Raw genomic sequence first — 72089 nt, forward strand, 5'->3', positions numbered from 1 at the left:
AATGTGCAACATATGCGTAAGGGGCATTATGTGTGTCATTATGTGTATGAAGGGCATTAATAAAGGTTGGCATAATGTGTAAGGGGCATTATGTTTATAAGGACATTAATACTGTGTGTCATGTGTAAGAGGCATTATTGTGTTGCATTATCAGGGGTTCCGAGAGAAAGGGGTAGGGGGTACAAATTACCCTGGCCAAAGTCTGATGGAAGGGCCCAGTGGGGGCCCCCTCCCTTTAAGTGACAGCAGCAGCTGCAGCTCTTCTCCTCTGCCTAGCACACACTGCTTTGGCCACCATGGAGGTGCTTAAAATACAATATTTTCTCAGGATTTTTTTCTAAGGGTATAATGTGAATAATGTGAGGAGTAATGTATATAAGGTAAAGTTGTACTACTGTGTGATGTAACGTGAATAAGGGACACCATCGCATTATATAATGTGAATAAAGTTGCACTACTGTGTGGCATAATTTGAATTGGGGGTACTATTGTGTGGCCATGCCCCTTCCCAGCAAGAACACACCCCTGTTTGGGCTGCGCACCGAATGTGTGCACCGTTTCTATTTAAAATATTGCAGGTAGGAGCACCAAAATGATGACTGTTATGATGGTGTTTGATGGTGCTGGGAAAGGGGAGCAGGTCAGAGGTGGAACTAGTGGTGGTGCTAGGGGGCACCAGCCAAAATCTTGCACAGGGCATCATTTAGGCTAGGGCCGGCTCTGATGGAGATACAAGTGGGCTAAAATTCAAAGGAATAGAAATTGTCGCACAGGACAAGAGGGGGGGAGATAGGGAAAAGCAACTGACAAGGAGGGAGACTCAGTGGATTTTGACCCTGGACACCGTAATCCCAAACGGGTTAAATGAAAATTTTGAGATCACCCCCTTTATTAATAATACCTAAAGGAACTCACTAAAATAAAAAACCTGTCCCCAGTAATAAGAGTATTGATAAATTAGTTATTGGCATTGTCCGAAAAATTTGAAAATTGAATACTTTATGGAAAATAGTTGTGTTTAGTACATGTCTGAAGTAGTGAAAGCTGGCTTGGACTAACTAATTCTTTAAGAAACGCCATATTAAACTACTAAAATACTGTGCCGCGCGATGTCCATTAACTGTCCATATAACTGTGATAAGGCTTCTATGTGTTCAAATTGATGGGGTCGACATTCGCTGTGTCGACATAACCTCGAGGTGTCGATATGGCTGACTGAGTTATTAGAGTAACCATCAAAAAAGAGTGCATTTACTGTTTATGTTACTAAAATGATGTCCAATACAGCCCATAGGTGTTTAGATTAAAAACAACTAGACAAGTCTAATAAAAAAAAAAAAATAATAATTATGCCTTTTGCGGGGTGATTAGAGAGAGAAGTAGTTCCCTCATAGAAAAGACTTGTAGATAATTGGGAGATGTGAGTTTGTAATGGATATGTCTGGAGCCAGTAAACCTCCAGACAATTGTATGTACAAGAGTTGCTATATATCAATGGGTGTTTGTGGAGTGATATAACTTGTGAATCCCACCCATTGATACACCTAGGCTTTGACTGTTTATAAAAAAGGAATGACGGTAAAAAGTACTGTGACCTGCAATTAATTATTTCCTCTCGTTCACAGACTGAACTGCTATGCCTAAATTGGCCAGATCGCAATCTTAGACATATACAAAAAAGGAGTATACCTTTTCTGATGAGACGCAATATTTGCACATTTGCCATAAACGTTTTTTATGCACAATTTTTTATGTACAATGTAGTGTAGAACAAAATTCTAGGAGTTCCATGCGCTAGGGTATACAAAGTGAGTGATACAGCTTACAATCAAGAAAACTGATGAACTTACACCAAAAATTTTATAGGCACAGTTCACTGTGAATCCTGATATGTCCAGTGACTTCACTTGACTGTTATTTGTAATCCTATAATAAAAAGAGACACATCGTGCAGACACCTTTTATAAAAGGGGAGGGCAGATTCTTTTAAGTAGATGCACTCACAAGCGTAGGATATAAACAGGCATATCGTCACCCATAGGTGATATAGGAATGAGGTATTGGCACACAACCTTCAAATGTCGTTTTGAACTCCTACTGAGAAGAGAGATAAAATCGTGCAGACACCTTTGATAAAGGGGGGTACAATTTATTCAAAAGGATGCACTCACAAACATAAGATAAAATCGGGCATATCATCACCAGCAGGTGATACAGATCATCCCATTTCTGTATCACCTGCTGGTGATGATATGCCCGATTTTATCTTATGTTTGTGAGTGCATCCTTTTGAATAAATTGTACCCCCCTTTATCAAAGGTGTCTGCACGATTTTATCTCTCTTCTCAGTAGGAGTTCAAAACGACATTTGAAGGTTGTGTGCCAATACCTCATTCCTATATCACCTATGGGTGACGATATGCCTGTTTATATCCTACGCTTGTGAGTGCATCTACTTAAAAGAATCTGCCCTCCCCTTTTATAAAAGGTGTCTGCACGATGTGTCTCTTTTTATTATAGGATTACAAATAACAGTCAAGTGAAGTCACTGGACATATCAGGATTCACAGTGAACTGTGCCTATAAAATTTTTGGTGTAAGTTCATCAGTTTTCTTGATTGTAAGCTGTATCACTCACTTTGTATACCCTAGCGCATGGAACTCCTAGAATTTAGTTCTATTGTATATTCCTGTCAAGTTCTGGTGTTAACTTGTCTAGGTTTGTTCCTAGCAGCTTAGGTATCTCTTGCGCAATTGTACCCGAAAATCTTTTTTCTGTGTACAATGTAGTGTGTCATACGTGTTTATGTAGTGTCGTTAGTGTTTTGTGTTTTTTCTGTAACATGCAGTAGTAATAATGACTGGAATAGAACAAAGCTAATGTGTCTCAATGGGTGAGACCTTAAACAGCTGTTTGTATTAATTGCATTAATTAATGAAGGAGGGTAGCATAAAAAGTGAAGCTTGCGTCTGGTGAGACAGCCCACTGACGAAGTCCATGACGAAACTAGTTTGGGCGTGCCTCACCAGACGCTTACTTGCACACCGGTCACTGTACAGGAGAGGGAGAGCCGCTGTGAACTGGAAGAAATCGTGGCAGCCAGCTACAGATCCAGCGTGTTGAGACCAGCTGAAGTTCCCCAGCTCCACTTCATGACGGTGACTTGTGTCGTATGGAAATCATTTATATCATGTGGTATTTAAGCCCACACTGATGTACTGTGTGGTATGAGCATTTGTAATTCTTTTACCTTTTTACAAAGTGGCAGATTGCCTTTTAATAAAACGTTAATACACTAAGAAGCGCTTCCTTCTACATTTTTCTGCAGATATATATATATATATATATATAATATGAATGGGATTTAGTTACAGTATGTCACACAAACTTATGATTTGAGGTTTGTACTATGCAGTATTGTGTTCATGGTGCAGACGTGGAAGGAACTACATTCCCCAAAGTGCACTATAGGAGAAAAGTCTGGGAGATTGGAGAGGGCCAGAGATTGATGGAGAGGATCAAGGCACTTTGGTTATTATATCACAGCACGATGCTGTGCTCCAACTGTGGGGGGCACCCTAAGAGTTGGGGGCTTGAGTTACTGAGCCTCTATGCCCCCCTTAATGCGACTCTGGAAAGGGGTCCTCTTTTTTGAAGTGGTCACACTTTACGAGAATTGGCTGACCTCTTTTTGTTAGATTTACATGATTGTAGGGGGAGCACATGATGTGTGTCTCCCTGCTCTGGGATAAGCCTCCAAGCTGGTTCAACCTAGTGCTAGTTACTTGAAAAATGGGGAGCTCATGCATTCATTTCCACATTTTCTTAGTGCCACACCGTGCAAAGAAGCTGCTTAAAAGGATTTTTTTTGGACAGAGACCGGTTGTGTAATAAACGGCGGACTAGTTTGGATAAAGTAATATATAGGAGAGCTTAAATAGTTAAGAGTGTTCTCAGAATGACTAGTTTACCTGAAATTGCTGAGAGAGAATATTGCGTGCACAACTTCATATTGCTTCACAATGTACCCTGTGATGATAAGTTTTGTTTGTTTATATATAAAATGAATGAAAAACTGTCACGCAAGTACCTGGCATAAATCCATTAAGAACTCTGGGATATTGGATTACTGAAATGATGTATATTTATGTGCATGTATTAACATGCTGAAAGTATAAGTATGGATTCATCTACATTATTGAATACTACAGTATATGCATACATGAATGTATTGAAGTAGACATTTTCATATCTGGATCAATGGTTTCCAGGTAATTTGGTGCTGTGACTTGGAAACGCAAACTTTACCTGGTAATGGAAAAGGATAATCCAGCATCGCCCACCTCCCAGTTTGTCTCAGAGGGCCAGATGTACTAAGCCCTGAAAAGTGATAAAATGGAGAGTGATAAACTACCAAACAATCAGGTTCTATCTGTCATTTTTCAAACACAGCCTGTGACATGGCAGGTAGGAGCTGATGGACTGGTGGTTTATCACTCTCCATTTTATCACTTTTCAAGCTTCATACATCTGGCCCAGAGTGATCACAAGTCAGTGATACCAAGGTTGGACCATTTGATGCCCTTGGCAACATTCTGGCTCTCCAAAGAACTCTCTCTCTCTCCTGTGAATGACGGCGGTGTAACCTTGGAACAGTCCAGCATCGCACACATACAAGGTGCAGTATGATCAGTACTGGGTTGTATAGTCTAGCTTCTGCTGTTGCACTGCTGCCTGTCATACAACATGAAAGGTGCAGCTGAACTTAGATGTCCAGCCTGCTCAAAGCTTTTAGAGAGCCAATAGGTGTTTCCATGTAATCATAGGCCTTTGCTTATGCTGCCTATGACTAGGGCTGACTCTGTAACAAGGTAAAATATGAGGGGATGTGTGATTGGCTGGAAGTCACAGGTGTTTCAAAGTCTTTGGTCAGGAAATAGCACACCGTTTGGGAACCACTGGGTTACACTATTAGCATCATTTCCTCATAAGCAGTTAAATGTTTTTGAAAATAAACATTCTAACTTGGAACAATACAGAATAAATTGGGGGTGTTTATATGGTTTATTTATTGGGAGGTACTCTATATTGTTATGAGCATAAAAGGTAGAAAACAATATACCACATTCAGTACAATACCACAGCAGTGCATTTCATTTTTTGACATTGGTGTAATAGAATGAGAGGCATGTGGGATGTTCAACCATGGCAGAGCTGGTGTAATTATAAATACATTATGGCTGTAAGTATGATAAAGCTGAAGCCTATGTGACAGAAGTGATTTATGGATCTGAGTAAATGTGGTCCCTACTTTAATCTCCTTTCTAGGTATAACATCCCACAATTTCATACAATTGCTAAATAATTAATAGGAAGGGTGAAAGTACATTTCTCAACCTATAGAATAACATGAAGGGTGTTAAAAGTCATCATATTTGTGTAAAAAAAATTGTAGTGAAACGTACCTTCCATAACCTACAGGGTCTAACTAGCTCATGTAAGAAACCTAAACCTCACTGGAGACTGTCAGTGTGAACGTCGTGCTACTCCATGCTGCCTAGGCTGAGGACCAGTAAGCCTCCTTTCCTCCACAACATCATCACCACAGATTTGGAAGGTTGATTGACTGGTCCCAAGTTGCTATATAGTTTTTACTGACGACCACATACTCATTGCCAATATGTCTGGCAGCACTCTTTTTTTTTGTATTTTTTTATAACGTAGTGCTTTGCTGGCCAGATAATAAAAACACATTTGAAGAAGTGGAATTAGATCTGGCAGCAGAGGATTTAGTTTCAAATACATAGGTGATCTTAAAATTATGTTTAACATTAAAGAAAATGTTTTGCTGGGGAATAAAATGCCGGACCTGTATTTGAAATGACACATACGCTGGCAAACATGTTTGTTTTTTCACTTTCTCATAAGGCCTCTTTATGGTTTAGTCTTTTGTTGCAATTCATTCCCCCTCCTGTTCATTTGCAACATTTTATCTAATTATAACACCGTCAATTACCCTATCGAGTTATGCAATTCTGAGTACTGTGAAGAAATGAAATGTATGTACAGGCATTAACGACTATTCTACTGCAGTGACTGGTTTAACAATAACCCTGGTTACTAAGAAATTAAAATCTACTTCTTAAGGAAGAAAATCAGCCCTCTTAAATTATTTTTCAATAAAAGGACCTATTGTCCCTCTCATTTGGCATTATGGCTTTTAACGAGTTGTTTATGTATCTGAAAGGCCTGAAAAGACAGATGAATTTTAAGTAACTCTTTTTGAGCTTTTTAAATTTCCTTTATAAATTACTTTTCTATATTTTCATGCAATTATGTTTTCATAAAAAATATTGGTACTTCTTTACTTTCACGGCGCCAGCATGGCGCCGCGCGTACTTCCGGGTAACGCTCGCCACTAATTAAGTTAAATAAACGTGGTTAACGCCATGCCAACATGGATAGTTCATACCCCCACTATCCATGTTGGCATGGAGTTGATTTTAATTAGCGTGGCGAGCGTAGCGAGCCACCGAGCCCGCAGCGTGGGCGAGCGAAGCGCGCCCCGCAAGGGGACTCTGGCGCGCGGCGCCATGCTGGCGCCGTGAAAGTAAAGAAGTACCAAAATATTACCCATGAGCCATTTCTTTAACCAGGCCACCAAAACTATTAATTTAGGATACATATATTATATCAAGAACGTATACAGACCCATATGAAAATCCTAAAGAACGGGTTGTCCTCACTGTGTTCTCGAAATTGTATCACAGAACAATAAAAGAATACTGGGATTATAAATGAACAACAGCTAGTAAACAGTCTGAATTTTCTAATCCCCAAAGCACAAGTAGTGTTACAGTTGACATTATTACAGTAACAGATTTACTGCTGTTACTAGTATTGTTTAGTAGTCGTAGTGCGCCATATGTGTATAAAGGACCTATTTATAATGAATTCCTCTGTTGTGAAGCGAAGTGTTATTTTATTCCAGTGATAACTAATTGTCTGCATTTATCAAAAAAAATATTAGTTTTTCTGGTGATACTGAACTGAAGCGGTATGAGTTAATGCTTTGCAGTCTAGTCTGAATGATTGGGTGTAAACTGAAAGCCTATTTTTGGGTTAATTAATAATTAACAATTTGGGTTAATTAATAACCCCCACAGAAATATAACTTTATATTTTTTTTTTTATTTACCCATATTCATAAACATTATTTTATTTTGTAAGTAACTGATAAAAAAATGTTTATAATATTGCATAACACCCAGAGATGCACTGAGCCTATTCCAAGCCTGGATTTTGTTTACCACATATGCCTGACATTTAAGACCCTGCTAATTTGGACAATAATTGGGACCTTGCTCCAGAACATATTTTTTTCAGACATTTAATAGAGCTCCATTACAGGACAGGACTCTATTGCAGATACATTGGTGGGGTGACTTCCAACCGCCTCTAAGCACCTAAAGTCCAACTTCCCAGTGTACTGCCACCAGGCCCTGATCTCTGATTGGGGCGCTATCTGAGGAGAGAGTACTTCAGTGCACATTCAGCATTGGGGTGACTGCCAATCACCTCTAAGCACCTAAAGATCAACCTCTCAGAGGACTGCCACCAGGATCTGGTAACAATACAGCTACATTATATAATTTTGGGGGAGTCCTAGCCCTAAGAGAATCAATTTCTAATATCACCAGGCAATATAGTGATTATTTTACTTGATACTTGTGAAATAATGAAATATATATTTTTTACAAAATGTGTGTTAGCAAATACATTTTAAAGAAAGAAACCACCTTTTTAATTGTATCTTTAGCAACCGCTGGTACACCTTTATATTTTGTTTAAATAGCTATGTTTAATTGATTTTGCACCAAGGTTGCTAACAGACCAGGTATCAATGAGGATCTTAATCACTTTGATCATCAAAGTAGTTATTGGGCCTCATTTGGACCATAGACCAATGCCATTACAAGCCTTATCACCAGCTCTGATCAGCAAAAGAAACATAAAATAGGCTCCATTTTCATAAATCCACAACGTATTGTGTATCTCTAATACATTTGTCATTATTTTTTAAACATTACCTTTTCTTCGATATATCCTGCCTGTAGTGCATGTGCTGTCTTGAATATACACATATATGTGTATATTCAAGAATAACATACAATATACTGTATATTCCTCTCACTTTCTTTAAGTGTGCAGTTACTAAGTAATAAATAAGTCTATCATTGTATTTTCTATATTTTTAAGTTACTACTTTTATAAGCAGTGAAGATATTCAGTATATTTGATTATTCTGTAGATCTAGTGATACTTACTTGTCCTGTGTCTAGCCCGGTATTCCAACTTTAGGTCGATGGTGAATAGATCAACAGCCACAAGGTCAGGGCATAAAGTGGTCAGAGGTGGGGGAACTCATTTCTCTATGCCACCTAATTACACCCCCCTCCCCTCCCCCCATTAGGCAGTGGTAGGGTTTTTGGCATCCCCCTGCAAACTAGAATGGTTTTCTGTGAAGATTACTGTGCAGGGACAATATGGAGGTTAATATGTTCCACCTCACCATTAGTTCCAACTCAGTTCCACCCCGTTCCCCCTCACTTTAACCCTTGCACAAGGTCAACTACTTTTGATCAACATGCAAGAGGTCGACATGGTCAAATGGACGACATGATAAGGGTCAACAAAGCATATGATCGACATTCATTTTGTTTAACTTTTCACATTTATTCATACTTTACCATGCACGTGGACTGCAATTGGGAACAATAAAGTCTGAAGCATGTTGAGTGAAGAAAGTCATTCAAAGGGAAGCAGTACAGCAATTCCAGGTCCCAGTGCTACAAGATAAAAATTGACACCCTAAAACCCCCCCAAAATACTCATGTCCACCTTTTCATGTGTCAACCATTTTAATGGCAACCTTTTTCCATGTCAAACTTGTGTATGTCAACCTAGTTACTGTTGACCCATCGAAAAAGCCCACATTTAGTTATGAACACTGCAACTCTCCTTCCACAGGAAGCAACATATTTCACCCTTGCCATAAATGTCATAATGTCATAGGTTCATAATGGCAAAAACTGCACCCTTTTGTAGAAATCACTCTATAATACCTTATTATTATTATTATCATCATCATCATCATCATCATCATCATCATCTACTGTATAAAAACCCCTATTAAAACTCCCATATTTATGCTCATTTTGCATCTTGGAAACTATCAAATGTTCGGTGAATTCTTGAAATGAGCCCATCAGTGACTTTAAGTACTTTAGTGACAATCTTCATTATTAATAGAGATGTGGAATCTTTGTTAACCAATAATTTTCAAATCAAGTAAACCAAACATCAGCGATTAATGTACTGAATTGGGAAATGTAGAAAGCCACATTGAATGGAACATGACTAAGGCAGTTAGGAAGGATCAACACTATTGTCGCCAATCCCGGGATCATGATCGGCAGGATCCCGTGATTTGGCCGCCAAAATTGCCAGGATTTCATTCCTAGGATTGGATTTTCCAATCCTGGGATTTCAGGATTAGACAGCACATGCTCAGAAGCTGCCCTGCTTCTCCCGTCCACAGCAGATCTCACAGCTCTCCAGCCATTACCGTATGAACCTGTCTGGGTCTGACCCTCATCCACTCACTAGTTATATCCAGATTGGACTACTGTAATCTACGACTTTATGGCCTCCCTGTAAAACACCTCTCTCCACTCCAATCTATCCTCAATTCTGCTGCCCTTCTCATCTTCCTCTCCAAACGTACTATGTCCACCTCTTCTCTCTTACAATCCCTGCACTGGCTCCCCTTTCCCTTCAGAATACAATTCAAGCTCCTTACGCTCACTTACAAGGCCATCACCCATTCTTCTCCCTCCTACATATCTGACCTTGTCCCTCTTTACACTCTCACCCGACCTCTCCGCTCCACAAATGCACGTTGCCTCTCCTGCAAACTGGTTACTTCCTCCCATTCCCGCCTCCAGGACTTTGGCCATTGTGCACAGCATCTCTGGAATTCTCTACCCCTCCCTATTAGACTTGCCACCTCCCTACAAAACTTTAAACGGGCACTCAAGACCCACTTCTTCATTAAATCCAACCATCTCTTTTCCTAACCCTATGTTTATGTTTGCTTCTATCCCAGCTGTGTCACCCCAGTTTGTCTGCCCCGTACCTTTAGAATGTAAGCTCTAATGAGCAGAGCCCTCTCTCCTTGTGTGATTTACTTAGAATTTATCTCTGCCACTGTTATAATTGCGTCAGTGTCCGCTGTTGCAACTGTCTTTTTTATTTACCATGTACTAATTCAGTGGTTCCCAACCCTGGTCCTCAAGTACCCCCAACAGTGCACGTTTTCCAGGTCACCTGGCAGGTGCACTCATTATCCAGACACATTTGAAAAGATCCACAGGTAAAGCTAATTATAGCACTTGTGATTCTTTGTGGAGACCTGCAAAACATGCACTGTTGGGGGTACTTGAGGACCAGGGTTGGGAACCACTGTACTAATTGAATGTCCTAATTTGCATTTGTACTGTAAATCACCGATCTTTCTTGTATTGTTCTTTGCTCATCTATGTATTGTCTAGCACTGCGGAACCCTTGTGGCGCCATATAAATAAACGATAATAATAATAATAATAATAATAATTATGGAATTTAAGGGGTGATTTAGGAGGCTTGCAAAGCACATTTGGTTTGCTAAAGGACAAAACCATGTGCACTGCAGGGGGCAGATGTATCATGTGCAGAGAGAGTTAGATTTGAGTGGGGTTTGTACTTCAAACTGATATCTATATTGCAATGTAAATATAAAGCAGTCAGTATTTACCCTGCACAGACACAAAACAACTTACCCAAATGTAACTCTCTCTGCACATGTTACATCTGCCACACCTGCAGTGCATATGGTTTTGTCCATTAGCAAACCAAATATGATTTACTAGCCAAAATGAATCACCGCCTTAATTACATGTAGTCTGCACAAAGCAGTTACTCCAGGCCTTTTTAAGTATAAGACCTACAGATGAGGACCTTGCACTCTGAGCTCACTGGATCACCGCAAGTGACAACATGTAATTTATCACACACTAAATGCCAACCCTAGAAGATGTTAAGAAGGGAACAAATACATTGCTATACTGTGACCTCTGGTGTTCAGAATAGTGCTGCTCATACTCAGCAACCTCAAAAGGTTTTGTTATGTGCTGTACCTACTAAATCTACTAGTGAATCACTTTGTCCTTCAGCTGGGAATAAATCATTTGATATTAGTATTTTTTTAACATTAATCTCTTAATGGGGAAATATTATTCATGGCCAGTTTAAATTTAAATTTAAAATTTAACTGGGTACTTGTGTATTATAGCGGCACCCCCGATTTCCATCGCGTGATGTTTTAATCGAATCGCATCGCATGCCATGCACCCGATGGCATGCGATGCAATGCGACGCGATTTTTGGCCCCTATACGATGAAAGATTGTATAAGCACCCTAAAAATGTTAAATGCACCCCCACGCCACCCCCCCACTATAAACGTGAACCCGAAGTGTGGCGAGCGCAGCGAGCCCGGGAGGGGCGGCGGTACGCGTCCTCCGACCTTTTCATACCCCCACTATCCACGTCGGCGTGGAGTTGAGAATAGAAAGTTTGGCGAGCGCAGCGTGCCCCGCGAGGGGACGCGGATACCTTCACAGGTATCGGAGTCCCCTCGCGGGCTTCACAGGTATCCGCGTCCCCTCGCGGGGCTCGCTGCGCTCGCCACGCTTCGGGCTCGGTGGATTTAACATTGTAAGCACCCATTAGGGTGCTTATACAATGTTTAATCGCATCGCATCACATTGTATGGAATTGTATGCCATATACAATGCCATACAATTTAAAAATTGTATGGCATTGTACAATATCGCGCGATATCGCGTCGCATCGCATACCATCGTATGCCTTATGGTATGCGATGCGATGGGCGCCGCCAAAATACACAAGTACCTTTAACTGAATCAGTTTGGATTGATGTTGCTTTTCTGTGGCTAACTTGCACATTTACTAACATATAAAATTTTTGATAAAATTCATCCATTTTAAGCCCTGGAGCGCAACATCAATTTAGATCAATTTACCCTTTAGGGGGGTATTCAATCCCGAATCCGACTGTCGAGACATTCCCGACAGTCAGATTCATGGCTGTTTTGACCCATTCTGACTGTAACTCGACAGTTGGTATCCAATCTTCCGTCTGTTGAGTGTTGGAACAGTAATATTCTGTTTGAAACGGCTGTTAAATTGTCAGAAATGGCCGGAAAGTTGACAAATAAAAAAAAAAATGAATATAAAAGCCTTCAAGGCTGTCGGAAATGGCAACATTGAATAGACGAGTGCCAATATTTCCGCCAGCGACCTCCAAAGGTTTTGCTATGTGCTATGTGTGTGATAATCTGGAGCTGTGCAAAGTATTTTCATCATATATCATATCTTCAATTTATGCTGATGTGCTTAGTTTTCTGCCAAATCAATCTGTTTCAGCCACCAAAGAGGTCAACATTAGAAATAGATGATGGGAGGAGTTGGGCAGAATGAGAGTGTTCCATGCTAGGTGCAGACTATTGACACAGTTCTCAAATTAAACTTTACATTTTTTGATGGTGGAATTTGGATTTATATGTTCCCGGTTCTATCCTAACCACATTAAACAGTAAAGGTGCCCACAGACGCTACAATAATCGAATGCGTTTTGTACTTTTTAAGCACAAAACGCATCTTATGTACAATTATTGGATGGTGTTTATGGGCTTGTGCGATGCGATGCGCGTTCCCGGGAGCCCGATACTGTATGTCTAAAAAAGTACGTGCTGCACGTACTTTTTAGACTACATCTAAAATTTAACATTACAAACATGGGTTCATCACATCGCATCGCATGCATCCAAGTGCACATTGCATCGCAAGCTGGAAGAAAAATTGTATAGAACCATTGTACAGACAAAAACGCATAGCACAGTACAATTGTAGCGTCTGTGGGCACCTTAAAGGTACCCATACATGGTAGAATTATTGTATACAATTTGGACTAGTTCTGATCGCATGCAATGAGATGAGATCTAGTACAAAAAGTATGTGCAGCAAATACTTGATTTTTTTAATCCAAGTTCTATTTACAGACTATATTACATATAAAATCAGTGAAATTCTCAGACTAAACTTAGTGAAATGTGATTTCAGAGTAAAGTGTTAAATGGCATTGTGTGGCGTGGTAACATTGTCTGAACTTTGTATATCTCTAAAATCAATGCAAATTCTTTTCATTAAAATAATATAAACCCACATCATTCCATTGCACACTCAACACATGGGCAGAATAGTGGACATTGGGTCTGCATGTTATGTGACAATACCATCATGATTCAATTTGGGAAAGTACTACCTAGACATTGGGCTATTGCAGTGGTTGCCAAACGTGTTTGAATCACGGCACCCTAGTAGCATAATTTTTTTCACGGCACCTCTAGGCCAAAAGTTAAATACCAAGAACTTCAGAAAAAAATCTATAATTAAATAAGTTGCGCTTATATGTCATCCTTGGGTCCAGTTATGTGGTGAGGAACATGATTCACTTATGTTTACCCACATATTTTATCATTGGAAGTCACAAGCACTGATTTTCCTTATTAGATTGACCATATATAATTTGAATTTGTCCTGGACCACCAACCCAGGGCACCCCTGCAAGTGCTCCGCGGCACCCTTGGGAGCCACGGCGCACAGTTCTGGAACCACTGGGCTATTGTAATTTTATTGTTCTGTAGGATGGAATCTGAATATTTGCTTATTCAGTTTAAAAAAATAACCATTTATACCACTGTTTACGTTCAGAAAAATTAGTCCTTCAATTTAAGTGAAGGTAGCCCTTTTGTTGATAGTTTCTCCATGCTTTGCATGGGGACATGAGATATTGAAATTTAACAAGGATACTAGCGGTTACGTATACAATTTACTTGTTTTTGTTATTCTATTTAAAATATTTAATTGCTCCAATGTTCTCTCTTTAAGGGTAAATTTACTAAAGATTCTAGAAGGTGGTTGCATCCTAGGAAATAATAGACAGAATCTGATTGGGTGCTATGGGCAATGTCACCTCTTTTCATTTGTATAAACTTAGTTAATTTATCCCTTAGTGTATTCTGCCTAAATTAAACCCTTCCTGTTGTGGAATGGGAAAGGCTGTGATAATTTTACCCTTCCTTGCCAATTGCACGGCCAATTTTTTTTCAAAGAAATCACGAAGTGAAAAGAAAAAAGTTGGCAGTTTTTTTTAATGCACACAAATACATTGACTCATGCAGCTGGGTCATGAAGGACCAAACATCAAGTGTCCAATAAGCAGGGAACGGTAAAGGAAATTGCACCCTGTGTCTGATTTATGTTACAAATAGACCAAATCAGTTATTTTTCATATGCAAGAGGTTTAAGAATGAAACCCTCCGAGAGTACTTGAGTTGTTCATTCAAATAAGGGTTAGTTATTGACTGCCGTACTTGGAAGGATGCTAATAAGATTGTGTATTTGCAAAGCCTATTTATAGTATAACTTATGACCAGTTATCCCTATTGAGTTTGTCACCAAAAGAGGTGTCACAGATAGTTTGGACTTAATCCAAGTGGCTAAGCCACTGTCACATTTGTTTTTCATAAAAATGAGAGTACATAATATTTTTTCCTGGCTTTCAAACCTGTAATAAATGTATCAGCCACATGTTATATATAGACGCTGTTTTTGTAAGTAGTGAGCAAATTGAACATATTTTTGTGCACAGAATCCCCAGCATAATGATATGACATGGTGATATGACATGAGTATTACACCCTTTCAATCATGTTATCTATTTAGAAACAAGATGATTCCGTATACATGTTTACAGGTTTGTATAAGTTAAGGGCATATATAGGATGGGCCCATTACTTTACCTAAACAACCTTTCAACCATGGTCAATTCTATACTACATAAACCACAATCCAAACAAATATTACTGAGACCACAAATTACCAAAACAAATAATTAATGTACAAGGAGAGAAATAATGGGCCGAGCTGTTGTATTCCTTAGTGTATGAAACTAATTTTGCTATTGACTGAAATAAAAGTAGTAATAAATATATAATACAATACCACAAGCCTGTGACATTCATCAAAACTTAAATCTCCTCACTTCCCTGCCAATTTCTGTATAGAAACAAAAGTAATTTGTTGGAGGGGTAGGGCCATAAGTATATTGGCAAGACACTCATATATATATATATATATAAAAGAAAAAAGGAATAGGAGTGCGCCCAAAGCAGTTTCTCAACCAAGGAGAGAAATAATGGGCCAAGCTGTTGTATTCCATATTTTAGTTACATTATTGTATTTTTTGTACATGTAGTCGTTTATACTGTGATTTTCTTGTCCCCCTAAGTACTCTTTTTTACCCAGAATTTCCCTGAATTCATCTGGGGGTCCAGCTTTCAACTTTGTTGCTCCAACTCTATGGAACTCTCTTCCTCGCACCACTGCGAGAAGCCCCCACTGTAGAATCCTTTAAAAATAGACTAAAGACATACTTATTTACTCAAGCATTTCACTGACATCCACTATTAAGCTTATTTTGTATTTCGAGCTGTAAAGACAATGGTACAGCACTTTGAGTCCTATTGGGAGAAAAGCACTATATAAATATCATTATTATTATTAACTAAGTGAAACATTTTATAAAATTTTTCGGGGTAGTGTGCACACGAACCGTTATAAAATACACTTACCCCTGCACCTCCTCCCCTCTCCTCCGTGCCTGACTAGTATACTGATTACTGTGATTAGTAATATGTCTTATTCATTTTTCCAGTTACTCTATTTATATTTATTTTATTTTCAATTTTTATTGTTATTCTTTATTGTTATCATTCTTTGTTTCCATGGTGATGGTTTGTATGGTGCAGGGTTGGTATGTGCGTCTCACATCTATGATGTCGGCACCCCTTCAGTGGAACGCACTCCCTCGCTCCATTAGACTCTCCCCAAACTTGCAAAGCTTCAAACGGGCACTGAAAACTCACCTATTCATCAAAGCGTACCCTTCCGCTTTATAAACTAGTCCTGAGGCTGTTTCTCCGACCCCATGCCTGCTTACATCCTGCTATCAAGCCACCTCCCTCTTGCTTGCACCTCATGTAATCTGTTTGTCTCCCCTTCCTACTAGATTGTAAACTCCTCAGAGCAGGGCCCTCTTCCCTCCTGTTGTCAAAGCCCTCTTCTCTTCACATTTCACTCACAGCTCTCCCATACTCACTCAGTAACCATCTTTGTCCGCATTCTCATCTCCCTCATTGGCCACAAGCCTCTAGTAGTATTAAGTCCTCAATTCTTATATTTAAGCTGTAATGTAAATTGAACTGTGGCGCTCTTTACCTGTACTCTATATTTGTTATTTATTCATTGTAATGCCAAGTTTTGTCTCCCTGTACTGTTCCTTTGTATGGCACTGTGAAACACTTGTGGTGCCCTATAAATAAAATTATAATAATAATAATAATAATAATAATCATCATTAGTGGTAGCAGAGGGATGGAGATGAAGTTTTCTGGTTTTCACGTGTTGAGCATGTTATAAGGGTATGTTTTTTCTCTATTTTATATGCATCCTGATGAAAATTAAATTGAATCGTAACTTTGATATAGACCACTGTCTGCCATTTATTTTTGTCTCCAAGCCATGAGTGCCGCTCCTTCGTTCTATATGTTATTTCTCTGTGCTGGCACTGGCTACACCGGCTACAGTTGCAGTTTTTGGGAGTGCCAGACCCCACCACCTATATATTTGTACAAGAGTATATATCTTAATGAAATCATTTAACCAAGCTTCACAGAATTTAAAATGACTGTTTATTCATAAATCACATAAATAAAGTAAAAATGTGGAAATTGTTCAACAAGATATCCAGCATCAGTGAATTTCAATGAATACAGGTAAGTATGACATAGTTCCATATTAGATACAGCTGAATTGACAGAAACCCCAATTAAAATTCCTTAAAATCACATGTAAAGAATGAGGATAAGACGAGTAAAAGAAGAATGTCTGAGGTTTATCAGCTGTGACTTTAATATTTGAAAATAAGATCCATTTGGAGAGCCTCCTATCCTACTGATCACCAGCTATTGATGTATATAGGCAATAGGGAAACACGCCACTGTAGGGGGTTACAGAGAATGTCCTCACTTGCTGAGAGCAGCTGTCTTTTACAGATGAAAGTCACAATCAGTAGAGTTCGTTATAATGTGGCACCTCAATCAGGGCCAGCAACAAAGGAGTATCAAAGGGTCTACTTGTATGGGTCCTCAACCTTCTGAAGGTTCTGATGGATTCATGGACTGTAAGCCTGGTAGTGCAGCATCTATCAAGGGTTTATAGTGATGCAGGCCTTCCATCTGCCCACTTGGATTCCTGGAAGGCAATTTACTCGGACCCCAGGGCTTGGTTACTTGTCCAGCTCCCATAGTTCTGTGTTTAGTGACATCACATTATGCACACACAACACACAAATCAGCGCCCTACCACCTGCCCTTCCATGTTTTGTTGCTACAGTGGGAACTCCCTATCCAAATAGGAGGAGCTGGACTGCAGGAGAAAAACAATTTTACAGCATTGTATATTATTCTACATTTCACAATAGATAAATGTAAGCATTTCCATTACCATTTTAAATACTATTTTATTTTACGATTTTAAATAGCTTTTTGGAAATTGTCAGTTTTTTTGGCATTATTTTCAGCAGAAAAGAACATATAGACCACAATGTAACTGTATGTTCCCTCTGTCTGTATCACTACAGTAAGAGAACAAATTATTACTCACTTTTTTTTCTTTAGAATAACCTTCAGTTTTTCCAAGTACTTTGTTTTCATTTCACTTTTGCTTCTTGTATAGTTCTGGATACAATCATCTTCATGATCCCAGGAGATCTACAAATTATCAATTTAAATTTAACTGTATGATTACTACACTGTGGAGTCATCTTACACTGTTTAAAAGTCCACTGAGATTTTTAAAAACATTATTTTATGATTTAAAAGAAGCTCATAAATATGGATTGGCACTTTTGATTACATATACAGATGTTCTTACAAATCTTTCCCTCTTTTGGTTTGTTAGAGATGAGCAACATTTAGAAATCTAAATATTGACATTATTCAGAATTTGCAATAAAATGTATCCGATTTTTCCTTGGAGATTTGGCATTTATTTTGCTGAACCAAACTACAGTATAGTACACAGCGAAATGAGGTGTTGTTTCCTCAGTTCTGTTCCACAAATGGGCAAACTGACAAATTACATAATGGTAAATAAAAACAAAATTTAAAGTTTTAAAATTGTAAGAGAAAAAGAACCCACCAATCAAATCGTAACTGTCAACACCATCTGTAAAATGTATGGTAAATAATATCTCTCAAAATTGTATCTCTCCTAGAACTTTGATAAATACTCCGCTCTGTTCCAGAATTGTGCCAGCTCCAGGACTAAACTTGAATTGAGCTAAATTTCATTGCAACTTTTCTCGTCTCTTTTTTGATGCTCTTATGAGATTTATTGAATTTAATCTATAGTTATGGTGTAAATTAAGGTATGTCTTCAAACATTTCTTCATCATAAATAACCAACCTGCAGAACAGTAGGGTCCCGTGAAGGGGGCTGCAGGCTTAAATGCATTGATCAATTCATGAACCAAATCTCCACTATTTATTATCAGTTAATTTAGTGTGTGCAGAGCCCCTACAATGTCTGTTTGAACAATGTGGTCACAAGCCATAGGGCACCCCAAAACTAGGAAAGGTGAGTGCCGATGTTAAGTGTATATATCATAAATAACCAATATATATAAATGCGAAACTTACACAATACCACATCAACTGTAAATTCATTAGGTGGCAACCAATTAGCAGCGAAAATGCATCGGTTGTGAAAAATAGATTTATTTTTGCAATTTTTCTTTATATTTTGCAGATATTTTTATCAGACAATTTAATTAGGTTGTCTGAAAAAATCCAGTTTCATGTAAAAACACATGGGTAAAACCTGTGTGTTGTCATGTTTGCACCGACGATAAGCTGGCCCTTATCAAGGATTTTGTTTTGGCTGCCTAAGACAGGTGAAACATAACCCTGATAAGCTACAGCTCGCAATGGCTTTTCGGTGACCATTAGCTAGCCCGAACTGATACAGTTACCCATGGTAAAGTGGATTTATGCACTCTCGAAGATTAGATATCAGAGACTTACAAATAACTATATCCAATGTAGATATGCGTCCAACAGTTTTATAATGATGCTTTCAATAGCTTGTTTGTCTCCTCCACTTAATATGAATGTGCCCTATAGTGACTGTAGTGCCTTTAGGGGTTAATATTCCTAATGATGAAGAGGAACCTACGGACTTAAGATGACTTTTATTAAACAGTGATATATTCATTAACAGTGACATAAAACTCTACTACAAAACATAGGGGCATTATATCCACATAACTTGATTTGTAGTATTATTTTATTTTGTGGGTGAAGTACTGGAGATACTTCATCTGGTATATATATACACACTGTGTGCCACACACATATGCTATGCCAGTACATAGTGAGAAACTAAGCCAGTTCTCCATAAGGTATATATTTGCATGTCATATATTTCAAACATTTAGGAGTGCCCAGTAAATTTACTTCAGCTGTTCTCATCACATGCGGAGCTAAGCTATAGAGTCCTGTATGCAGAAAGTATGAGTAACAGTCCACGGCAAGTGCCCTGACAGACGTTATAAAGGCTTTGGTGTTAAGTGCCTTTTTCAGGATATTAAACCAACATTACAACAAGTGAAAAAATGAATTGTCACTGACATTATGTTGGCCTATTTGGAGACCCTTTCTGTTTCATTTTGCAGTCTGGGAACCATTACATTCCATAGATCAATATTCTCTACTGTGCTGGAATTTAAATAATGATTTCCAATAAAATCTATTTCAGACTGTTCTGGCTGAAGGACAGAGACAAGCCACAAAACATAATGCACTTAAAGCTTTTTTAAAGACCTGAATAATGGAAAAGAGATCTAGAGATAAGGCACAGAAAAAGCATTTTGGACATCACCAATCTGTATAGCTAATGGCTGTAAGCTGACACCCCTAATGAAATAAAAATGTCTGTGTACAAGTGCACATATTGTTCCCAGCAATGAACTTGCTTTGTAATGGGTGCTAGGAGAGACACTAACAGTTTATGTTCCTTGTTTTAGAACATGCGATGCATAGGCATAGAACACATACTGTATATATATTACACATTAGCTGTATGTATTATAGTGTTTGCAAATACATCTAAGCATGACTATAAATGCACACTATTTTATAAGGTAGGTATGCATCCCTAAAGTTGAGGCCAGAAATGTCACGTTTAGGATCTTGCTGTCTATATACATAAGTATTGTGTTAAATAAACATGGCAGGATATTTGGTAGTGTAACATGTGTTTAAGAAACAAATTTGCAGCTGTCGTTTTGAGAACTGAACCAGATTTCCAAACTTCATTTCACTTCAAAAAAAGGATGTACATGTTAAAAAAACTATATATAAACCTGATTCTGACTGACCTATCAATTAAATAAAAATATAACAATTTCTGCAATTTAAGCTGTTAATCACCAACTGCTAGGATCGTCCTACTGTATGTTGACATGGATGCTTTCTTGGATTCCAAAGACAGGCAGAATTACTATATTTTGACTTTGCCCATTGGACTAAACTACTCTTGGTTCTGAAGATCAAGTAAATGGGCATTATAATAATAATAATAATAATAATAATAATATTATTATTATTATTTATATAGCACTTGTCTCTTAATAGTGCTTTACATTTGCCTTTACATCATAAAATATAGTAGGTAAGCATTAAGTCTATTTTTGAAGGATTCTAGAAGGGTGGTGGTGGGGGGGGGGGGTCGGTGTTGTGGTCATGTAGCTTTTTGAAAGCTAGTATGTCCGATTTATCCATTTGAGTGCCAACATCTCTGTGAGAGATGTGCAAAATATATGTTAAAATGCCAGCGTTGCTCAGATTTGTTATATAAATTAAAATAAAAATATTGTGTAAAAAAAGATAATATTTCCTGTATAAGGTAAACATTACAGGTCATTATGATGAATAAATATGTTTGCTTGGCAATTTTCACACCTATTTTCACAAATTCACTGGACACTCAAGGGATTAAAAAATTGCAGGCAGCCAGTGGAGGGAGTAGCAAATAGGGGTTATGTGGCTTGAACAGGGCTGGTTGGTAAATAGCCTGGCAGCTCCATTTTGTGCCATCTGCAAGCTTTGCAATATATTGGGGGATTGTACTATTGCATTGTAGTCGTCTAGGTGTGATTATTGAAATGCATGTATGACTTTTGGCAGATCTTCCGAGGGAATTAAGTGCTTGATTCTGCCTATGTTCCCCAGATGAAAGACTGAGGACTTGATTGTGGCTGGTACCTGGTGCTTAAGTGTCAAGCTACCATCCAGGACAACACCAGGGTTCTGCACATATTGAGTTTTTTGTATTTCTGAACTTCTAAACAAAAGTCCTGTTGGTAGGCTATGCTGCAGTCTTCTCCTGTAACCTATCATGAGGACCACTGATTTTTCAGGGATAAGTCACAGCCAACTGGCAATTATCTATTCCTGGAGCTTAGCTAGACAACCATTTAGCATTGTCATTGGGTTCTCAGCAAAGGACAGGTACAGTAAACAAGGCAACAATTTCCTATAATTTCACCCAGTGGCAGCATGTTTACTTAAAAAAGCATGGTAGATAGCATAGAACCCTATGGAACACAACATGGCAGGGGCACTGATGATGATGAGTATACTTCAGAAGAAACTCTTTGTGATTTGCCGGTGGGAAATTATTTGAAACAGCTAAGGATTGTGCCATCCAGTCCACAGGAATTATTTGGGTGCTCAATTATAATCCCATAGTGTCAAATACAGCAGAGAGATCCAGAAGGATTGAAATTGAACAGTCACCTCTGTCTCTTGCCACTATAAGATCATTCAGCACACATACCAGAGCTGTTCCAGTGATATGCCTTTTCCTGAATCCTGACTGGAATGGATCATGAATTTCATGGGTTGACCCTGTGTCACTCTGATGCTTTTCAGTATTGCAGGGATGGCACCAAGGTCCGTATAGATGAGAGAGTATATGAATAGTATAGAGTCAGGTGATAAGTATCTACAGACTCCCTGATGAGAGAGCCTTGTAGTTTACAAATATTAGTCCTGACCGAAAAAATAGATCAGGTAGATTGAAATAGAATACATAGCAGGCTGTTGGAACCACATATTATCTGTAGCCTCAACTGAAAATTTAGCCTCAGCTGTAGATTTTTTTTACATATATTTGCTATGCCTTGACTTTCGCAGGGTCTGAAATATGGTGTATAATAGTCTCAAATAGTTTTTTTATCTTGCATATACTACATTAATCCCATATTGGCAATGGCAGTATATTGTAAGGATCCGAGGACCACCTATCCTGCCCTTCCTCCATTGCCTGAAGCTGGTGTTGGCGGACGTGTGCGTAACTAGGCTTCGCCAATAATAGCCGTGTCTGAAGGAGCCTGTTAGTCCAGCTCCAACCCCGATGTCACCTGGTCTTGAGAGAGACAACACGCCCACCAAGGCCAGAGGAGAGCAAGGGGACAGCTAACTAAAGCCCACACAAGGTTAGGGGTCCCCGGAACCCCCAAGGGGTGACAACACAAGGAGATGACTTATGGTTGAACGCAACATGCGTGACGGTGGTACTAATAAATATAACCAATGGCAACAATGCTCAGAAGATGCCTAGCAAGTCCTCGACGCTTCAGTCTGACGTGCGCCGGAAGAAGATGGCCGCCGTCCCGGCAGCGCAGAAGCTGCAGAGGGACCCGGACGGCGCCTAACATATATAATTGTTAATGTCACAAAAGAATTGCAGCGGTAACATATAAAAGTATATCCTTTTTATAACATAGAACTATCGTCGGCAGTTCAATGATTGTACCCAATAAACATCAAGCTCCGTGTTACTGAATATTTCACAAAACATGAGCCGCAACAGTGACAAGTGCAAGAATTATTTTCAAGACCCAATCAGTCTGCAGCTTTATTTATAGTTGCCTCAATGCTCCTATTGGTGGGCAAGCAATGCAGTAGTTAAAACATATCAATCTTTATATACTCAATTATCGCAGATATTTTTAACAAAAAAAAGACACCCAGTATCCAACAGTCTGAAATAGTGCATATCAAGTCAATAAACTTTTAGAGAACAACAAAACTCCCTTCACTTGAGGGAATGGGTTTGCTGGGAGCTGATAGCTGTCAGGTACCAATCCCGGTCGGTGTGGAATCTACATTGCAGATCACCGCCTGTCAGCTCATGAACGGAGCTGTGGCGGTTGTTACCTCTCCTTCACACTCTGTGTTTAGCGGGCCCGGAGCCGGATCTGTGGATAGTGGGTGGCAGTGCCAATAAGGCTGCCGTTCGCCCATCTCCTGCACTGCACCTAGGGTATGCCGGGACACATGTTTCGCCCATTGGCTTCGTCAGTCCAGCGCCAGCTTTCTTGTGGGCAGTTGCCCTTATCTTATCGGGTTCTTAAACTGAGATTGAGTCTACTTATATCCCTAGTATAATCAATATCCTGATAGTCCTGAACTTCCGGTAATTGCGGCTAACCACCTGGCTACATGTGCTTTTACATGCATTGGATAAGTAAAGAATATCATGTGACATAATTAATTATCCAATCGACTATCAGGAAATTGATTATACCAGGGGATATACGGAGACTCAACCTCAGTTTACACCACACATTTGAGGAAGGACATCTAGTCCGAAATGCATTAAATGTGGTGTTTGCAACTTGTTATTGCCTGGCTGGACATCCACTCCCTTACACTCCCTGGACTTAGAGGACTTCTAATTACCGGTACTTGCAATGCTGTCCGATTTGAATTGAACTCCTCTAGTGGTTGTACAGCTTCCTTCAACTTTGAGGGAAAAAGTGCATTCCAATTCATACCGCTGATCACCTATGGAGACAATCTAGGAAAGGGACTGTATGGTGACTATTATTATTGATCTATGTCCACTGTTTCATTGAGTTTTAGCTTTTACTGTATCATTTCATTAATTCATTAATTTATTATATTTTTATTATATGTGTTCACTTTTAATAAATTTTTTGAACCTTCCCTCAGAGCCACCCACAATTCCTTTTTCTGTTTCTTGTGTGGGACTGACTATCCCACCACCTAGTGGCTGCTGATGGCAAGACTTCCCCTACAGCACCCTTTCAACTACCTCGGTAGTTGTTCTTTTCCTTTTTAGCTTCATGGGTGTCAGAATCATCATATATATTATTTCTAGAAGGTGATTTTTGATGATCCCTTTTTCTCCCTTCATACAGTACTTAACCAAATCAATAAATAAAGTACCATTTTAAAGATTAAGTTCTCCGCTTCTGACGACTTGTTAATTTAGAATTTCACATTGTATTGTCTGTTTAAAAATCAAAGTTAAAAATTTACTTTTGGCCCTGGATGCGGTGATATGGCACAGCTAATTGGGCCTACACATGTAGTGATTTAGGGGCATTTTCTAAACGATCTCACTAAATCGCTTTGAAAATGCCCATACAGTACATCCCTCAGGGGGTTTAGTGATAGCGATAGTGATACACGGCCCCATACATCGCTATTGTCCATCGATTAATATCTAGTATGCCGGACCACTGTTCTCACCGGAGAACAGTGGTCCTGACAGATTGCTCAGCCCACATCCTTGACACATCGCAGTGTGCCTTGTGCTGAACGATCTTGCTAATGCGTTCTGAGCGATCTAGCATTGTTCAGAACTCTTCACCATCTCCCCATGTGTAGGCCCTTTGAGGGGATCAGTTTTGCTTGGCTATTGAAAATGGCTGCAATGAACCGGTTCATCCTTAGTCCTACTACAAACCACCAATCTCGCTATAAAATTAATGGTGTTTTATTCGCATACGAAATTTTCACACGGGCCACCTAGTATCTGTGAAAGCAAATTGTATTTATTTGTTACTTACAAAACAGGTACAGATTCAAAACTAGGGATGTTCACCGGCCACTTTTCGGGTTTTGGGTTCTGATTACCTTGAGGTTTTGGGTTCTAATGCGTTTTGGCAAAACACCACCTAAGTGTTTTGTGTTTGGATTTTTTAGGTTTTGGGTTCTGATTTTTTTGTTAAAGAAGCATAAAAACTGCTAAAATCACAGAATAACAATAAATAAACTCAATAACATTAATTTCCACTCATTTCCAGTCTATTCTGAACACCTCACACCACACAATATTGTTTTTAGGGCAAAAAAATGCACCGAGGTAGCTGGGTAACTATGCTAAGCCACACAAGTGTGCGGCACAAACATGTGGCTCGTGTAAGACTGCACTGCAGCGGTAGATACGGCAGTACTGGGCACCAGACAGGTAGATAAGGCAGTACTAGGGACAAGACAGGTAGATACGTCAGCAATACTAGCATATGTGAACCAGCAGAATTTATAACAATTCATTTTATTATTAGGTACTGCTTGGCAGTGGCACTCAGTGGCACACGTCAGTGCACCAGCAGCATGGAATTATTTTTTACAGTCCCACGCAGCACAAGTATTATTTTTTAATTAAATTACATATAGCAGCCTAGTATGTAGTTGTACTACTTGGTAGGTACACTAAGGCAGTAACACTGCCAGTGGCAACAGTGGACTGAGTAAATAATACTGGCAACCTCTATTCACAGTATTCAGTGCAGGCAGCACCAGTGGACTATATATAATTCAATTAATTAAGTATTAATAATATAGCAGCCTAGTAGGTAGAGAAAATAAACTACTAGGTAGGTAGGCAGTAGCACTGCCAGTGGTCAACACTAAATGTAGTTACACACCACCAGTAGCTTCATGCAGTGCACCAGCAGAATTTATAATAATTAATTTTATTATTAGGTACTGCTTGGCAGTGGCACTCAGTGGCATACGTCAGTGCACCAGCAGCATGGAATTATTTTTTACATTCCCACGCAGCACAAGTATTATTTTTTAATTAAATTATATATAGCAGCTTAGTACGTACTAGGTAGGTACACTTAGGCAGTAGCACTGCCAGTGGCAACAGTGGACTGTGGGGTACATTTATTATAGCGGCGCTAAGAGCGCCGCTATAACATTTCCTGCTTCGCCTCAGGAGGGGACACCGACAAGATGTATCAACATCTTGCCGGCCGAAGTGGGGGAGCGCTAACTCCCCCCTCCGGTGATGTCTGACGTGCTGCCTGCTTCTCCCCCGGCTGGCTCACTGCGCATGCGCGGGATCTCGCTACTCACACGAGATCCCAGCGCAGCTCAGAGCCAGCAGCAGGGACAGCGCTGTCCCTGCTGTAGGCATAGGGCATCGCCGTTTGCAGCTTTCAAAGTCGACAGCTGCAGGAGGTGGAACGGTCAGCGATGCTGACCGTTCATAAATTAGGCAGGAGGCAGGCGCGCAGCACGAAATATCGTAGCTGCGCTATGCCTACTGCACCGCAACGCCGCACGAAAGACACCCGCTCAGCGGGTGTCATAGATAAGGGGAAGCGCTATCCCCTGCTTTAGCGCATGGGGATATGCCCCTAATCGTCCATTAATAAATCTACCCCTGAGTAACTAAATAATACTGGCAGATTCAGTGCAGGTAGCACCAGTGGACTATATATATAATATAATTAATTATTAATATAATATATAATATTACAGCACAGCACCAGAGGTAGACCCCAGCACAGAGGAGATAGTAGTCCTACAAGTACACATTTAGACTGTCCTCCTTGCTAGGGAGAGCCCACCCTAAGCAGAGAGGAGAACAGAGTACACAGCAGCACTGAGGGAGACAGCCCCAGCTAATAAAATAATTACAGCACAGCACACCAGAGGTAGACCGCACAGAGGAGACAGTGGTACTACAAGTACACAGTTAGACAGACTACACAGCAGCACTGAGAGACAGCCCCAGCTAATAAAATAATTACAGCACAGCACACCAGAGGTAGAACGCACAGAGGAGACAGTAGTACTACAAATACACAGTTAGACTACACAGCAGCACTGAGAGAGACAGCCCCAGCGAATAAAAAATATTGCGTTCAAGGTCAAGCTCAAGTTTAAGCCCCAACAGCAGCACCAACACACCCTCTCCCAACCCACTACTAGACTGGAGTGAAGATGGCGGGCGCAGCAGCCGCTATTTAAATCCGGCACCGGGAGATGACGTTCTGACCACGCGGACGGACCTGAGTCAGGCGGAATCTCCGAGCGCTGCTCGGAACCGGGCGCGGAATGATGACGTCCGTGGGGGCTCGGATTTCTGGAATCCGAGTCTGCACATCTCTATTCAAAACCACAGAATGTGAACAACATTTAAAAATAAATATTTAGCAGGTATCGAATAGCTGTTCCTTTTAGTTGTATAAGGTTTTTCCTTGCCTCAGAATGCTGGGCTGTCTGTCTACATTATCTACCACTTAGATAGACAGCAGTCTATCTTAAATGTCACTAAGCTTCTATTCAGCTTCTACCAGTGCTTAGATCCTTTCCTTGTAGTATGTGATAAGATGTTCCCCATGATTAGTCTATTTTCCAACATGAATCCCAACAGTACAGTAGAAACCATATCCTTTAATTAGTCTTCCAGAATAGCACCACTAGGGTAGCTCTTCAATCCGCAAGTCCTTTATTGATATATGTGATTTCATAGCTAGTCAACTTCAATGTAACCTAATTTAGTAACAGGGACAGTGATTTGATTAGGGCTGCTTTCCGAGTAGTATATCACACATACTAACTGCATCATAGTTTAACAATAGAGCTGATGTTTGTTTGTTGAGGCCAAACCTAATCACTGTGATTCTCACCCACTGTTTCTATTCAATAAAAACACAGACAGTTATTTATTTTGACAAAAAAACTGCAAGCATGAACAGAATAGCATCCAGTTACAACAATAAATTACAAGCTATTAATTCCAAGCTTGAAATGGAAGGTTCTACATAAATACTGCAAAATACACATGAATTTAGCTAAGATGAACAAGAGAAGTTTCTGTATTTTACAGGGCCACAAGACGCAGTATAATAACTGAATGGAGGGTGCCATCACAATTTATTATGACAACACTTCCCCTATGGGGTGATAATATAATGGGGGCAAAATATGCAGTGCATGCGGGCCCATGAGCCCAGGGGGGCCCACACCACATACACTGTATCCACGTTTAATACATCTCAGGAGTACCATGCCAGGCGTTGCATCTTTGGCAAAAATCACACCCAAAATGGTTGCTGCACATGCACATTCAGTATTGATTTAGGCAAAGTTTTCAGAGACGTGGCATGCACTATAGGCTCTGGCATAATGCGAGTACGGCTCCACCTGGAGTCTGCACTTGGCCCCCCCATCTCTGTTAAAGCCCCCCTTTAGTGGGTACACTGCTGTCAGAACAGGTGAAATTTATAGTACTGGTGGATTTCATGGGCTTTTGTTCTGAAATCACTCAAGAAGTAAAGGACATTTTGGTTATATTTTTGTGCAATTGAACAATCCAAATACATTCAATTTTTTTCTTAAAAACCAAATTCCAAGAAATGTGATAGGAATAATTTGCAGTGATGGTGCCGTAGAGAAGACCACTATTTTTGTAATGTCAAAAAACAGTATGGGGGAAATTTACTAAAGGAAATTTGTAAAAAATAGGTGTATTTGTATCCAGAAATAAACTTATTTTTGACATTAACTATCCCGAAAATACGGCAATTCGTATTCGTATTGATGTGCTATTAATACGAATACGAATTGCCGTATTTTCGGGATAGTAAATGTCAAAAATAAGTGTATTTCTGGATACAAATACACTTATTTTTTACAAATTTCCTTTAGTAAATTTCCCCCAATAACTCAAGTTTTGATATACTACAATGGTACTTGCACTTGGATAAAAACGTAAAAATTAAATTAAATTCTAAAGCAGGTCTTGCTAACCCGTGTCTCTCCAGCTGTTGTGAAATTATACATCCCAGCATGCCCTCCCATTATTTTACCATTCCTTAGTAGCAAAACTGTACAAGGGCATGCTGGTATTAATAGTTTCACACCTGGAGAGCCATGGGTTGGTCAGGACTGATGTAAAGTGTTTTCTGCCTTTTTATCTACTGCAGTAAATGTAGAAGCCAGATACGTAATAATCAGGTTTTTGTGATGTTTTTGTCTTGCTTTTTGTGAAAAATTGGTGCTGCTGATATGGTTTCTTTAGACCATTAAAATAAGAGATTCATGCTAAATAGTTTTTGAAGTCAGCAAGGAAATTATTTGACTTGAAAGAAGAGAATGACTCACCTACAGTGCTTAGCTGGCATATTCACTCAAAAATGAGAATTGAGTGGAAAGAAAACTTGACTACTATTACCTACAATTCAATACATAATGATAAATAACTTTAGGTACTTATGTAATATCTGGGCTCCCGTTTTTCTTATGAGACCGCGTCCCCTTGCGGGGCTCGCTGCGCTCGCCACGCTTCGGGCACGGTGGCTCGCTGCGCTCGCCACACTATATAAAATCAACTCCATGCGTAGTTGGATAGTAGGGGTATGAAAAAATAGGGTGCATTTAACATGGGAGCCCAGATAATACATAAGTACCTAACTTTATAAAGCTAAGAAATTAAATAAAAAAAATCTAGCTAGGGATTGATACAGTTGTCACAATAGTTTCACTCTCATATTTAAAGGAATGTTGTCAATAGCAACCAATCAGATTCCATAAATATATTCTCTAGAAAGTGTTAAACCAATAAGAAGTAGAGGGGGTGATTCAGGTTGGTTTGCAAAACTAAACTCCTTCTTTAATGGACAAAACATGTGCACTGCAGATGTATTTTGGATTAATATTTTACAAACATGAAGCCCCTGAGACAAAATGAAGGCATTGCAATTGTATCTTTTGTAAAGAAACAGGAAAAAAATCACCTTGCAGCAATTAATAGTTAATTGTGTTCCCCATATATTGAACATTATAATTTTGATGATTTAAATTTTTAGCATTTTATTTATATTTTTTTTGTATATGAAATTGTATATGAATAATATTTGAAGTACTGCAACATCAATGTTCTATGAGTGATTATTGTTATTGTTAATAATTAATTGATATTCCTTCTTGTAAATAACTGGTACTCTCACTTTTTAATTGGCCTATTGGCAAGTTTTGGTGCCCTTAATTTTCCTTTACAGAATAGCTGCAATAATTGACATTACCCTATAGGATACCATTTTCTATAAGATGTTCATTATGTTGAGGTATAGAATAGAATTGTTATGTAGTCTAGTTGTATATAATCTAACTGAACTACCTTAGTTAGAAACTAGGTAAATATATGTACAGTATAAGTTAGTATTTCTTAGCCATTGTAAATGCTCTTACCCCTTCAGTTTTTACAATTTCGTTTTTTCAGATATTGTTAGTATTAAGATGTTTTTGTAGAAGATTAAGTAAGCCTTGTGGGAAATTATACCTACTATCCTAAAAAACTATCTTACAAAAATAAAAAAGCATCTTGGGCTTAGAGCTTTTTCTGTCAGCCCTGGGTGGTATATCCCTCATTGCCTTCCCATATGGCACTGTTCCATTGCCTCATGAATCATCCTCCTCCTTGCTTTTCCATCCCCTTCTGCCCTGTTCCCATTGCATACAGTAGGATCTGTATCTGTGACAGGGTAAGGAAACTGTCACACTCAGCCGCGGCGGTGCGCGGCGGGCATACTACTCACCCGCTCGCGTCCGCCGTCGGCTAGCGTGTAGTGGTCTCCAGTTCAGCGGCAGCGGGCAGCGGCAATCTGGTGGGCAGCAGGCAGCGTGGGACGCCGGCAAGTGTAGCGGTGTGTGCTGTAGGGGCGCCGCGAGGCCGGCGCCGCCATCTTGATTAAGGGCAAATAGCAGATTGGTCCTTGTCTGAGGTTTCCGCCCATACTGACCTGACAGCCAATGGCAGCCGCCCTCTAGGGATATAGGGGATCTGCCTAGGCCTGTTCAGTGTCAGTACAAAGAGTCTCCAGAGGCGTTCACAGCTCCCAGCTGACTCCGGCTCTCTGACTCACCTCTCCTGACTTGGTGCCTTGCTTCAGTGCTCTGTGTTGGTCTCGGTTCAGCTTAACCCCATCGCTGCCAGTTCTCTCCACAGTCTGGTCTCTGCCTGCATCCCTGAGCTTCCTGGCCTAAGCTCTTCAAGCCGTTTGCTTCTAAGCAACTTCCCATTCTTCTGTCATCATCCATCTTCTTTCAGTCTTCAAGGATCCCTCATTACCATCAAGTACACTCTCTTTCTGGATTTCCTCATTTCTCAAGACCCCAGCCTGCCGTCCGCAGTGCTTGAACTATCATTCTTTAAATGAACTTTTTCTTCTTTCAAAGTGCCGTGCTGGCTCAATTCTTATTACCACTAACTGCCACTTAAAGAAAGTATTCAAGTGTGTATTGTTCCATTTATGAATTCTATTATTAAACCTGCACGATTTAATCCTTCCTCCTCTGGTCCGTCTCCGGTTGCTACACACCACACGACTTCATCCAGCCCTTCAGTTGTGACAGAAACTGTGATTTCCACCTACCCTACTGGGACTTTGCTTTAATCTTGGAATCTCTTCCGAGATTAAAGCAAATTTTGAGCTAATAGGCAGTGTTGCCTGGATGTCAGGAATATTAAAGTGACAATAATAACTGCATATTTTTATAAATAAAACACAGATAGATGTACTTCAACCATAAAAAAACAGTTCACATCGCTAGTGGCTCTTTTGTTATTGTTGGAACAGAACATGTATTGAACATGCATTGTACATCCAGCTTAAACATTTTATACACCAATTCCACCAAGGGGATACAGGTACTTTTGGATTAATAATTAATACAATAAGTGATTCAGGTTGTTACATTTACTACAACATTCTTATTAACACTCACTATCGCACATAATTAGATTGGCATCATTTCTGGTGGAAGTAGAAGCCCAAAAGCTTGAGCATTGCCCTGGTTTAGCAAATATTTACATCCGTACAGTTTTTCAAATCTACTTCATGTCATCAGAACCTTGATGTGAAATAAATATAACCTATACGTCAGATAAAATATCTCAGAAACACAGTTTTTGATGCAATGGAAATCTCCAACTTGAATATATAGTATTATTTTACATTTGAACTACAGTTCTGGATATCCGTGATTTTTTTTTACATTTTAGGAAACCAAACAAGGTGCACACAGATTGAATGTGATTATAGCATCACACTAGTGTTTTCAATTTATGACTATATATTGCTTAACTGGGAGGGAATGTTTATCCTTGTATTGCCATAATCTTCCAGTGCTCCTGGTAAATTACATCTCAGTATACAGTATATTTATAAATGGTTACTTATTTATGTAGTATAGGGTCACCAGAACATAAACATCTTGCCATGGATGGGGGCTTACAATATGTTAGTAAATGTATGTATCTCTGCATTGCTATTATCATGTAGGATATATGTCTCTTTTGATGGCCCGTTGTGGCATGCTGGTGAATTGCTTTCTTTTACATCTAGATTAACTACAAGCACCTTCAATGTGCACATCAATTGATTTGAGCAAATTCTGTGTATCACCGTTCTGTGAGGCATGTATGGTACCAGTATTTGGATGGTATGTTGATCATTGTAGAGCCATATCGTAGGATCCTTGGGGGAGGGCTCCAGGTGAAATGGCTCTCAGTTTAAAAATATATAATTATATGACCCAAAGTATGCTATTACAATGTGGTGTAATTCCACCAGAGCAGAAATGCCTTGACAGGGCTGGTGACTTAGTATACTGTATATGTGTAAATTAATGTAACTGAGGAGGTTATTCTGATCGTAGCGGCCAAACGTGCGTACGTTCGCTATTAACGTACGCTATCCGTACGCGGCCGTTGGGGTTAAGTCCACCCACAACTCAGCCGCATACGTACGGCCAGAAACAACGGCAAAGGGGAGTGGCGTACAATTGAGCGTACGCCAACGTACACGGACGGGCCAGCCCTTACACTCCGACAACTGGCGTACAATTGAGCGTACGCCACCGTTTACGGACGTCTCTCGTCTGTCTTCCCACCGACTTCTTGCTGCTATTGTAACCCTCCTTTATAGGAATGTAGATTACTCTAATGTCTGACTGTGCCTCCACCCCAAGCTTTGGTGGTATATAGATATTTTTATATTTCAATAGGGCGGGCTTGGGGAAACACCCTTTGAATTATCCAGTAACCAATAAATTTAGTTACCTAACAATAATATTATGAATGTGTACATAGGCAATTCCACACAGCACAAATAGGTGAAACAATGGCATAAATAACCCAAACACAGTTTTATTTGAATGGAACTGAAGAATGATAGTCAAGCTCTGTCAGACTTCTTGGATGCCTCCTTTAAATACCAAGGTTATACACTCCTACCTTAGTTGGCTACAACCAATAATACATTGTATTACATGCACAAGAGAAATGATACTTCAAACGTTTGCACACATTTTATATCAACAATGAAGCCTTATACAGTAGTAATGAACTATAAATTATTATTGCGCAATAATATGTTTTTTTTTCTGTGTACACTAGTTAGTCAAAGAGAAAAAAAAACACCTAAGCTTTGGTTTATTTTGTAGAGTTCCAAAGGGAGTATGTCCTGAAGTTCCTTAGATGATAAAGTTCCCACCTGAGTCCTGTAAGGTGAGGTGTTAGCTAATAAAAAGTTGAAACTTCAACAAAATAATTTTTGTAATCCTCACAGGGAATAATCGGACAATTGAATACTGAAGGATTATAGAAATCTGTTCCCTCCGGTAACTTTAATAACCATCCATAGGTAGCTTCCTTCCTTGAATGGTGCTTGTATTTAAATTATACCTTCCTTCTTCTCCCAGCGATGTGATATATCAGGTATTTATATTATAATAATAGCAATATTTACATCCAAGCTCCCATATTCTCTTATTTCTTTGGATGTAACCAAGGTAAACTTGAATAAATCTCTATGATGCGTACTTTGACAGTCTGCATTTGAATCTGCACTGTCCTTTTTTAAGGATAAAGCTGCGGCTCAATATAGCATAGAGTCCAGGTTTTCTATAGTAATGCTGTGTACACACGGGGGAGATATATTGCTAGCAATATATTGCTTGCAATATATTGCTGAGTAATATATTGCTCAGTGTACTTGCAATATATCTCCGCAATATATTTCTCAGCAATATATTGCTCAGTTTACAGTTTTTCAGAGGGACCAGCAATTTTCCCTGAAAATTGCTAGCAATTTTGACTAGATTTTTTTTACCCTCTATTTAAATTCATTTATGATTGACATGGGTTGTGGGAAGTCCTTCTGGAAGGGAATAAAAGTGTATATGGTGTATATACAGATGTAGCAGGGGTCATCTTTGTAGGGGCAGGATAATCTAGCGGCAGCAGCCGCTAGTGCCCCACTCCTGCCAGGGGTGTGGGGGCACAAGACGGCCGTGCGGCCCCTGCCACCCCGACACCAATGCCCCCTTCATTTATATTGAGCCCACATACTATTGGTGTGGGGCAGCATGGTAATGCTCATGCTGCCCACCGATGGTGCAAATCACCATCGATGGGCAGCATGAACATAATCATGCTGCCCGACACCAATGCCCCCTTCATTTTTTTTCATGTCACATACTATTGGTGTGGGGCAGCATGGTAATGCTCATGCTGCCCACCGATGGTGCAAATCACCATCGATGGGCAGCATGAACATAATCATGCTGCCCGACACCAATGCCCCCTTCATTTTTTTTCATGTCACATACTATTGGTGTGGGGCAGCATGGTAATGCTCATGCTGCCCACCGATGGTGCAAATCACCATCGATGGGCAGCATGAACATAATCATGCTGCCCGACACCAATGCCCCCTTCATTTTTTTTCATGTCACATACTATTGGTGTGGGGCAGCATGGTAATGCTCATGCTGCCCACCGATGGTGCAAATCACCATCGATGGGCAGCATGAACATAATCATGCTGCCCGACACCAATGCCCCCTTCATTTTTTTTCATGTCACATACTATTGGTGTGGGGCAGCATGGTAATGCTCATGCTGCCCACCGATGGTGCAAATCACCATCGATGGGCAGCATGAACATAATCATGCTGCCCGACACCAATGCCCCCTTCATTTTTTTTCATGTCACATACTATTGGTGTGGGGCAGCATGGTAATGCTCATGCTGCCCACCGATGGTGCAAATCACCATCGATGGGCAGCATGAACATAATCATGCTGCCCAACACCAATGCCCTCTAAAGACAGCCTATGCACTGACTAGTGCGGCTGTGGGGCGCGATGGAGGTGTTGGTGCTGGCACAGTGGGGGGGAGTTTTGCGCAGCAGCTTCTGTGCTGTATGCGCGGGCAGGGACGGAGGAGGAAGCAGGGGGAGGCCGTGTATGTCACGCTGTGACAGGGAGGGTGGGCGGGTCCCGGCCAGCGTGTCACTCTGACAGGGAGGGTGGGTGGGTCCCGGCCGGCGTGTCACACTGTGACAGGGCGTGTGGGCGGGTCCACAGGTCCCGGCCGGCGCTGGACATAGTAGGTGTCGCTTGTCGCTGGTGCACAGTGCTTTGTGCACCAGCGACCTGCAATTTTGTGCAGAATCTGAGGAGCAAGCTCCTGCGACCAGCGACCATGAAGCGCTGGCCGCGGGAGCGCGCTCCCAGCCATTTATCGCTGGCTGCACATGAAATCACTGGCAATATGGTCACTGAGCGACCATTTTGCCAGCGATTTCATGACTAATTGCAGCAGTGTGTACGCACCTTAAGTGATACTCATTCTCTATAGAGTCTATGTAAAAGTATACTGTAAAGTACTTAGTATATATGACAGATGAAATCTCTCAGCAGGGATGTCCTTTCTATATTGCTCTCTACAGCTCACCCCAATTAGGTGTCATAGAACAGGTATGTACTGCTAGAATACAACAATCAGCTTGTAACTTCTCCTCAGCAATCCCTTATTAACTGCAACCAGGTATGACAGGGATCATTTATCCACTTTTCCTCAGTAGTCTTTACCAAGTATCGGGGTCTTGTATTTATTGTCACTTATAAAGAGACAACGTCTCTTTTTAGCTTGCAACTTTGCTCAAGAAGTAAATACATTCAACTGCAACCTAATTTAAATGAGGGTCCTAATCCCCCTATGTGCAGCATCAAGTAGATTATTTAATAAAGTATTTTCCACCAACTGATAGTGAGTATTTATCTGGTCACTTGGGATACAGCAGAAATGCTTGAGGCCGCAAGCTGTGTAATATAAGGCTCTGGCTCCCTTTACTCGGCTGCCTGCTCTGTCTCCTCAGCTCAGCTCCTAACAAGCAGCCACTCCCCCAGACTCTCTGACAGGCTGCTGTTGTGGCTATTCCTTACTGTACTAGGCTCCGCAGCACAACCCAGGGCCCTCAGTAAGTCTATATTAATGACAATTAGTGCTCAGTTGTGATGTACACATATATGTAGGGGTGATGTGTGCTGAACTCTATTACAACCCAGCAGGCTCACCACGCCAGACAATTCCTCCCCTCCTGGGTTTATCTCTGTTCTGCTCCTCTGTCACTTTTTCTCCTCCTACCTCAGGCCTGACACTGCTTAATCATGAACAGGCCTCTACTATCACTACGGCAACTGCTCCTGCTCCTGCTTCCCCTTCTGAAAACTGGCTCACCAAGACACTGCCAGCAGATCAGGAGGATCTCTCCATTCACTTGCTCCTTCACTTCCACTGTCCCCCGCCGCTGCTGCTGTGTTTACAGCCAGCTACTTTGCAAGCAGCAGCGGGGACAGATAAGGTGTACAACTCTGGCCAGGGGATCAGCAGTCTCCAGACTCCCTCTCAGCTGCTCTATTTATACCCCTCTCCTCAGCTGGCCACACCCACACATCTTTCCCGCCTTCTGCCTCCCTCTCACTGCAGCTGACTGGATGATTGACAGCCTCACAGTCAGCTGTGCAAATGAAGTATCTAGTACTTTCTCTCACTCTCATCAATGTACATAGTAATTGATTTAACCCTAAAATAACTGCCTCTAATGTATATAGGTATTTATACACTACGGCCTCTCCCTATGCCACATATACACATGTTGTATAATACATGTTCATAAATATAAATATACATGAAATACATACTGTTAACTCATATATTTACTCATGGATTTATTATTTACCCCTTCATTGGGTTACAGTTCTGCTCATGTCAATTTAACCCTTTATCAGGGTTACACTATCTGAGCGTACGCCAGCTTGCACGGACGGGTCCCTATTGTTTTCAATAGAAAACTCAGCTTATGTCACCGCTCGTGAGAGTGAGCGTAAGTCCGTGTACGCTGGCATACCCTTCACATATATGGACCTGCAAATCTTGCCTTTCAACTATAATTATGAAAATTAATTAATTGATTGAATTAATTAATGTGCAAAATAGTGGGCATGGGCTTAAAACATTGCTGAAACATCCTTTGTAGGTGTTAGATGTGGTTTATGTTATTGTATCATAAATACAAAACCTATGTTTGTATTAGAGTGAACACGTTGACACATGTCGACTTGTGTAGATTGAGTGTGCTACTGTGTAAAGTCTATGAAAGCACGTAGTGAATGTGTCTAACTGTTTAACAAATACCTACCTTAGCATATATAAGCAGGTCTTACAAAGATTCTTACCTTAAATTAAACAAACCTTTAAATGTAGAGAAGTATAGAAAGATAAGCTTCCAATGTGTTTGAGTGCTGTGTGTGGCTTGCAGGTAGTGAAATCATGGTTTGGACTTAATAGACTGCAGCATTGGTTATTACATTCAGGTGTATGTGTTTGGTAGTAATCAGCGTAAATTAGCAAACCCAGGCGCACGCTGGCATGCGGTATCTGTAGGGGTGGTTTGAGATGGCGGTTGGCGGCTGCCTGTTTTGTGTCCGAAATGAACGGTGCTTTAGTCGATCGTGCGGTAGTAGCACCGCTCATTTTTGGTGCACACCCCCGTGTACGCCCATATTTACGCCCATTTTCCCTCATTATTTCGGCCGCTCCCCTCATCACGCCCCTATGCCGCCCCCAATGCCCGTACACTCGCGTATAGGTTTTTTCGCACGTAGAGACCCGTCCGTAAGCGTTGTGGAGTGTTCGCGCCTGCGCATTAGCGAATGTACGCATGCGCAGATCATAAAAAACCCCGGGACGTACGCGTACGGCCCGGCCGCACCAACCAGAATAAGGCCCTGAATCCTTTGCATTTTATTACTATGTAGAATGTTAGCCTCTTCTGTTGGGGGAATTTGTTTTATTTCCTGCCTTTCTTAAATGGGGTGATGGGATTGATTTGTGCCACTTCAATTCTGTGTATCACAACACATAAATGGATGTAACATCTATCATAGTGCTGTATTGTAGTTAGTCCACATACTGTATATGCCATTTTAGTTTGATTACCTTAAATCTAATTAACTATATGTATGGAGAAATCAAAAGATAGTGTGTATAAGATATCTTCCAATCATAAGACCAACGCTCTATAGGGAAGAATACAATCAAATCGTACCAAACTCACAGAATGGAACGTGAGATCCCACACATAAAGGTATCTTTATGGGTTCACCAATCGTGCTCAATCTTAAATCATAGATGGACTGTGTACCGTACTTACTGGAATAGAAAACTTTCAACTCTCATCAAGGTTTCTTTCGTGCTCATCAATCCAGCCCACCCTTAGTGTATCTCCATAGACCGATATTGTATATACAGAAAAAATACACAAATATAGGGTTCAGATTGATGATTTTGCTTTCATTTGTTAATGTTAAGGGGTTATGGGGCACCTTTATGGCGTACCACACTCACAAGGAATCGTATCACACCATGTTCATAAAGGCTTCTTTATATTAAAACACCATGTGCAGGGGATCCTGGAATAAAATGTGGCGTACCATAGTCACAGAACAGCCGGCAATGATGTTCCTATCATGGTTTCTTTAGTGATGTTCAGTTCGGAACAATCACCTCACACATAGGGTGGGGTGTATAAATAAAAATAGGGATGGTCTTAGGCTCATATAAAAAGTTTAATTGAACATCACAGATAAAAAATAAACAAGTAAAAACAAGTACCTGAGAGGTGGCCTGAAGTGGACACGGTCACAACCCAAGTATAAAATATCAGTCACTCCTCAATCAACAGTATGTTATTTTGACTGATTTATGGCATATCCCTATAAAAGACCAAGAAGTTAGCATCTGCCGTTAATAATAAATAGGACGCTTAGAATTTCTTGGCATTCTGGAGCTTAGTCCATTCTCCAATTAAGCTGCCCCCATAGAAACCTGGGGGCCTGCTTTTAATTTTGAAAATGGGGAATTGCAGCACATAACACCCATACCTGCTGCAGTTCCTCATATATGCATCTAGGGGATACGTTATATCTGTGGGTTACATTTCATTATATTTTTACATTTTACATGATATATTTTACATTACATATAGGCTTGCCATAATTCCCTTTAACCGCTTACCTATCTTAGGCAGCTGGAGTTACAGTACACCAGGTTGGGTTTCCCTGTCATGGCAGTATCTGATGTGACCAATCAGAAACATCCAATGTGGGGCTGTTGGAAGATTTTCCAGCAACTGCCACTCTCTTAGGACCCTTCTGGTCTCTCTAATGCTTAGTTCCCTCCCCAATGCTAGCCATGTGGCCAGTCACACCTGTCCAGGTGCAGCCCAGTGGCACTCCCCACCCACACCAACTGGCTCCAAAGAATAGCAGCCACTGGGGAAATTTAATAGAAGCAGCCCTTACCTTACTGCGTACTCCCGCCGGCTGCAGATTGGAACAGCTGTTGGGAAAGTGTGACAGAAACAAAATGTTTTAAGCGCTCCTCGACTAAGGTACAGTCTATAATACACATTATTTCTCTATCTTTAAACAGTGCATGATTAACCAATAGGCTAAATAGGCTGCAGCCTAGGGCATCAGGACTGGGGGTGATTTCTTGCAGGTGACAGTTGAGGAATAAAGTTAAGGCCTAATTTATTCCATGCTTGTTAGCTATCAACCATCCCAGTGTACTATAGGGGGAAAAGTTCTTAAGGTGACTGCCAGATGGCTGTGCCAATGTAACTTACTGATGGAACCATTACTTTACGTACATTCTATTATAGCGATAGCTGGGTATCCTACAGCTAAAGTCTCTTTCACACGCCACAAGCATTAGGTTCTACATGCCAGTTTTCTAAACATTATTACATGCACATGGGCAGTATGCCGCAAGTCCCTGAGTGCTCACACACGTGTGTTTAGCAGCATTGCAAGGGGGGATATATGTGTATTTGCCTAGGGCAACTTGAACCTTTTATTAGGCCCTGTCTCTTAAGTGACTGGTGATTATCACATTTATCAAGCTGCATCTTCTTGTGTGGTGAGCAGTAGACTATTTGTTTTGGTTGGGAAAATGTGAGTTTGGGATGTTCGTCATGTTCACACATCGATAGTTCAATTATTTGGCCATCAATAGTTTAACTGTTATTTAAAAGAAAAATGTAAACATTTTTTAAAATTGTGTTGTAGATGTTTCAAGTAGATCATCAACCTAATTCAATCATCAAAAATCTGACAATTTCTCAGTGGTCAGTTTAGGGGTTAACTCAGGACACCTTTGATTTACTCAGGTTTGTCCCATGAATTGGATCTATCTATCGATCATCATTAACTCCACTAAGTTCTAGCTATATGTGGCTGCTAATTTGTTAATAAAAATGCATATAGGTACTTGCGGTGGGCAGGGCACCTAGCGCGGCTACATTTTACAAGGGCTCCTCATAGAGAAAACTAAACCTGTCTCCATAACTCAACAACTAACTATCTCTGGGCAATAGACACTAAATCGGGAAGCTGGAATCCTTCTCAGTTCATTGCATTTTTGAAACCTAAAAACCAGCTTACCACCAGAGTCTGGCCTTTGATATTGGAGGCCTGCATGACTGCCCTTGTCTGGGTGCGAAAACTGGCGTTCTATACAAGATGCCATGGAACAGCCTATTCACCTCATGGTAGCAGCAGATAATCACTGCAATTTGTATAACAGCCATTGGATACTCCTTCACTCACCGCTATTGTGCCCAGGTAGAGAAGACCAAGGAGACTGCAATTGGTGAAAAGAAGTTGAGTCGCAGCAATATAAAACAGCGGCAGCAGTAGCAGGAGTGGTGGGATTGACGGTCCGCTCGTGTTCATAGGAACTGTTGGAAGATGAGGATTTCTGATCGAGACACGAAATCTGCAGGTGAGAAACTTTGACTTAAGATAACGGACGGCAATTGCGAACTGGAAAGCCGATTGCGGCCCAAGACATTATGACGTACTGTAGCAACAGAGGAGAAACCCGACAAGTGTCCTATACATGTACACTAACAAGGAGGGTTGCGGTGGATACTTGTGTGCACCTCTCACAAAACCATCCCACCTTTGGGATGAAAATTATTGAGGCACCATTTCATTGGATTGTAAATAATCAGGTAACTAATGGGTGTGGTTCTCAGTGAGGGGTACTAGCAACGAACACTATCATCTGCAGATTATAAACAGTAATATCCTCACCGCTGTGCCTTTATAGATAAGTGGAACTGCTGTAGAACTATTTTTGATCCACTAGCGGAAACCTGTGGCTATAGATTTATGAAAAGTGCTTTTACTTATCACTATAAATATATAGTTACACCACTCTGTAACTAAACAGACCTTTCATCCTATCACAAGGCAACATTTCCTTATGGGACAAATTTATGCATTGTTGCATTGTGTCTTTGATTCTGACTTGTTATCATATTAAAATGGGGTATTTATGGAAATAATACTCGTTGGGCAGCATTTGCTTTGGAAGAAGAAATTGCAGGCTCGCAGGGTAGTGGACACTGAAGGAATCATTTTCAAGCACCCGTTGAGGTTTTTAGATACACTGTTTAGTACATTAAAATGCTTTGCACTTCCCATACATTTGGATGTGACTCGTTGCTATTTTTTACTGGTGCCCCTCCTGAGCAATCACTTCCCAGAATTGCCCCTTTGTACTTTGTCACGTGTGAATCGGCTGACGAATCTTCCACACATAGGGTGGGAGACGTCATTGTTCCGCAGATACAGACTTTAGGTGCTGGCAATCCAGAGGTTCCTAATAGTGAGGAAGAGGACACTTAATCCTAGAAATTATATTGGAAACATATATTTGACAAAAATCACTATTTGAGAACACTTCTAATTGCTGGGTTGTTATACGGAAATCTTTATTGTGCAAACTTAGCTTGTGTTGAACTAACAATTTGAGCCAAACTTGTGACCAGCCCATTCTTTTATATCGTTTGCTATAAAAATCTTGTTAAATTATAAATCACTGATGAAGCTAGTTCTTGCGAAACGGTCCGTCTGAACCCTCCCGCACACCGTCAGCTTCAGTGTGCACCCACACACAAAGCCTGCAATGGTCTGATCTGCACTGCTGCCGGTGATAGACGCCTAGGAGCTCCGGACAGAGAAGCACTGTCCTCTGGACTGGACACACTCCCAGGACCACCTGCTAGCTCACTACCGAGCAACCAGGTACTCTCTATTTTATCTCTGCCTCCCATCTTAAACGGCGGAACTCTGCGCAACACTTTTTTCTTTTGCAGAAACCTGCTGCCGTCACTACTAAAACTCTTCTCTTATATTGGCCCCCGCTGTCAATCAGAGTGCCGCTCACCCCCCACCACTACCCCGCTGGGCATGTGGGGAGCAGCAGCGCGCTCTGTAATACAAGAGGCTTATATCTAATTCTGGAACTATTCTCTCCTACCTTATCACTATTTCAGGTACACACTAATCACTAGTACTAAAGGTTAAAATACCCTTCACTGGGATACCAATAAGGGATTTTTTCCTGTCCGGAAAAAGATTAAAGTTATACCTTTTCTTTCTACCCCAGCATACAGGGAATAAAGGACTCGCTCACTTGTATAAACCCACAGTTATTCCATTACAAGAAGCAGCAGTCCCTAAACCGGTGGGGGTTGTTTCCTCACCAACTCACTTTGGGAAACAAAGGCAGAGATATAGAAAGATTTAATATCTTTCAATATTTTTTTATTACACAAACTAATCTATCACCGGGAAACTGTTTACCTTTTGAAATACTGGTATTAACCAGAAAACTCTGATTTGAAATACCATTATTCACACAAAACAGTTTGGTGCAGATAAAGTATTACTAATTTATGTACAGCAGCAGGCAATTGTATCGTGGTCATTGTACTCATTGATAACAGACAGGTAACACAGGGGAGATATTCCGCTATCTCCCGCTGTGCCGCTGTTTTCACTACGATTGGCAATTTTGCACGCAGCTCAATATCTATTATATGGGCTGCTTAAGGAAGATACCACATCCTCTGATAAATTGAAATGTATTCAGCATCAATTGGTAGGGATCACGGGGAGAGATATTCTGTTATCTCCTACTGTGCTCTTTTGCCAACACTGACTGATTTCAGTCACCCCATGTAGAGGTATCCACTTGCCCTGTTGCACATTGCACCGGATTAGAGTAATACCCAGCATAAGAGTTAAGAATCTTCGCAAAACTATTACCTAAATTGAAAATCCATATTGTCAGTAGTCTAAGAATACGTCACCCAAAATTACCCAAACCAGTGGTGAACTAAATAATGTGGAATATGGAGATAACCTGTGAGTGTGTGATATAATTTAAACACCACCCACACCATCTATTTATTTGTTCATATTTGTCTTATTGTAGTCTTTGTGTTGTGAGTATATTTTATTCTTTACTGTAAAAACATTAAAAGTTATGTTTTAAAGTAAACATTTAAACAAGTCGTGCCCCCAAAACCAGAGAGTACTTTCTCTTTCATATTTGCATTAAATTATAAATCAATTATATGGTATACATTAGGGTAAGGAAAATATGTCTAGACACGTAATTCTGGATCTCGTTAAGTTTGCAGACCAAATGGCAACTGAATTGGCGCAAATCTTACTGCCTTATTTTGATAAGAAAATTGGTCAATTAACTCAACTTGTTAATGGAGAGCTGGCTCCTGTAACTGAGGGTGATATTGGTATACACACACCTGTTTTAGTTCAGAATGTCTTTAAAACTGACAACTTTTGTGACACTGATCTCAGATACCATTGATGATAGCACTTCAGATACTCCTCTGACTCTTATTCATCACATGGATCAGAGACACACATCAGCAACACTTAGGCCGGTTTCACACACTCCGGCTCCTGCCGGACGGTGAAATCCCGCACGGCCAGGGAGCCGTGCCGCACACATTAGTTGTGAATGGACACTATTGTGTCCATTCACATGGGACGGCTGTGGCCATCCCCTCCATGATAAAGTACTGTGTGCGGCACGGCTCCCTGGCCGTGTGGGATTTCACCGTCCGGTAGGAGCCGGAGTGTGTGAAACCAGACTTAAGGTGCAGGACAAGTGGGAAGTTTCTTTGGGAATAACTCCACATTGTATTCCCAAGACAGGGATAGCTATGGATGATGCATACTACTGTGCTCCGTGTAGTTCTCTGTCCATAACTCCTAAAGACACAGTACACTAGCCGCAGTACACTAGCCGTGCAAATCATGATGATTGAGTGGGAGATTTACTTAGAAAAGACTCCTTATTGTATCTCCCTGATAGCATTGGTCACAGATTGCATGTACAACTCTGTTTGGTACAGGCCTCAGCCCTTAACCCCCATTATGTCTGTTCTGCATCCACTCATTGCCTGTGACATGAGTGAGTTCTTACACTTTACTATTATCACTTCCTATTACAGGACACACTTCTGAAATTTTGGTTACGCCTCTGGATTTGTTCTTTTAAAGACAGACATATTATGATCTCTAGTTTTTGTTTATTCAGTTTGTGATGTTAATTTTATATACTAATACACTATATTACTTGATATAGTGGACACTATTACAACTCAGAAGAAATCCAACTAACGTTGTTTCATAACATACACAACATAGATTAACACTCACTATAGTTCCTTAGTATATTCTCAACAAGAACTGTAAAATACAATCCCTGTTCCCTTTTTCTTAGGGTTAGTAAAGTTGGAAAATAAGACGTTTAGAAGCAATGCATAGGCAATTATTGCACATTTAACAGTCAACTTATAACGTTTATATAATTACCTTGATTTTTTTTTTCTTTTTATGTGCATGGCTTGGTTTCTTTTGCAATTTAACACAACTGATAATAATTCAGCACCATTTGACTTAACAATGACTTGCTATTTTGACCTCATATTGTATTTATCAATGGCATTGTCTGTATGCTTTAATAAAAAATGTTTCAAAAAATGCATATAGGCTGTACATTAGAAAGGACAGTCTGTGCATACATCATACACACTCTCTCTCTACATGTAATGTACATAGTTTCAGTTTTCACATTAGCTTGTATGATAGCTACAGGTGTAAGCACTGCAGGAATGACATCAATCATTTTGTAATGATTCAACCACAATTGTTTTGCTAGCTGTTATGCTGTGTACACACGGGGGAGATATATTGCTCAGCCATATATGGCTGAGCAATATATGGCTGAGCAATATATTGCTCAGTTTCTACTTCACATCAGCGACCAGAGATGGTCGCTGATGAAAAAGAAACTGCCGGGGGGAGCCCGGCAGTGGTAATCAGCTGGTTGCAGGAGCATGTTCCTGCGACCAGCGATCACCACAGGGGCAAAAACGGGAGCGCGCACCCGGCGATATATAGCCGGTGCACACTCCAATTGCGGGCAATATGGTCGCTCAGCGACCATATTTCCCGCGATTTTGCACTAAATCGCCCCCGTGTGTATGCACCTTAAGTCTGTTTTCCCTTTACACAGCATAGAAATGCTACAGCAGTATATATGTGACTACCACAAAAGACCGCAAAACTCACATTGTTCAATACTTGATTTAAGGTATATGCATATGTATATTCATGGACAGAATTAGTTTTTTTGATTTATTCTGACTCACTTTCTTTGTGCCTTGTATTTTAGGCTGCAGACAGGAAAGCCCTGTCCAAATGTGTAGTGACTAAAGTGCTGTGGTTAAAACGTTTCTTTCTCCCTCACAGCCAACAGTTGTCTGATTTCAATCAGTGGCAGCTCTCACCACATGTCCAGACATCAATCTTATCCAGACCGTGGGTGAGTGTGTCACAGCATGGTGCATGTTCCAAGGAAAAAATAGACTCCCTTGCCACTTCCCCTCCTTGACCAATAGTAACTGTTTCATTCATTTGTTATTTGATCACAGGAATCACATTATTGATTTATTAGCAGCATTATTTTTTAGCAGGCTATCCTGGAGCATAGGACATAAATTAAAAGATGACAATTCAGTGCTCCAATACAATCTTTAAATTCCATTTTTGCTTCTCATTCCATGGAATGTCATTCTGCACTGTGGGGCTGATATAGGGTTGAATGTAAGCATCTATTTCCTTGTGAAAAATAAGCACATTTGTATGTAGCAAGTGCCTGAAAAAAGTCTAACGCTTCAACCCATCAGGACCGTAATTAGGATGGTGCCGAGTGTGCTAAGGAGCACAGCACTGCAGGGTAGGGGGCGCTGTTGGCTGAGCTGGTCCCACCCTGTACATATCTAATGAGCGGGGACCCAGTGCATATGTAATAAGTGGGTCCAGCTCAGCCAGCGGTGCCCGTAGTCCATCGCCTCGCCCCTTCTCGGGGGGGGGGGGGGGCAGAATTTTTTTGCAGGGGGGGTAGAAAAGTTTCTAGCAACGCCACTGACACTCAGTAACACTGCCCCTTATTACATTTCAAGACTCTAACACACCTGGCAATAGAACACATCACTGAAGCCAGACACTCTGCTAATTCGCTGAGCATAAATCTGCTCAATTGCAATTATTTATTTATTTATAGTTTTTATATAGCGCAGCATATTCCGATTATTATTTTTACGAAGTACAAGTAGCTTCATATAGTTACAAAATCTCAATGTTCTTATGCAGAATCACACAGCTTAATGAGCAGGATGTTTGATGGGAATGCAACAGTTCATAGGTTTGAATCCCAGGCAGTGGCGTAACTAGATTTTCATGGGCCCCATAGCAAAAGTTTGTAAGGGCCCCCTATTTTGCAACTGATGGAGATAAATATATGTAAAACATATTACTTAGACAGTAAAGATGGGCCTCCTTGAGCTCTGGGCCCCTTGCACCTATGGTAGTTACGCCCTTGATCCCAGGCATGGCAGCATAGTAAAATGTGTTATTTAATAAAGAGCATTGTAACTGAACAACAGTGAACTGATGATGTGGGGATGGGGATTCTCTTTCTAGCACAGGGCACCAAAAGGTCTAACTCTGCAACCCATATAAAGTATTAGTCACATTTTGCACTGACTCTGTATGCTTAGAAGGGGGAACAGGGGAAGGAGGTGCGTGAGTGAGCCACGTTGCCATATTATAAGATATTATAAGAATTCATATGTCTTGCACATGCTTTGTAATCTAATATCTAATCTGCTGTTCATATAATTAACATCCATACTTAACATTTGATGAAGCGGTTCTCAGTAGTGATATGCATTAATGACTTTCGGGGTAATTCAGACCTGATTGCACGGCTGTGAATTCACGCGGCGGCTGATTAACGATACACTGTGCATGCGTTCGGTCCATAGTATGCATGTGCGAGGCAGTCCTGCAATGAAGTACTGCTACTTTTTCTATTCCCTAGCTGTTTGCAAGTTGATTGACAAGAAGTAGGTGCCTGGGGGTGGAAAAACGGGTGTTTAGGGGGAGTGCTAAGAAAAATACAGATGTGTCTAGGGAAATGCTGGGAGTGTCCAGTAAAAAGCTGCTGAGTAGAAAGAGCAGTTGGTGTGCTGTGGAGAGGGGCTGGGGAAAGCTGAAGTGCGGCAAAAAGGCGCTGTGTAGCAGAACCTGTGGAGAGAGATGCAGCTTCAGCTTCCCCTGAAGGCAGGCAGTGAGGTGGAGAATAGGCAGAGGCCTATAATATGAGAAGAGAGGAGTGGTGAGTGCACTCAACCCCTAGGACTCCATATATGGCCAAAGGGACTGTAACAGGCTCAGCCAGCAAAGAGTGATAGCCAGATAGGATGCTCAGATACACGGAGCTCCCTCAATTGCTAAAGCATCAAGCCAGCTTACAGAATCATTATTATCCCTTCACAGGAAGAAGTCTCTGTTAAGACAAGTTGACCTCTCCAGCACAGTGGCGTAGCTATAAAATTTGCTCCCCCCAGCCAAGAGTTTTTGGTGCGCACCCCCCCCCCCATTAGAAAATTGACAAACATTCATACTCTACTGTTTTACCCTCACAAATCTAGCACAAACATATGCCCCCTTCACAACTCTTACCACTCCCACATGAACATTTTTTTTATACAAATCTCCCCCTCCTCTCCCCACCGACAGCTTCTTCACCACCCCCAGCCCCAAATGTGTATACACGCACACAAACTCACAAATCCCCTGCTCTACACTAACAACTGCCAGGGATGTCATGACTCACCAGGGTTTCTCAGCAGAGGCAGGCTCTGGTTTGCAGTCTGATGTATGATGATCCATGGCATGCTACTCCATAGAGGTGCTGCGGCAGCTCAGTGCTTCCCCTCTGTCCATCTCAGCCCACCCACCCATACTAGCCCACCCACACGCCCACCCATACTAGCCCGCGCTCACTCATATGAGCCCGCTCACCCTCCCATACTAGCCGGTCCGCCCACCCATCCATACTAGCTCGCCCGCTCACCCGCCCATTATAGCTGGAATGCCATCCCACCCATACTAGCCTGCCCACTCACCCACCCATACTAGCCTGGGGATCCTGCTTCCTGCTCCTGAGCACGCTGTTAGTAACTCTGTGCCCTGGCCCCCGGCATGCACAGTGTAAGTGGGGAAGGGCGGCCGGCTCCAAGTCCTGCCTCCTGCTCTGTAAGAGCACTGCCTGTGACTCTGCGCCCCAGTGGCACTTGCGCCCCCCCGCCACCGCTAGGGCTGCAGAGCGCAAGCTACACCACTGCTCGAGCACTATAATAGTTTCAATAACTTTGGTCAGAGATAGTCTAGTTTACCTAGTGCTTGTTGCAAACCACTTATCTGCAGTATAGAGGGGAACAGAACACGAGACTTATTAATTGAAAGAACAGTCTTATTTAAGCTACGCACTTTCCACTAGGTACCAGGCATTCTACTGTCAATATATAGCCTACATACAATTATAGCTACTACAAATACATAAAAGCCAATGTTCTTCATTTGTTCTAATGGACTGTTCAAATTGAAATAAAGACACCAACTCTATGGTTAAAAGTGGTACCAGACAAGTGTAGCCAGACAATTCTTTGGAGGCTATCCTGCCAGTTTATTAACTAGTGAGAAAAAGTAGCATTTTCAGATGCAGTGTTACTACAGAAAGAGCCGATTGAAGGGATACTGTCACAATCCTGCCAGAACTCAGTGTGTTTGTCCTGTCTTACCTGCCTGTCAGTCTTGTTTCTCAGCCTGCTGCAGCAAGATCTGAGTATTTGCTTGTAATGAGCACCTGGGTGATTCTGATTCAGCCATTAACTCTGTGGTTACCACTTGAAAGATACAAGTTCCCTGTTGGCCTCATCCAGAGACTGTTCCAGGTGTGGCCATTCCCAATCACCCGGATGGCCAATCAGTGCTGCTCTGAGGGGTTATCCTCCCAGCCCTGCATAGACACATTGCTTTTGCATTGTTGTCAATCTCTTGGAAGGAAGCTTCAGCTTGTGTTCCTGCTTAAGCTCTGTGGTATTCCAGTTACCCAGCATTTGTATCCTGCTTCCAAGCATTCCTACACCTGTGAGCTTCCAAGACCCTGCACCAGCATTCCTACACCTGTGTGCTTCCAAGACCCTGCACCAGCGTTCCTACACCTGTGTGCCTCCAACACCCTGCACCAGCGTTCCTACACCTGTGTGCCTCCAAAACCCTGCACCAATGTTCACCTGTTCCTGCATTACAAGTACCTGCACCAGTGTTACCCTGTACCCGTATCCAGTACCTGCTTCCTGTCCCAGCACCTGTGTTCCCGAGTCGCCTGCACCTGTGCTTCCAGTTACCTGCACCTGTGCTTCCAAGTTATCTGCACCTGTGTTCATCTGTGCCAGTGTTCATCTGTTCCTGCCTTCCGAAGTTACCTGCACCTGTGCTTCTGAGTTACCTGCACCTGTGCTTCCGACTCACCTGTACCTGTGTTCATCTGCACCAGTGTTTATCCGTTCCTGCATTTCGAGTTACCTGCACCTGTGCTTCCGAGTTACCTGCACCTGTGCTTCCGAGTTACCTGCACCTGTGCTTCCGAGTTTCCTGCACCTGTGCTTCCGAGTTTCCTGCACCTGTGCTTCCGAGTTTCCTGCACCTGTGCTTCCGAGTTTCCTGCACCTGTGCTTCCGAGTTTCCTGCACCTGTGCTTCCGAGTTTCCTGCACCTGTGCTTCTGAGTTATCTGCACCTGTGACCACTTGCACCCGCACGCTCCAGCATCTGCACCTGTGTCCACCTGCCTCTGCGTGCCTCAGTACCTGCACCCGCAACCACCTTCACCACTGCCTACCGTGCTTCCGGCACCTGCTCTCCAGTGGTCCAACTCCGTGCTTCCGGCACCTGCACTCCAGTGGACCTACTCTTTGCGTTCCAGCTCCTGTGCTCCCGTGCCTCTACTACGTGCCTCCAAGTAACTTATCAGTTCCCAGCTTTCCAAAGACTTTTACAGACTTTCAAATGTCCCCTGTACCAGTTCATTCAATGCAATAAACTTTACTCATTTGTATCCACTTGCCTCCGTCCTGTTTCCATTGGGTTGTCAGCTAGCCACCAAGGTCACTCCCGGGTCCCAAATCCCCAGTCGTGACAGTATGCAAAAGCCCCTGGACTTGGCTAGTGACTTTAAAGTGGCTATGCAAAATCTGACAGCAATACCAATGGGAACCTACCACCACTCACTTATCCAGCTGCAAGAACTTTTGGCAAAATTTTTTCCCATAATAACTACGTTACTCAGTTACACTCCTGAGGTTGTGAAGCCCATCAGCTACAGCTCCAAAGTGAAAGGAGTCTCAGTGACAGTGCCTGTGAAATCTGAAAGGCCTCCCAACCTTCAGAGCGAAATTTCTGTCCAGGGCAAGCGGAGGTCCCAGCTTTCAGAATCTGAACGCCAAAGACGCAGGTCTCTCCATTTATGTTTCTACTGTGGTAATCCAGACCACTTCATTGAGAATTGTTCACTCCGCAAGCCCAAGAACAAAGTGATTCTGACCACATCCAGTCTTCAGCCCCAAGTGGGGGTCCGCAGTCTTCAGCCCCAAGTGGGGGTCCGCAGTCTTCAGCCCCAAGTGGGGGTCCGCAGTCTTCAGCCCCAAGTGGGGGTCCGCAGTCTTCAGCCCCAAGTGGGGGTCCGCAGTCCACTCCGGTTCCAGCCGGTTCCAGCCGGTTCAAGTACCTCCATTGATGATCCGGTTCCAGCCGTCAGTCAGGAGGCTCTTTCGGTTCCAGCCGATTCTGACACCTCTGGACCTCATCCGGTCCCATCCGTCAGTCCAGAGTCCACTCCGGTCCCAGCCGGTTCAAGTACCTCCATTGATGATCCGGTTCCAGCCGTCAGTCAGGAGGCTCATTCGGTTCCAGCCGATTCCGACACCTCTGGACCTCATCCGGTCCCATCCGTCAGTCCAGAGTCCACTCCGGTCCCAGCCGGTTCAAGTACCTCCAATGATGATCCGGTTCCAGCCGTCAGTCAGGAGGCTCATTTCGTTCCAGCCGATTCCGACACCTCTGGTTCTCATCCGGTCTTAACCGTCAGTCCAGAGTCCATGCTGGTCCCAGCCGGTTTAAGCATCTTCAGTGATCATCCGGTCCCATCCGTCAATCCAGAGTCCCTGCCGGTCCTAGCTGGTTCAAGTACAATCGGATATCCTCCGGTTCCAGCTGGTCCAAGTTTGTCTACTTCCAAGTCTGTACTATCCTTCAGCCCAGAGACTCTTCCAAACTTACCTGATCCTGATAATTCCAGCCTGTCTTCTATCGACTCCCACTGTGTTGAAAAAACAGTTAGTACTCTAGAGACTCTATACTTTAACACAGATTTAGCTCAGTCCTTCAAGATGGAACTCCCCGAACAAGACCAAGCTCTTCTTGACCAATATATCAAAAATTTTCGGGCTGCCAGAAAACAGGCTGGTTCACAGTCGTCACCGAAGACTCAGTCCATAGATATGGAACTAAATTATATGGCTCTGTCTCCTTCCAAAGATTCCTTCGAGTTTTCTGCTAAATATCCCACATCTTCAAGGTCTGTACCCATGAGCTTAAGAGTTGGCTGTGTTTCTCTGTCTCATCCTCAAGTGGAACCTTCTACGGTACCTTGCCCCAACAAGTCTTCAGAAACCTCCAGTCAGAGCAAGGCAGTCTTAACTCTAGACATGGATTCTGATTCCGAGTATGATGAGGATTATGACTCTACCCCTTTCCTTGAAAATCCTGTTTCACCTTGCCATGTCTTACCTCTGAGAAAAATTCAGTTAGATGCTAAAGATGGCTATCCGAAAGCCCCTGGATATCGAACAAGATTTAATTTGAGTCCTAGTGGTGCCTTAGCCTCAATTGCCCGATCTTCTCGTGTCTCAGTTCCAGTGAAAAATACTTCAGTTATCCCTGATGAATTTGATTCTATGTCTTTCTCCAGTGGTCCTCTTCGTCCAAGTCAAGTGTTCCTTCAGGACGGAAGTCATCCTCATTATCGTGTCCAATGGAACGGGAATTCCGTTTACATCGACGATGGATGGTCCACCTGTTCTGATGATGAGGCAGAATTGTGACTTTTCTTCAAAGTTCCTGAAGTGTCCGGTGGCCACCCGTAAAGGGGGGGTACTGTCACAATCCTGCCAGAACTCAGTGTGTTTGTCCTGTCTTACCTGCCTGTCAGTCTTGTTTCTCAGCCTGCTGCAGCAAGATCTGAGTATTTGCTTGTAATGAGCACCTGGGTGATTCTGATTCAGCCATTAACTCTGTGGTTACCACTTGAAAGATACAAGTTCCCTGTTGGCCTCATCCAGAGACTGTTCCAGGTGTGGCCATTCCCAATCACCCGGATGGCCAATCAGTGCTGCTCTGAGGGGTTATCCTCCCAGCCCTGCATAGACACATTGCTTTTGCATTGTTGTCAATAACTTGGAAGGAAGCTTCAGCTTGTGTTCCTGCTTAAGCTCTGTGGTATTCCAGTTACCCAGCATTTGTATCCTGCTTCCAAGCATTCCTACACCTGTGAGCTTCCAAGACCCTGCACCAGCATTCCTACACCTGTGTGCTTCCAAGACCCTGCACCAGCGTTCCTACACCTGTGTGCCTCCAACACCCTGCACCAGCGTTCCTACACCTGTGTGCCTCCAAAACCCTGCACCAATGTTCACCTGTTCCTGCATTACAAGTACCTGCACCAGTGTTACCCTGTACCCGTATCCAGTACCTGCTTCCTGTCCCAGCACCTGTGTTCCCGAGTCGCCTGCACCTGTGCTTCCAGTTACCTGCACCTGTGCTTCCAAGTTATCTGCACCTGTGTTCATCTGTGCCAGTGTTCATCTGTTCCTGCCTTCCGAAGTTACCTGCACCTGTGCTTCTGAGTTACCTGCACCTGTGCTTCCGACTCACCTGTACCTGTGTTCATCTGCACCAGTGTTCATCCGTTTCTGCATTTCGAGTTACCTGCACCTGTGCTTCCGAGTTACCTGCACCTGTGCTTCCGAGTTACCTGCACCTGTGCTTCCGAGTTTCCTGCACCTGTGCTTCCGAGTTTCCTGCACCTGTGCTTCCGAGTTTCCTGCACCTGTGCTTCCGAGTTTCCTGCACCTGTGCTTCCGAGTTACCTGCACCTGTGACCACTTGCACCCGCACGCTCCAGCATCTGCACCTGTGTCCACCTGCCTCTGCGTGCCTCAGTACCTGCACCCGCAACCACCTTCACCACTGCCTACCGTGCTTCCGGCACCTGCTCTCCAGTGGTCCAACTCCGTGCTTCCGGCACCTGCACTCCAGTGGACCTACTCTGTGCGTTCCAGCTCCTGTGCTCCCGTGCCTCTACTACGTGCCTCCAAGTAACTTATCAGTTCCCAGCTTTCCAAAGACTTTTACAGACTTTCAAATGTCCCCTGTACCAGTTCATTCAATGCAATAAACTTTACTCATTTGTATCCACTTGCCTCCGTCCTGTTTCCATTGGGTTGTCAGCTAGCCACCAAGGTCACTCCCGGGTCCCAAATCCCCAGTCGTGACAGATACAATGTTTTTGTTTCAAATTCTTTATACAGTGACTACAGAGTTTCCAGAGTGGATTACAAATAATGTATCTACAGTTTCTGCTTTAAATGAACAAACTCACCTTTGCACGCACAGTGAGGAACTTTGAATTAGTAGAAGATCATCTGGATTGGGGTCACTAAATAACTCCATAAAACAGATAAAAGCGCTTATTTTAGAAGTTATTGTGCACAATTTAGGCAAAACATTATTGTGCAATAATACATTTCTTTAAGTGAGAGAGGTTCTTTATTGATCTATCGGAAATTATTATATATTGAAAGTAAATATATTTAAAAAGTTTAAATATTAACTTTACTAAGTAAAATGTACTGATCATAATGATTAGTTATAGGATTCAAGGTAGGGTTGTATGATTTTTATGTTTAAGGAATCTCGAGAAGCAGCAAGGCAGCAGACTTGGAATTTCAGTTCCGGTTTAATAAAACCTTGAAATGCTGGTTTGTTGGATTAATAACATTCGCTGTTGATCCATGTATTCTTGTATGTTGAATATATATTTGTTTGTGTAAATAAATTGCTAATTAAAATACTCTATAAAGGGGTTTGTTGCACCTAAGGAAGAAGAGAATCTAATACTCACCCTACTAAAATATAAAGGAATACTTACCAGAGGGAGAGAGTATCACATGAACCCCTACTAATCATAAGGGAGGACGTCCGTAATAATCCTTATTGTTTATGAAAGGCATTTATATAGCTGAGAGAAGCAAAACTGTCATAAAACTGCCAGAAAATCTGCCCTCCCCAAAATTACTTGGTTCAGACAGGGGTGAATGATGAAACAGCTGGTAAATTATTTGATTTTGACAGGCAAGATTGATTGACAGGAATGTATTACAATTGGGCCATGGTGGATTAGGATGTCTGTCCGCAGACATTGATGGACTTTAACAGAAATGAACAGAAGTGAACAATTAAAAATGTAAAACATAAAAACCCCACAAACAATCAAACTAAACACACACACACACACACACACACACACATAATAATAATAATAATAATAATAATAATAATAATAAAAATAATAATAAAAATGAGGATGTTAATGGAAAAATAATATACAGATGCTAATGATAGGTGGTCAAGAATTAGATAGAGAAACGTTTTATTTGTATGTAAGTAAGAAATACATTAAAGGCATTAGTAATTACATCATAACTGGGGGATAAACGCTTAAGTATATCTTCTGCTACATCATCAAGAAAAGGATCCTTTGAAATTTTGCAAATGGAGAACAAAGAAAAAGAAAAAATGAAAGAAAAAAAAGATAAAAAAAGGATTAAAATTGGACTGTAAAATTAGAACACTGTAAAATACCTTAAAACCAAAAATAATATATTAATTATTTAATACCTATTTGATTTGTTTATCTTGGTTGTACCTGGGAATTTGGTACTTGTTTCCTATCTGGGCGCCCACTAAGTTAATTGCGCACCATGCTATTCTCCGTAGAGAAATCGGATCGCATCGCATCGTACACATACACGATATTGAACGATGCGATGCGATGCGATGCGATCCGATTCGATTTCCCATAGGAAACAATGTTAAATGGCTCAATTTAGCCAAATTCTCATAGGAACAATAGTAAATGGGCCAAAAACACCCCTGAACATTGAAATGTCCCCCCAAAAGTAGTTTACGCCACCCCGCCATCAACGTGAACCCGAAGCGTGGCGAGCGCAGCGAGCCCGCGAGGGGCGGCGGTACGCGTCCTCCGACCTTTTCATGCCCTACTATCCACGTCGGCGTGGAGTGAGAATAGAATAGTGTGGCGAGCGCAGCGAGCCACCGAGCGCGAAGCGTGGCGAGCGCAGCGAGCCCCGCGAGGGGACGCGGATACCTTCACAGGTAAACGCGTCCCTTCGCGGGCTTCCCAGGTGTCCGCGTCGCCCGCGAGGGGACGCGTATAACTGTGAAGGTATCCGCGTCCCCTCGCGGGGCTCGCTGCGCTCGCCACGCTTCGGGCTCGGTGGCTCGCTGCGCTCGCCACACTATTCTATTCTCACTCCACGCCGACGTGGATAGTAGGGCATGAAAAGGTCGGAGGACGCGTACCGCCGCCCCTCGCGGGCTCGCTGCGCTCGCCACGCTTCGGGTTCACGTTGATGGCGGGGTGGCGTAAACTACTTTTGGGGGGACATTTCAATGTTCAGGGGTGTTTTTGGCCCATTTACTATTGTTCCTATGAGAATTTGGCTAAATTGAGCCATTTCACATTGTTTCCTATGGGAAATCGAATCGGATCGCATCGCATCGCATCGCATCGTTCAATATCGTGTGTGTGTACGATGCGATGCGATCCGATTTCATTACGGTGCCGTACGTAGAAAACCTGGGCGCCCAGATAGGAAACAAGTACCGGGAATTTATTTCTCTACCTATTAGTGTACCTGTTTTACATGTATGCATGTTTTACTTAGAAACCTAGAATTTGATGAAAAAATGAGAACCACTTGACACATCTATTTTTAATTTGTCTTGAAAGCCAATTAATCTACCTGTGTTTTTTTTATTGTGAGAGGAAACCCAGAGAAACTCTGCCCAGAGGAAATGCATGCAAGCACAGAAGGAATATACAAACTCCACACAGTAAGGGCCATGTTGGAAATTGACCCCATGAACTCAGTGCTGAATCTATCAACGTATAGGATACATCTTGTGCAGCGAGAATTAGATTTGGGTGGGGTTTTACTACAAAGTATGATGTATATTGCAGTGTAAAAATAAAGCAGCCAGTATTTTCCCTGCACAGAAACAAAATAACTAACACAAATCTAAATCTCACAGCTTGAAGTTGGGGAAAAACTTACTTACTGAAATTTTGCCTCACAGACCCACTCAGCTAACTTACTTCACTGGTCCCACGTTACTTGTGTTTAGTAAAGGAGCTATACAGGACCAAGCACATAATTTATTGTTAGAGAAAAGAACTGTTATCTTTACCTACCGATTTACTTGTCAGTAGCATGGCATTGGATGTTTACATGCAGCAACAGGTTTCTCTACTGCAAGTTTGGACAGAGTTTATGCCTATTCAACTCATCCTGTTAACCCAAGAGACCACAGGAAAAGTTAGCTGTTACTGAAAAACTGTTGATTTGTAACAGGTTGTTCAGAAGTGTGACTATATTGCACACAACCAGCATAGGGCTCCAACAGCCTGCAGTGTACAACTGGGGCACATTTTTTACAGTTTAAAGTTCCACCCGGCCAAAAAGCACTACAATTGTGGCTGATCAGTTCTGGCCAGGTCTCCAGGGGAGTGGGGACCTTCTCAATAAAGGAGTCCCCCATCCAGGCCACCCCCGGCCAGGCTGAAGCCTGGGACTGTCTACTGGGTGGTGGGTGCCGGGCTGATGTTAAAAGTCTAAAAAATAAGATCAAATAAATAAGTATTGCGTTTTGTTGTGGAATCATGGTTGTAAATCTTTGGCTGGGGAAACTTGTGTATAAAGTCTATTTTATAACTAGTCCAGTGCTAGTTATAAAAATATGGGGACCCCTATTCTTTTGTCCCCTGTATTTTTGTAACCAGGACCAGCTCAAAGAGCACAGGGCTGGTTATACTCTTGGGGGACCCCAAAATTTTTTTTTATTTTTATTTTACTATTTTTAACACTTAGAAGCATGCACAGACTGATCCATGCATGCTTCATCAAAATCCCCATGAAAAATGTGATGTATTTTTGGTACTTGTTTCCTAGAACAGCCACAATCGCGGGCATCGTGGGGCGGCGGTGCGCGTCCTCCGACCTTTTCATACCCCTACTATCCACGTCGGAGTGGAGTTGAGAATATAAAGTGTGGCGAGCGCAGCGAGCCACCGAGCCCGAAGCGTGGCGAGCGCACGCGTATACCTGTGAAGTTATATGCGTCCCCTCGCGGCACCGAGCCCGAAGCGTGGCGAGCGGACGCTTATACCTGTGAAGTTATACGCGTCCCCTCGCGGGGCTCGCTGCGCTTGCCACGTTTCGGGCTCGGTGGCTCGCTGCGCGCGCCACACTTTATATTATCAACTCCATGCCGACGTGGATAGTAGGGGTATGAAAAGGTCGGAGGACGCGCACCGCCGCCCCTCGCGGGCTCGCTGCGCTCGCCACGCTTCGGGTTGGCGTCAATCGTGGGGTGGCGGCGTTGAGGAGGTAAAATTGGGGGTCTGGGGAATATTTTACATTGAATCCAATGTAAAATAGGGTCCCAGGGACCCTATTCACATTTGATTGAATGTAAAAATCGGGTCGATCGCGTCGGTCGCATCGCATGCGATTTGGTCACATGCGATGAGACCAACATGATTTTTCCGACACGACCATGGCCGTGCTAGGAAACAAGTACTGTATTTTCAATTCATCTTTTAAGATGAATTCATGGACTATATGAACGATAGTAAATTAGACGATCAGATAGAACTGTAAGGCCATATACGGCCAAGTTCTATGGATGGTCTAGTCATTCCTACAGCCAAATTCAGCTGAACTTGTCATTCTTAAAATTGGCAAATCAGCCGAATTTGGCTGATTGTAAATTTGCCGAACAGGAGTTTTCGGCCATGATTACATTTAAATGGGTACGAATGGGTGCATTTGTACCCATTCGATCTTCGTAAATTTCCCAGTATGTGTAAAATTTAGGGCCTGGTGCAGACCTGTTGGTAAGACTGCAATGTTTGCAGATGGACAAAACCATGCTGCACTGCAGGTGGGGCAGATGTAACATGTGCAGATAGAGTTATATTTGGGTGATGTGTGTTACAACTGAAATCTAAATTGCAGTGTAAAAATAAAGTAGACAATATTTACCCTGCACAGAAACAAAATAATTTCCCTAAATCTAATTATCTATGCACATGTTACATCTGCTCCACCTGCAGTGCAGCAATGATTTGTCCATCTGCAAAAATTGCATCCTTGCTAACATGTCTGAATCAGGTCCTTAGTCTGAAGCTGTTTTTCAATAGACTTGAGAAAGAATTCAATTGCAGGCAAATTGTTTGCCTTGTCGAATTCGCATGACACCTGCTGCACTTAATCTATATGGTAGTGAGAAATTTTGAGCGAATAGGGTTCCAATCATTGGCCTTCCATTGGCAATCTGCTCCCTTTATTGCCAATAGAATATTCCCCTCCATACAATTCTGGCCTTTTTAATAGAATTAAAGTGGATCCAGCTTTAATAGGGGTGTGAAATTAGTGTGGATATATTTTTTGGGATGTATACATTTTGTGCTGATTTGGCTTTTTGGGTGTGCATCTGTGGTTTTTCTGGTAGTGTGTTTATGTGTGTGTGTGTGTGTTTGTGTGTCTGTGTATTTAATGTGCATCCATTTTTCAGTCAAATATGCTTAGAAATTTCAATAAGCTGAATAGCTTTATACAAGTGATCAGGGTTTCTTCTGAACACACTGACTAAATAATAAAGTGAGCACTGTACATGATTTGTGTGAATTATGCAATACATCATACTGTAGCTGAGCAGCAATGGCACTTACAGTACACTCCAATATCTTTGATTTTATAGATTGTATTAAATATATTTATGAACTTCTTGACTATGTGTTATGTAGTAGAACAGCAGCAGCAAAAGTGGACGCTTAATACTGTTTGTTATTAATTGGATCTTTGAGACAACTATGGCACCACAAATTTGGAAGCCATCCAGGCAGTACTGTTAAAGAAAAGACACTGCTGTCAGTGGTTTTAAGCAACCACTTTTTCAGAAAGGAAAAATTTGTAACAAATGACTTCTTCAGCATATGTTATTAATTTTACTGGCTTGGCTATTTGCCAGTCGAGTTTCAGTACCAGTCTGATTTCTTTAAGTTGAAATGAGAAGGACTCCTGAGGTCATTAACGAAGACGGACATAAACATTTTTAGCTTAACTGTTTTGGCGAGGCTAGCCACCCTGAGCACTTTATCCTGTGCGCCTGCCAATTCCTCATTTATTAAGAGGAGTCTTTTTTAGCCAAAGGTGGAGCTATATGTATGAAGCAAATATTTAAAGGTACTCTTAAATAACCTTGTGTGTAACTTATTCTTGGAGCAGAAACATAATGCATATTCTTGTGTTTATATATGTTTTTCATTTGAAAGCATTCCCATCATGCAAAAATATAATTGTACAATTGCCAAGATGTTAATTAGAATATGCCCCATTTTCGAATTTGGGTTTATATAACTTAGCACTGTGATTTTGACAGGAATGTCAGGAATTCTAATTATTAATAAAATATATATTATTTCATGAAGAAGCAGTGGAGACTGAGACTGAGATCAATGAACATGGAAGACTAATATTATTCATTTTCTCAAGTACTTTAGCTTGTTTTATGCCAGTTACAAAATAATGTTAATGACTTTCATTTCTAAAAGTTTGACTATTCATATCTATCAAAGTAACCACAAGTAGCAAGAACTTATGAATAGTCTACAGGTTACATTTGGTCCAAAACTAATTTCTAAAACGCTAGTAAAGAAAGAAAAAAAAGTATTTGGAGGATATAATTATTCAAATATTATACTAATTTATATTGCATGAGATTAATTATATCAGAATAATTATATCTACAGTATGTATACAGTATAAAAAAAACAAGAGAGCTCAGCACTTAGTAAACTCGCACACTTTAGTAAATTGGTGTTTTGGTTCTTGGATTAATCAATGTATTTAAGGTTGCAGTCCAATGTCAATTGACCCCCTTTAACTGCAAGTCATATCATCTAGATTCTTGAGAACCTGGCATCTGCTTTCACATCATAGTTAGGGCTGTTTCACACAGTACGGTTCCTGCCGCACGGTGAAATCCCGTACGGCCAGGGAGCCGCGCCGCACTCAGCAGTTGTGAATGGACACTATTGTGTCCATTCACACGGGACGGCCACGGCCCGGCCGCACGGCTGCAGCCGGATCCCCCCACTGGAAGGGACGGCTGCCGGGCTGTGGCCATCCCTGCCATTATAAAATTCTGAGTGCGGCGCGGCTCCCTGACCGTACGGGATTTCACCGTGCGGCAGGAACCGTACTGTGTGAAACAGCCCTTAAACTTAATACATGCTTCCTTGTTTAAAGCTCATCTGCCAACTAACTCATGGCTTTTAAAGGTGAGACAGGCATCAACACAACTTCTGAATTACCACTATGGAAACAGCTGACACAGGTTTATACAGATGTGTGGTATAGATATATAGTGGCAGGGAAAGCATACTTCCACATGAGGGTAATGTGGAAGATCCTGTCAAGGATTTAGAACAGCCATAGGGCTAGGGAGATCCAGTCTGGATTTTCCTAGGATGTATTGTGAATCACTGGCTGATTAGAAGCACCTGTTGCTTCCTGTTATATAATGTGTTCAAGGCAGAAGGTTGGGGGTACCAATGGCAGTTAGGGCCTGGCCAATTGGCTTTCAGCATTCTGGGATAACATTAAGGATTCTCTATAAGTATCCCGACTGTAAGAACTGCCGTTGCTGTAACCTCAGAACTGCCATACTGTAACGTAAGAAATGCTAATCTATTATCCTGCAATACTATCTACCTTTTGAGAATACGGTGTAACTGGTGTATGTGTTCCTTGTCACAATATATATATATATATATATATCCTGCAAGAAAAGAAGCGGCACTCCAGGACTTGCATGAAAAAGAAGTCACTCTTTATTCATATATCTATGTTTCAGTTTTGTGGAAAAAAACGTCATCTGGAATGCCACATTGTAGCTCCACCCACAATATCCACATGAGGGGCACTAAAATCTGTGTTTTCCTACCCAAAAAATTAGGCTTGTGCTGGCCCTCTAGGCATGTATAGAAAAATGTAAAAACATGCAATGATGTTTTATCACCTGCTGATTTTTTTTTGTTCTTTTATGACAATGTTAGACTCGATTAATTGAATTTCATACAAATATTATTATTATGAGATCTGGAATTACTCAATTATAGGCTGAAATGTAATAGGATGAGAGATTCAGAAAGTGAGAGGTTTGGTAATAAATCTCCAGTTTTTTAAAGTGGCAATCATTTACACTTTAAAATCAAACTGGTTTTGCAGTGTAATTGAACACTAAAATATGTTATTAATGAATAATAAAAAATCTGAGATTTCGTACCAAATCTCTCACTTTCTGAATCTCTCATCCTATTAAATTTCACCTGTAGTGTGACAAAATCTGACTTCAGAATCTAGAGATTGTCTAGTCAATGTTTTGAGAGATACTGTAGCGAGATCCAAAAATAAATGTGCACTTTGTTTCATCTTTAGATTAGATATGTTACATAGAATTTGACGGCAGATAAGAACCACTTGGCCCATCTAGTCTGCCCCTTTTTTTAAACATGTTACCTCAAACCATATTTGATCCTTATTTTTTTGTAAGGATATCAATATGCTTATCCCAAGCATGTTTAAATTGTACTACTGTATTTGCGTCTACCACCTCTGTTGGGAGGCTATTCCACTTATCTACTACTCTTTCTGTGAAAAAAATCTTCCTCGCATTTCCCCTGAATCTTCCTCCCTCTAGTTTCAGTGCATGTCCTCGTGTTCTGTTGCTCCTCTTCCTGTGAAGAATGTCTCCCACCTGTACCTTGTTAAAGCCCTTGATATATTTGAAAGTTTCTATCATGTCCCCCCTTTCCCTTCTCTGCTCTAAAGTATACATATTAAGATCTTTTAGTCTTTCCTGGTACGTTTTGTGATGTAGGCCATGCACCATTTTAGTTGCTCTTCTTTGTACAGTCTCTAATGTATTTATATCCTTCTGGAGATATGGCCTCCAGAACTGAACACAGTACTCTAGATGAGGTCGTACCAATGACCTATACAGTGGCATTATTACTTCTTTCTTTCTACTGCTGATACCTCTCCCTATGCAACCAAGCATCTGACTTGCCTTCTTCATTGCTTTGTTACATTGCCTTCCTGCTTTTAAGTCCCCTGAAATAGTGATACCTAGATCCCTCTCTTCCTCAGTAGTTTCCATTATAGTGCCATTTATACTATTAGTAAGATTGGCAATTGTTGAGGATAATTGAACTATTATCGTGGGACAGTGTGCCATGTCTTTATTGTCAGTGTGTGACAATACAGTCTCATCGTCCTAACACGAATTGGTAAGTATTTGTTTCTCTATGTTTGAGGAATTCCAGATAGGATAGTTGCCGACAATTTACTGTTTCACCTAGCTTTTAACAATGGATTTTTTGGGGGTGTAAATTTAATAGGATGAGAAATTCAGAAAGTGAAAGATTTGGTACTGTAAGAAATATCCAGTTTTTTTTTAAAGCGGCAATCATTTACACTGTAAAACCTGTTTGATTATAAAGTGAAAATGATTGCTGCTTTAAAAAAAAAAAAAAAAAAATTCTTACCAAATCTCTCACTTTCTGAATCTGTCATCCTTTTTTCCAGTAGAAATACAATGCAATAGACAATTCCAGATTGCACTTTGGTCCTTACTCTGATTCACTTGTAGACGCAAATTCCTTCTCAAATGGACAAAACCATGTGCACTGCAGGTGGGGCAGATGTAACATGTGCAGAGAGAATAAGATTTAGGTGGGGTTTTACTTCAAATTAAGATCTATATTGCAGTGTAGAAATAAATAAGCCAGTATTTTTCCTGCAGAGAAACAAAATAACTCACCCAAATCTAACTCTCTCTGCACATGTTACATCTGCCCCACCTGCAGTGCACATGGTTTTGTCCATTTGAGAAGGAATTTGCCTCTGCGAGTGAATCAGAATAAGGGCCTTTATGATCTCTAGCCATGATGGGCTCAGATACGTCGTATACTGTATGTTGTATCATTTTTCAGGGCAGTTATAATTTAACTTGTAAAAATAAATTCAAACCTCATTATTTCTTAAAATATAAACCTGCTGTTGTTTCTGCAACCAAAATGAATTTTATCATCATTTATTTATGAAAACCATTATTCTTTAATAATTTGAATTAAACGATATTTAAACTAATCCCGCAATATAGCAAGTAATATTTTCAATGTTCTGTCACTGCAATGGCAACTTGGCAAATGTAGGCAAGGATAGAGATAGTCTTTAGCAAGCATTCTTGCCCTACACTAGTGCTAACAGTCCATTCATTAGGGCAGCAGATGCGCTTGTATTCCTGGCCAGCTGGAACCCTTGACGTGTGATCTAAATGGCAGCCTGGTCCGTAGGCAGGAAATATGCACTCTGGCACATAGAGAATGTTCTTATTTAAGCTTCTCCAAATAATACCCCTGTTTTGCCAGTCTTTCTTCATCTCCTCTGTCCATTAAATGAGGACATCAAACACTAAATCCTATTCAGAATGGTATGCTGTGATTCATTTATTAATTTAGAACAAAGCGGGTTTCAATTGTATTAATTCCTGTAAGTATTACTGTTACACATTATTTTAATTCACATCCCAGCTGCCTTTGGAGTACAAAAGAAACTAGTATTTTATGTCTCAAGCAGCTAGGAACAAATTTTTAATAATCAATGTATATTTTTCTTTCTGGAGGTAATAGTCCTGTTTCTGGCAGTGCATCATGTTGGAGGGCAGATTATTCACTGGAGCACTGTCCTGGTGGAGGGTAACAACTTTACGGAAGCTCAAATACTGTACTTGCTTAAAGCTATATGAGTGTCCTTCTAATGGGGCCCATCTACTACGCAGACATATCAGAAGCTACAAATGTTTTCAGATTTCTCTTGAACTCTCCCAGGATATTCCCAGGAATCTGATCTGACCAGGGGTTAAAGTGAGGAGGAACGGGGTGGAACTGAGGCCCTGATTTTGATTCCTACGGTTTGCACGTGGAACTGATTTTTGTACCCTGCGCATGTACATAATCAGTTATGTGCATGTGCAAGGCTTCTTTGCAAGCACCATCACTGACCTGCACTGTCAGCGTGGAGTTCACACAGGGGAACGTACAGTGGCAGTCAGGGATGTTAAACGCCCAGTGTTTCTTGGGTGTTCCCATGCAAAAGTTGGGCGTTCCCATGCAAGCTTAAGGCGGGGTACTGGGGAGGGCTGCTGATGTCACCTGATGTTAGCCGCCCGCCCTGCCTTCGCCCGGATGGCCGCAAATATAAGTCTCCACTGACTTATATTTGTGAGCCCTGGCAAAATCAATTGATGGTCGTGACCATCAAATGATTTCTCCAGCAGCAGGACATGCGAGGGGATGTGTCTTAGTGACACATCCCCTCATATGGTTGCGAGGGTATACGGTGGTGGGTGGCAGCGATTCGGCAGAGTGGGCACAACTAGAATGAGGGCCTGAGTTGAACCACCTCTAGTGGTGACGTGGAACTAGTTTATGCTCCACCTTGCCCCTACACAGTAATTCTAACAGAATGCAATATAGTTTGCAGGGAGGTGCCATACACATGACCACTTGTCCTGACCCTGTCTAATAGGGAGAGGGCAGGGGGAGGAATTAGATGGTCAGGGTAATGGGTTCCCCCACCTATCCTGCTACACCAAAGATTTGTTTCTCAGATGGATCTGAGATGGGGCTCCCTGAAAGGGTAGCTCAGATTTGGCCTGTTTTCTTCCTATTTGTCACTCAGATCCATCTGAATCTGTAAAATAGCTAGCCAAATCTGACTAGTGGATGGGGGAACTTACTATGATGGCCTTCAGTCAAAGGTGCCAATATGCATTTTGTTTAATGATTTTGATTATAAATACTCAAAATATTTTAGTATAACCCCAAATATTTTGAAAGCTAAAGTGCAAAACCATCAAACAGTCCACCCATGTTTAATTAAATTATTAACATATCAAGCCCCCAAAATAATCCATCTCTCAGAGCAGAAAACTTTGTTATAATGAACATGCCATTATGGGCTGGATAGCAGGATGCGCAAAGAAAACAATATGTTATCAGATATCAGGGTAGAGAGAGTGGAGAATGATACAAGGGAGATACAGTAGCAGCTAATCTGCCCCTAACTGTCATTTTTCACATACAAGCTTTCTTTCTCTCCACTTTATCACTTTCCAATGCTTAGCACATCCACCCTATCATTTGTTACTAATGCTATTATCTGCAGGGCCGTAACTAGGGGGGGGGGGGCTGGGGGCTCACGCCCACCGGGCGCTACATGGGTGGGGCGCTGTCGGGCCAGGCAGCGGGGGTCCGGGGACGATGGGAGTAACGTTCCCTTTGTGTTACCTTCTGCATGGCGGCGGGGGTGATCTAAGCCTTCCCCCGCTGACGGAGACCTTGCTGCTGGAGCTTCCCCGCGCGCAGCCTGAGCCCGGAACAGACCAACTGCTGCTCTCTCACGGGGGGATCCTGCAGACGTGCCTATACCTTCTGCAGCCACAAAGGTCGGACACAGAGTGCCACTGCCAGCACCCCAGCACGCACACTCTGCTCACTGGCCGGCTCCCTGAGGTACTGACACAGATAGCACACCGCTCAACACAGCCGCTAATCCCCTCAAAGCCCGTTCTGTGCACCCCTCGTCGGCGCATTGTGGGGATGTCCCAGAGCCCTGCGTGCTGCGAGCATCTGCGACGCGCACACGCTTGGTACATCCCGGCAGAGGGGGGGATGGATATGTAACAGTCCTATGCACGGCAGCTGTATAGCAGCTGCATGGCATTTATCTCAGTGGGTTATCGCACCTACGCTGTATCTGCGTCACCCCACATGTACTATGTCAGGAGCACAGCCGTGGCCTGTCTCACTCTATTCTGCTAGTGTACAGCTCTGAGCGGTGCTGTGTACATCAGGTGATTGACGCTATACACAGGAGAAACTGCGGCAGACACAGCACCGACCCCCTGTGTATCCCGTATCATGGACTACTCCACAATCCCCGGACCCCGCTGCACAAAGGTATGTGGGCGCAGGTTTCACTCAGCCTCCGGCGCCAGGGGCAAGGCAGTCATTTGTCATCATCTCCCCCCCAGTCAGGGGGGGGGCGCGACCAAATGACTGCCTTGCCCCGGGCGCCCGAAACCCTGGTTTCGGCCCTGTTATCTGCACTCATTAATTTCCTTTGCTGATGGACAGTGTTTACTAGTTTTGATATTTCCTCTATCTGATCTAGGATGGAACAAAATGGGTTTTATTCAGCAATCTAAGCGAATAATTAGAAGCGTTGATTTGGAAAATGTAGGTAACTTCAATTTGGTAGTATTATATTATTAAAACACTAGATATAATGGTTTGGTTTAACAACATCCAGTTCCACCACTGATTTATGGGAAAAACCAATGTTCCCCAATCACGTTTAATATTGAGCACTAGTGTACTGAGCATATCTGCTGCAATAGAATAATAATTTTGACACATACAGATGAAGAAATGTTGCCTGTCAGGATGCATGTCATCTGATCATTGCTATGACCTCTCCCACATGGTATATGGTACATGGTGCCACATGGAGTGCTGCACACTTGATTGGGATGACAAACATAGTCTCATGGTAGCATATTTAAAGGTTACATTTTCCAAATACATAATTGTTGTATTCATAAAAGCTCATTTACTACCATGTTTACACCTGAGAGCTAACGGAACATGCTCAAATCCTGTCACATGACAGAGCTCCAGCTTGGACTACCTGACTGACATGCAATCTTGGATTATTCAGTAAGTGATGTCACCCCAATTACCATGGCACTGTAGAAGAGAAGCCTAAACATGTTACTTCCGCTGAGCTGCAGCAAATCTTACCCAATGTCGTATGAAGCCCTAGAAATGATGATTTGTACGATTTGTAGGATTATTATACATTGAACTGTGTCAAAAATAAATGAGTGAAATGAGGAAATGTTTTCTTCAATTTTCCCTTATCCAGGATACTCTAATACCAAACCACTCCCATTAGTTATTTACAATCAATGGAGATCATTTACAGAGTACCCCGGTTCCGTCATATCATAGTTGTCTTCCAGATGACATGAAAGTGCAAACATACCTTTAGCACTTCACATTAGTGGTGTCATCAGTTGTGTTTGCCACCCTGCGCTGTAGCTGAAAATGTACTGTATGAGCTCCTGGAAGGGGCGTGGCCTCCTGCCTGCAAAGTAGCTTCTACTGCTAAACCGTTTGGGGGCTATCTGCAGTAGTGCCCGATAACAGAGCCTTACTGAGCAGACCCTCTGTCCTGCTGGCCTTTTGTGCTGTTTTAAGGGGATTTTCCACCATGGTATTTGGAAAATGACTTAACATACAGAGCAATTTCCATTATAATTGATAAGGGTGTTAACCAGCCAGTAGCAAATAGGTAACAAAAAAATGATATCCATTGCTAAAACATATATTATGCAGGTACTCCCAATTGCTGTATTAATTACTTTTGTAAAGGTTGGCTATGCTGATACTGTGCTACCCATACCATAGCCACACCAGAGGGCAGAATGAATTTACATAATCCTTGTTGATCAATATCTAGTATATACATTATAAGATATCAGATCTATAACTGCATAAAGTTTTTCTATGAAACAACAAACAATGGGCCTAATTCAGCATGGAACGTTAGTTAGAGAAAAAAATCTGCAATCAAAATGTTGACGCCCAGACAGAAAGAATAAGAACCCGCTGCAAAATTGGGAATGCATCACAAATAGCAATGCATTCACAGATCCATTCGCAAACACAGAACCAGTTTATTCCATCTGAGTAAGTCTAGGGTTTCCAGTAATCTGCTAAAGAATCAGACTGAAAGTGGTCATCGATGATATCAGAGACCCACCCAAAACACACATGGGCACATCTGCGTTTTGGAAAACACACCCAGAAAATGCCATATTTCCACCCCTAAACACCAGCTTCCTGTCAATCCAACTGTGACTTCTATCCAACTGCTATGGGTATGGATATGTGGGGGGAAATTTAATAGGATGAGAGATTTAGAAAGTGAGCGATTTTGTAAGAAATCTCGTTTATTTAAAGCGGCAATCATTTATACTGCAAAACCAGTTTGATTTTGCTGTATAAATGATTGCCGCTTTAAAAAACTGGAGATTTCTTACGAAATCTCTCAATTTCTGAATCTCTCATCCTATTAAATGTCATCCTTAGTTTCTAATTCCAGGCAAATGCTATGCATGCACAGTCGATAATTAACCAGAATGCAAATTCATACTGAGTTGGGTCCAATAGTATTTGCATCTCTGCAAATTAAGCTGTTTTGCCAAAATATTTGATGTATGCATAATTTCACTGCAACTTTGTTCCTATTTAGTTAGAACAACCCATGCCCTAGTCAGCAAATGTATTTGGTTGTCAGAACGTGTATCTTATTGTTTGCCATGATTGATTTTTAAGTCAAATTTTCCGTGGCAATAATTGCTCTACAGATAGTAACTTATACTACACACAGACTATTTTACAAATAAGGATGACAACTTAGATTTACAGTTATGTTAGTCATAGTGCCTGAGGACTCATAAATATGATTTCACTGGGACCTATTATATATTTCCATTTTTGTTCATTTCTATCCCCCATGACCTTGTTTGCAATAGTAAGCAAGCCAAACCTCAGTAGCAATCCTGCCCCTTATGGGATCCAGATCAGCCAAAAGCCCTCATGAAATCCAGGAGCATTCTGAGGATCAAGACTTCTTTATTGCTCCAAGATGTCCTGCCAAAGGTTTACTACATGTTCAGGAGTCAGACAGTGTGTTTTGTTTGTGTGGTGAAGCAAAAATGTTAAAGTGACTCCATGCCAAACGTTCTCACTTTTTCATACACTTTTTCTATGATCCAAATGTACTAGTAAAATATTGTGAGCAAGAAATAATTTAAGTGGCTCATAGTAATAGCAGGGTAACTGTATTGTAAGCTCTGTAATTTTATCTTATGATATAATGGAGTACATGAAATATTAATTTATGAGGATTAACGTTCAGGTTGTTAAATTAACCACATACATGAACTAGTTTCCTGTGGCATTCCAGTAATTATTCCCTTCTATGTCCCACAGAGAGCTTGTGATTTGGTGTGTGTGGGTACATCTGTAGTCACCTACACTGTGTGTGTATAGTTTTTTTTATAGTTAAGACTACGCTTTGCCTTTTTTATTATTAACCTTTTGAGGGAGACATACTATTGTGCAAGATGTTGCTGCTTACAGAGCGGACACTTGTTTGGGCAAAGCTGGAAATAGACGGACAGACATGAATGTTCAGTTAATAACAGACCAAAGAGGGTCCTGCTTGTAAGCGGGTGTGGTATAGCAGGTGTGGTATAGCACACTGACAGTCTACTACGCTCGCCACCTATTCTATTCTCCCTCTATGGGGGTTGTGGACCCCCACGAGGGAAAATAGCCGGGGGCCGTTGGGACCCTGAGTGTCGGGGTTTTAACAGTCGGGATTCTGACGTCGGAATCCCCACTTTCTGTCAGTCATCCGGCACCCCTTGTAAGCATACAATCTATAGAGAAATAGACATGGTGTGATACATGAGGATAAGTGCTGTATATTACATATTGGCTCAGCCAGATTGAAGAGGTTCATGGTGGGCTGTTGAATCTAGTAATGTTGGCCTAGGGTCAGCAGGATGTGTGAGTGTCGAAAGGGATGCCAAATTTTACATTACTGCAATATGATGCTGTACTTTCCCTAGAAAAGAGGGGAATATTTACTACACAAAGTGGATATAGAAGTGTAGTGATGGCCATACAGGCACAGTCAGTGCTATTTTTCAGCAGGAACCAGCAGGAACTCAGTTCCTGAACCTCTAATTAAATATCAGGAACTGACAATCTACTTTCCATAAGATAAGTTTTATTTTAAAGACACCTGTGAATGCTTTTGTTTCTAAATACAATATATACATCTATCTCTCTCTCTCCCTCTCTATTATATATATTTTTATTTATTTAATTGTTCCGCCCCCCAAACCTGGAGTTCCTGGACCTATTTTTCCAGAAAAATAGTACTGGGCACAGGTGATCAGATATCTTAGAGGGCATGTGTAATAGCGTCCGAGTTCTCCAAAGGGACAGAATGCCAGCCTTACTCCTTTTTTTTTTCTAAAGCGGCAATCATTTACAATTGCCCTGCACCCATTGAAGAGTGCCCAGATCTCCTGCATTTCACCCACTTCCTAGTGAAGAGAGCAGGATAAAGAGATCATACATGCAGTTCTTTATTTAGTGGGCAGGGCTAAATGACACACATTTTCATAATTGACCACTCTCATGGACCCGTGCATCGGGGCATTTTGGGTGCAGGGTCTACTGATGTTCAGTCTGGCCCCACCTCCACACTGGTAAGTAGAATTTCCTCTCTGCTGCCAACAGCTCAGGTATATAAACTGTTGGCAGTCACTGTGGAACATCCAAAACTGGGTTTAGGTAAAGGAAAATTATAGAGAAGTGGAATGGAACTAGATGTGGCATAAAGGGGGTGCATTCAATTCAAAGTACTGTGGCAGTAAATA

The 72089-nt window shown here is 41.6% G+C and overlaps 1 long non-coding RNA gene across 1 annotated transcript; it reads right to left on the reverse strand.

The window, feature by feature from the left end:
* Positions 1–17098: 17098 nt before the first annotated feature.
* Positions 17099–37119, reverse strand: LOC146062594 (uncharacterized). The gene is made up of 3 exons (XR_014471414.1): positions 36953–37119; positions 17911–18017; positions 17099–17673 (listed from the first exon to the last, which is right to left on the reverse strand). It is a non-coding gene; the product is annotated as an uncharacterized LOC146062594 (long non-coding RNA).
* Between the last annotated feature and the right edge of the window lie 34970 nt (positions 37120–72089).

Source organism: Crinia signifera, chromosome 3, assembly GCF_055691185.1.
Source record: "Crinia signifera chromosome 3, ASM5569118v1, whole genome shotgun sequence".
Lineage (NCBI taxonomy): Eukaryota > Metazoa > Chordata > Amphibia > Anura > Myobatrachidae > Crinia > Crinia signifera.